General features: G+C 39.7%; 1 protein-coding gene across 1 annotated transcript; it reads right to left on the reverse strand.

Moving 5' to 3' along the window:
- Nucleotides 1–567: 567 nt before the first annotated feature.
- Nucleotides 568–19,198, reverse strand: LOC137045280 (adhesion G protein-coupled receptor E5). Its single transcript, XM_067421857.1, has 19 exons — nt 18,888–19,198; nt 16,455–16,532; nt 15,990–16,136; nt 15,754–15,906; nt 15,459–15,605; nt 14,475–14,603; nt 14,080–14,123; nt 13,871–13,984; nt 12,337–12,490; nt 12,125–12,241; nt 11,528–11,715; nt 11,267–11,431; nt 10,117–10,311; nt 9,781–9,998; nt 9,630–9,696; nt 4,439–4,530; nt 4,014–4,182; nt 2,735–2,830; nt 568–2,316 (listed from the first exon to the last, which is right to left on the reverse strand). The coding sequence occupies exons 1-19, from the start codon at nt 18,913–18,915 to the stop codon at nt 2,275–2,277; spliced, it is 2,343 nt and encodes a 780-aa protein (XP_067277958.1). The 5' UTR covers nt 18,916–19,198; the 3' UTR covers nt 568–2,274.
- Between the last annotated feature and the right edge of the window lie 33,201 nt (nt 19,199–52,399).

Here is a 52,399-nt window from a genome sequence, read left to right on the forward strand (position 1 = left end):
CGGTGGATATATTGTGCTTTTATTATACTTTCTAAAAAGGGGTCACCTACAATTATTGTTATGTTAAAAGAGCTATTTCTACGTGATCTTACCCTTAAATTTAGTTTTACTGGTGTAATCTGATATATTCAAGTTGATTCAGTAATGTTCGACTCACCCCACCAGAAGCCTTCGCTCATCTATGGAGAAATAATAATAAATAATAAATAAATCCCTCTCCAGAACTTTTCCATTCACCGTTCCCAGTTGGTGAAACGATGTTCTGACCTCCATCCGCATGGCAGAATCACTCACTTCATTCAAAAGGTAAAAACTCATTCTTTCCATGAGCACTTAATCTTATCATAAAAAATGTATCTCTAATTCCTAATTCTCTCAAAAAAAATCCTCTACCCCCTCTACTCCTCTTGTTATCTGCAGGTGATTAGTTTGTGTCTGAGATGAAAGGATGGTAAAAGCGAGGAGCAGAGATAAAAGCATTGGATCTTTTTCCAAGATGGATTCCTTCCTTCTCCTGCCTTTCAAAAATCATTAGCTGATTTTGTGTTTGAGTAAGTGGTCTCAGGATAATGTGATAAAATGTTTATTCAGAAAAGTAAGATTCATGTGCAAAATACATCCCCATGACTAAATCTTTACAACAAACACCATGAGCTAATTATAAGAATAATTTATAAAGCATAAAGTGTCCTAATGGGGTACATGCAGACAAAATAAATTATACATTCATATAATAATAATAATAAAAAGTTACACTAACATTTCAATGTTTGGGGTAAGATACATTTAATCAGCTGTGATGCATTAAACTGATCAAAAGTGACATTTATAATGTTACAAAATCTATTTCAAATAAACACTGTTGTTTTGAACTTTTTATTAAAGGTGCACTATGTAACATTTTTGCAGTAAAATATGAAAAAATGCTTTCCAAATAAGCATGTTAGAAAGATTTCTGAAGAATCAAGTGTCCACGTTGCCATCACAGGAATAAATTACATTTTAAAATATATTAACATAGAACACAATTTAAAAAGCATTTCAAAATATTCCTGTTTTTAATGTATTTTTTAAACAAAAATGCATACAACCATAAAAAAAAAACTTGCTAGCCTCCAAAATTTTGAAGGGTAATAAACATAGAATATTATTGATTTTAACTTAAAGGCAAAATATGTCCGTTTTTGGATTAAAATATCCAAAAATCACTTGAACAATGTTATATATTTTGTTCACTTGTGTGCCTAAATTATCCCAGATGTTTCCGCGAATGTTTAAATCTGGTGAAATAAGCCATTTTAACCAGGACACCATCTGTGTCTGTGCGTTGCCTATCAGTGACATCATACCTGCGTTGCCATCGATTTCCAGTTTTATTTCGTAGTAACCAAGACACTTTAATATATTATATGTTTTATCAGACAAGGGAACAACTGTTTGGAGACATTTATAGACAGAAAAAAATGAATTATTGTGCAGCATTTTCCCCGTCATAAAATATGTTTTAAAATGAATTGCATGCCACTCAGCAACACGAGCCATCCAGCATTTACTAATATGACATTCTAATATTGATCTAGCTTACTGCAGTGTGCAACAAGTGTCTCGCCGCTGAGTGAACGCACAGAGTAACGTTATAACATAATTTTTACACACTCAAATGTTTTTAATATGATAAAACAGCGCTGCATTACCCCACAGACGCTTGACCGAAAGAATAAGGAGCGGACGACTGTGGCATATTAAAAAAGCGTGTGTCATGCTCGACTCTCATTAGCAGTCACTCCAGCCAGCTCGTTCATCTCTCACAGCACTCGGCACTGTTTGCTTCATACTACAGTAACATTAATAATCTCTTTCATGAACATGATTTCTGCCTGCATCCTGTCCCGGTTCTTTTACACCGACTGTGAGGTCAAGACTACAACTCTATCATCCAGCTATGCTTTTGTTTTGAGTAGACGACCTCTAGCGGCGAAAAACTACATACTGTGCCTTTAAATAAATATAAAAGAAATACTGGCAAAAGCAATTTTTGAAAACTTAAAAAGTGAGAAAGAAATAATCAAAGAGACACAATTATGATATAAAATATCAAGATATCTTAAAATGCATTACATAAAAAAATACCCTATGAGGAAGAAAAGTTCCCCTGACCGAAGAATCACCCGAATACAACACATTAACATTTCCATAGAAAGCAGGTGTAGAGAGATTATGGGGCACTTCAACCTGCGAAATGAATGATAAAGTGGATGGTCTGTTGACAGTCTCTTAAATGTGGGATTCATCAGTGTTTTGAACGCTCTTGGAGGTCTGTGAAAGAATGCAGATAATGAGATTATTTGTCTAGCTCAAGCTCATTCACATTCACAGTCAGTCACAACTAATTGTTACATGAAAACCCACAGCTCACTGTGATTAAAATGCTCCAGTGATCATCACCTCCCTTGAGAAATGCCAATGAAAATGCTAATGTTTCCTATCTGAGCGAGCTTTAGTATGCGATCGCTGATGTCTGTATAATTGTTGTGATGAAGAAACTTCAACTCATACCCTGATGGACGATGATGTCAAAGCAACAAGTAAACATATCTAATGCAATTACAGTGTTTATGTGCATGCATCAGTTTGGTGAGGTATTTGCAATCTCCACATTGAGACATCAATCCGACAATGCAGTATATGCAACCTCAACCTCTAACTACAGAGTAATAACTGAGAGTGAGTTTACCTGCGATTTGCTTGTTTGGTTTGAGCTGAACTCTGAATATTTCCTCTTATGTGGTGCACAGATAGACGACAGGAATTTGGCATACTCGTCTCTCACCTGTGGGGAAATTAAAAAAACATTTATCACATTTATCACATCAGATCACTGGCGGTTTTCATTGTGTAAATATTTTAGCCAGTACATTTTATGGTCATCATTTGATCACCAAAACAAATGTGTTTGTGAGAGGTGTGTGGTTTTTAGTGTATTGGCCAGTTTCACAGACATGGCTTAAAAGGATAGTTCACCCAAAAATGAAAATTAGCCCATTAATTACTCACCCTCAAGCCATCCTAAGTGTATATGACATTCATACGACGTGTTAAATGTTTATTTCTATTTTTACAAAAATGCATCAATTTGCTTCAGAAGGCTTTTATTAACCCTCTGGAGCTGGGATTACTTTTAAAATGGATGGATGCATTTTTTCGGGCTTCAAATGTTGCTATTCTTAGATTTTGGGCTGCGATTCAGGGCCATTATTTTTTTTACTATAACTCTGATTGTATTTCTCTGAAAGAAGAATGTCATATACACCTAGGATGGCCTGAGGGTGAGTATTTATTTTTGGGTGAACTAACCCTTAAGTCCCAGACTAAAATGCATGTTTAAACTGTCTGAACTGAATGCAACTTGTAATGACACGTCTTAAAATGTCAACAACATTGTTTTGTCTCAAGATGCACACCAGTAATGTTTTTTTCTTCTTTTTTTTTCAAAGGCACGTTTAAATGTTCTGACTGAACAAAGGTCTAATTCTGGCTTAATAAGCTTTGTCTATGAAACCAGGCCTGTATTTGTCATCTTTGTGCTAATGCACTCTTAAAAGCTGACAAAAGTAACTTTAACAGATACTTATTAAACATTTACAGACATTATCTTGCTGAAAAAAGGAGCAATTTTTTTTTTTATCCAATCAGATGCTCTCTAGAATGAGACCCCCGCCCCCTAATATCACAAAATACTGACAAGCACGTTTCAAAACATATTCAAGGCTGTAATTTGTCTATACAGTAATCATAAAATCATAATTTGATTCATTATTTAATCATTTTATTTAATAATTACCACAGTGTTAAACCTGGTCATTGCTAACTAAACAATTTGCTATTATAAATGAACTGTAATTCATTCTAATGTTCCTTTAATATGTACTAACAAACCCATGACTGATCTATAATTCTCATCTATTTGTAGATGATTTGTGTGTAATCTCTGTGAGTGGAGAAACAGGACTCACTTGTTTTAAGAGCCAGCAATGCATGATGAACATCAGCACCCCCTGCAGGCTACTTAGTATAGTGAAGATGTATGACATTGCCAGAGTGTCTTTACTAAACTGAAAACAGCCAAACACCCACGTGATGCCGAGGACACAGAGCTGAGCAATCGCAGTGACCGTAAAAGCCCTGTAGGTGGAGATGAACATGTGAAACAGATACTAAATCGATATATATGAATGCATATTAGAATGATTTTTGAAGGATCATGTGACACAGAAGACTGGAGCAATGATGCTGAAAATACAGCTTTGATCGCAGGAATATATTACAGTTTAAGATATATTCAAATAGAAAACAGTTATTTTAAATCAGAATAATATTTAACAATATTACTGTTTATAATGTTTATTTTATCAAATAGTGGTTTAAGAACATTTCTCACTTGATTTTGCGTAGATTGTTTAAGTCTGGGTTGAGGGAGGAAAATTTTTCTGCCAGTTTCCATATTGTTATGAGGAAGAAGAATACATTAACCTGAAACAAACAGGAAAAACTGTGCTCAGTTTCTTTCACGATAATTCTGACTGTTGGTATGTGTCACTTTACAGTAATAGTATAAACTTTTGTGTCCTATTACTTTATGGAAGCATTTGAAGTATACATCCCATGTCTTTTATTGTGAGAACTACTATATATAGTGAATTTGATAAACGATACATGAATGAAATAAATAAGCATTTTTTATTCTTAAAGAAAGACAGATAGCTCTTTAAGGCAATGTTATCACGTACAAAATTACAGGTTGCCATATTTTACAGTGTACACACACACACACACACACACACACACACACACACACACACACACACACACACACACACACACACACACACACACACACACACACACACACACACACACACACACACACATCTTACCGTAATCCTGCCCATCTTAACTAAAGTGCCTAACCCAAACCCATAACCAAACTCAAACCCAAACCCATCCCCTAAACCTACCGATCTCAACTAAAGTGCCTAACCCGAATCAATACCCTAACACTAAAAATCTCAACTAAATGACCTAGCCTGAACCATACCCTCGCCCTACCGATCTCAACTAAAGTGCCTAATCTGAACCCATACTCTAAACCTACCCACCTCAACTAAAGTGCCTAATCTAAACTAATAGCCTAACTCTACCCATCTCAACTAAAGTGCCTAATCTAAACTAATACCCTAACTCTACCCATCTCAACTAAAGTGCCTAATCTGAACTCATACCCTAACTCTACCCATCTCAACTAAAGTGCCTAATCTAAACTCATACCCTAACTCTACCCATCTCAACTAAAGTGCCTAATCTAATCTCATACCCTAACTCTACCCATCTCAACTAAAGTGCCTAATCTGAACTCATACCCTAACTCTACCCATCTCAACTAAAGTGCCTAATCTAAACTAATACCCTAACTCTACCCATCTCAACTAAAGTGCCTAATCTAAACTAATAGCCTAACTCTACCCATCTCAACTAAAGTGCCTAATCTAAACTAATACCCTAACTCTATCCATCTCAACTAAAGTGCCTAATCTAAACTAATACCCTAACCCTGCCCATCTCAACTAAAGTGCCTAATCTAAACTCATACCCTAACTCTACCCATCTCAACTAAAGTGCCTAATCTAATCTCATACCCTAACTCTATCCATCTCAACTTAAGTGCCTAACCTGAACCCTTACCCTAACCCTGCCCATCTCAACTAAAGTGTCTAACCTGATCCCATACCCTAACCCTGCCCATCTCAACTAAAGTGCCTAATCTAAACTCATACCCTAACCCTGCCCATCTCAACTAAAGTGTCTAACCTGATCCCATACCCTAACCCTGCCCATCTCAACTAAAGTGCCTAATCTAAACTCATACCCTAACTCTACCCATCTCAACTAAAGTGCCTAACCTGAACCCATACCCTAACTCCACCCATCTCAACTAAAGTGCCTAACCTGAACCCTTACCCTAACCCTGCCCATCTCAACAAAAGGGTCTAACCTGATCCCATACCCTAACTCTACCCATCTCAACTAAAGTGTCTAACCTGAACCCTTACCCTAACCCTGCCCATCTCAACTAAAGTGCCTAACCTGAACCCTTACCCTAACCCTGCCCATCTCAACTAAAGTGCCTAACCTGAACCCTTACCCTAACTCTACCCATCTCAACTAAAGTGCCTAACCTGAACCCTTACCCTAACCCTAACCCTAACCATCTCAACTAAAGTGACCAACCTGAACCCTTACCCTAACCCTAACCCTACCCATCTCAACTAAAGTGCCTAACCTGAACCCATACCCTAACTCTACCCATCTCAACTAAAGTGCCTAATCTAAACTCATACCCTAACTCTACCCATCTCAACTAAAGTGCCTAACCTGAACCCATACCCTAACTCTACCCATCTCAACTAAAGTGCCTAACCTGAACCCTTACCCTAACCCTGCCCATCTCAACTAAAGTGTCTAACCTGATCCCATACCCTAACTCTACTCATCTCAACTAAAGTGTCTAACCTGAACCCTTACCCTAACCCTGCCCATCTCCACTAAAGTGCCTAACCTGAACCCTTACCCTAACCCTGCCCATCTCAACTAAAGTGCCTAACCTGAACCCTTACCCTAACTCTACCCATCTCAACTAAAGTGACTAACCTGAACTCATACCCTAACTCTACCCATCTCAACTAAAGTGACCAACCTGAACCCATACCCTAACCCTACCCATCTCAACTAAAGTGACCAACCTGAACTCATACCCTAACTCTACCCATCTCAACTAAAGTGACTAACCTGAACTCATACCCTAACTCTACCCATCTCAACTAAAGTGACTAACCTGAACCTTTACCCTAACCCTACCCATCTCAACTAAAGTGACCAACCTGAACCCTTACCCTAACCCTAACCCTACCCATCTCAACTAAATTGACCAACCTGAACCCATACCCTAACCCTACCCATCTCAACTAAAGTGACTAACCTGAACTCATACCCTAACCCTACTGACCTCAACTAAAGTGACCAACCTGAACCCATACCCTAACTCTACCCATCTCAACTAAAGTGACTAACCTGAACTCATACCCTAACTCTGCCCATCTCAACTAAAGTGACTAACCTGAACTCATACCCTAACTCTACCCATCTCAACTAAAGTGACTAACCTGAACCCTTACCCTAACCCTACCCATCTCAACTAAAGTGACCAACCTGAACCCTTACCCTAACCCTAACCCTACCCATCTCAACTAAAGTGCCTAATCTAAACTCATACCCTAACTCTACCCATCTCAACTAAAGTGACTAACCTGAACTCATACCCTAACCCTACTGACCTCAACTAAAGTGACTAACCTGAATTCATACCCTAACTCTACCCATCTCAACTAAAGTGACTAACCTGAACTCATACCCTAACTCTGCCCATCTCAACTAAAGTGACTAACCTGAACTCATACCCTAACCCTACCCATCTCAACTAAAGTGACCAACCTGAACCCATACCGTAACCCTGCCCATCTCAACTAAAGTGCCTAACCTGAACTCATTACTTAACTCTACCCATCTCAACTAAAGTGCCTAACTTGAACTCATACCCTAACTCTACCCATCCCAACTAAAGTGCCAAACCCAAACCCTTACCCTAACTCTACCCATCTCAACTAAAGTGCCTAACCTGAACCCATACTCTAAACCTACCTATCTAAACTGAAGTGACTAACCCGAACCCTTACCCTAACTCTACCCATCTCAACTAAAGTGACTAACTTGAAATCATACGCTAACTCTACCCATCCCAACTAAAGTGCCAAACCCAAACCCTTACCCTAACTCTACCCATCTCAACTAAAGTGTCTAACCTGAACCCATACTCTAAACCTACCTATTGCAACAAAAGTGCCTAACCCGAACCCTTACCCTAACTCTACCCATCTCAACTAAATCGCCTAACCTGAACCCATACCCTAAACCCACCCAGCTCAACTAAAGTGCCTAACCCAAACTCTTACCTTAACTCTACCCATCTCAACTAAAGTGCCTAACCCAAACCCTTACCCTAACTCTACCCATCTCAACTAAAGCGCCTAACCTGAACCCATACCCTAAACCTACCCTGCTCAACTAAAGTGCCTAATCTAATCTAATACCCTAACTCTACCCATCTCAACTAAAGTGCCTAACCCAAACCCTTACCTTAACTCTACTCATCTCAACTAAAGTGCCTAACCCAAACCCTTACCTTAACTCTACTCATCTCAACTAAAGTGCCTAACCCAAACCCTTACCCTAACTCTACCCATCTCAACTAAAGTCTGTAATACACTACACGATTTTTAAAATCTGAACAGATTTCAAAAACACTAGGCATCATACACTTGCCGACTTTGTAAATTGGTTACAGAGAAAAGCTAGGCATCATACACTACCAGACTTTAAAAACGCCCAGAATACAAATTGAAACAAGCGCCTGGTTGCTAGGAGATGCACGCATGACAGACATAACAACAAGCATGGGATGTGCATCTGGTGTGCAAAGACAGACCCTGCATCTCAATCAGCTCCCTAGTTCACTAGTCAGGGCACTGTTCAGGACATAAGTCAATGGGCTGACTCCCTGATCAGTGCCCTGACTAGTGAACTAGGGAGCTGATTGAGACGCACCCAGAGAAAATGGCAGGCAGCCCCGCGGCTGACACGCAACAGAAATGCCACGCTCACGCCACGCTTGCAGGCAAAATCATAGAATAGAATATACTTTATTGTCCCATTACTGGGAAATTTGTCTTAGACATCGTGACACGGCCAGTGTACAATAGGACAATACATACATACATACTTACATACATAAAAGCCTAAATTTTAATATAAAAAATACAGCATTATATATCAGCCATATATAAGATTCTCTATTTAAGATTTTGACCACAGTTGGCACGAAAGAATTGTTGTAACGGTTTGACTTACACTTCAAAACCCTAAATCGTCTCCCTGACAAATTAAAATACATGTGCAAAATATGTGTCATCAGCAACAATTTTTTTAGCTTGTTTAAAAATTGATGCCTCGTACAGCTCTTGTGTAATTTGTTTATCCTTCAACCCTACAATTTTTTGAGCAGTGTGTACTAGTCGTGCTAATTTTGTTTAATCGATATCATGTTGTTTTTTTATTATTACAATTAGGCACACACACACACACACACACACACACACACACACACACACACACACACACACACACACACACACACACACACACACACACACACACACACACACACACACACACACACACACACACACACACACACACACACACACACACACACACACACACACACACACACACGTTTCCATGTTTTTCTTTGTGGGGACTCTCCACAGGTTTTTATACAAACTGTATTTTCTATCCCCTAACTCTACCCATTACACTAGAGTAAATTTTTTGCATAATGTTTATAATCAAATAAATAAAATAAAATGTCAATGTCACTCTTGTGACATGCCACTCCTCTCATTGCCTTTCAGATCCTGTTTTCTAATCTATTTGTGGAGAGTGCAACAGTTGCTACTTACAATAATTATGGCGCAAACTGGCCCATAAAAACTCCAGATGAAGCCATCTTCAATGTTGAGCCAACAGCTAAAGATAAAAAAAAAAAAACATCTTAATACCAAAAAAAGAAAAAGACTTTCTGATTAGACATCAGTTATGTCTAAAACTTACTAGCCCTCAGTGCCATATCCACTTGCATGCACTGTGGCTGAAATTGCAACGATAACAGCAGGAACTCCATAACCAGCGGCAATCATATAGATGTGTCTCAGTGTTGTGTTAAAAACCAGCACCACCATGCGGAAGAGCTGCACTCCTTCCAGACACATCCAGCAGAACGACGCCAGGAAGAAATAGTGCAGCACGCCTGCAACAACTGCACAGCCCACCTGAACCACGGCACGAGGGCAGGAAGTGAGCACACAGGATGTTTATTATTATCACTTCAGAGTTCAGACCTAGACAAGCATACACAGAACTATGAACTCATGTGAAGCCACAGTTTACCTTATTCTCTGTGCGGGTGATGCCCACGAGGAACACAAAGTAGGCGATGAAGAGGCTGATGCAGAGGTGCAGGTGGATGGTGTTGCGTGTGCTCTGGATAGATCGCACGAAGTAAAATGTGACAATGCAGATGATGAGGCAGACCAGAGACAGTGGCAGTCCCACCCATGTGATCAGATTCAGCTCGTATACATCCTGGTTAAGAAAGTAAATACAGATTATCCATAACAGACCTCACAGATTCTCACAATGTTGAGTTTATATTTTGCAATTGCAAGTTATAAACTCATAATTGCGAGTTTACATCTCATTCTCAATTCTATGGAGCCCCTAAAGTGACATGGCTGATGAAATAAATAAATAAAAAAAAAACTCATTTTGCATTCTCTCAGAAGAGTATTACATTCCCTCAAAACAAAAGCATTGCATTACCTCGAAACTTTGTGTTCACTCACAAATGATTTTTTTCTCACTTTTTTCAGTCACACACAACAGAAATATATATATATATATATATATATATATATATATATATATATATATATATATATATATATATATATATATATATATATATATATATATATATATATTTGTGCAATTTCATTTAACTTCAGAAATGCAACAAATAGAGCCAGAATTGTGAGATAAATAGTTTAGATACCTTTTTAATTTCCTTCAGGGTGTGACCTCTAATCCTTACCCATAATTAGGCAATAGCTGCCTTAAAGGTTTTTTTTTTTTTTTTTTTTTTTTTTTTACAATCACAGACACATTACAACAGTTAGGCCACTTCTTTCAAAACTCTTTATACAGTGAGCATAACATAAGTCTATGTGCATGAATATGGATTTTAGATAGATAGATAGATAGATAGATAGATAGATAGATAGAGAGAGAGAGAGAGAGAGAGAGAGAGAGAGAGAGAGAGAGAGAGAGAGAGAGAGAGAGAGAGAGAGAGAGAGAGGCGGCAGGCAGGCAGACAGACAGACAGACAGACAGACAGACAGACAGACAGACAGTCAGACAGCCATATTTCATATTCATCTTTTAAAAAAATATTTTAACAGAAACTGGTAAAGGGCTTAAAAGTTTCACTTCTATGATGAGCTCAAGATGTGATGTGGTGAGAATAGTTAAGGGTACAAACCCCAATGTCATAGAGAGCCATCAGCACAGCGAAGCTGCTGAGGTGATTACAGGAGCAGACAGTCTGGTCATAACTGGAGGTCACAGTAATACAGCCTTCTTTTGACCACGCGCCCCCTTGAAGTTCAGGGTCCCAAAACACACACGTATGATTCTCAGTTGTGTTCTGAAGGGAAACGTACATTTCGAAATATGCATTAGCAATACATCACATTAGTGTAACACACTGTATGTGGTACATTAAGAGCAAACTGTTTCATACCTCCAAGTGAGAAAATGTGATCGTTACTGGTTTATTTAGATTGGCAGTCTCAGTGTTACTAACAGTGGCAGTTACTACTTTTGAATTGAGCTTGAAAGTCTGCTTTTTCTGTTTCTCTAAATTGTCAGAAAAGGGGCTGAGTGAATCTTCTAGACCTTCGTAGCTGAGGAGAGCTGCAGTCGTAAAGCCTGGTTGATGCACAAAGACAGTAAAATAGTTTTATACTGCATGTGTGAAAAAAAACTATGGTCAATTTATATACATTTCTGTGTAAAAGTTTTAGGCACGTTAGTATTTTCACTCTGAAAAACGATCTCAGCGCACTGTAAAAAAGTTGCTTCCTTACATATTTAAGTACATCCAACTTGGATGTTTAAGTAATTTCAACTTAAATTCCGTTAAACTGACTTAAAAAAATTAGTTAAATCTTGTATAACTTACAATTTTTTTTTGAAAATCATGTGGTCTGACTACCTGTGCATACAAAAATCTCAGTGGATTTTTATAATTAATGGCAAAATATCCTATGCCTAAGACTTTTGCACAGTACTGCATATTATTTTACTTTACTATATAAATGTGATTAAGAATATTTACCAAGGTATGTATTTCCTGTTGCTGTGTCCCAGTGGGATGCAAACCGTGTGCTGCTGGTGGATATATTGAAATCACCTTCAGGTGGAGAACTGCCCCTCTTTATCAACAGCTCCATCTCTGTAGGGCAAAACCCACATTAGTAAGAAAAGACGCAGTGAAGCAGCTTGGTACTGAAGTATAATATTTCAGTGTAAAGTAGACCTATTTCTTACCAGTTTTAGTGGATGATATCTTAGTTTGGCTTTCTGACAGCAGAGATCCTATCAGCTTTAACATGTTTTCCACAATATTAAACATTGCTGACACTTTACGGTTATCACCTTGGAATCCACCTTGAAGCAAAGCATCTAAAGCCCTCAAAAATTCCTATATGGGGTGGGTAAAATGGGAGGGATTTGCGTCAAGATGATGTTTGAGTATAAATGTAATGACCTTATTTAATGTAGGTATGCAAGGCTCTTTAACACCTTGTGAAAAAGATTTGTGCTTTAGTGAACATTTAAAAATAGTACTTGCTATGAAAAATAACATACTTCAAAAGATTATAGTTGAGTGCAAACTGAATGTTTCCAAACATTTAACTGCATTTAAATGCATTACAAATAAAAAATGCAATTGGCTAAAATTTTGGGATTTTTTGACTCACTTAAGTAAGACTTAAGTCCGTCTGTAACACTTTATTTTAGGGTTCAATTTTCACTAATAATTAGCTGCTTATTAGCATGTATATATCTAGGATATTGGCTGTTTATTAGTACTTATAAAGCACATATTTGCTTTATTATTTATGACCCTATTTTTACATCTCTAATTCCAATACCTAAACTTAAACGCTATAAAAAAATCTATTAATAAGCAATAAATTACAAGTTAATTGAGGCAAAAGTCATAGTTAATAGTGAATGTGTGTTCCCCATACTAAAGTGTTACAAGCGCACCTTTATACTCAATTTCATAATTACTTCCGTTGTCTTTGAAATATGGTTAAAATATACTGACAAGCATTTGTGAAAAAACTAAAATATACTTTATGTAATTTCGGTTGAAACTTGTGTGTCATGCATTTATAAACATATTTGTAATTATATATTTGTAAAGATTACATTTTAAAATTTAATTTAGTACTGAATAAAACACTATAGTTAAAATTATATTCAAATATGTTGCATGGGCATGTCAAAATAAGTGTAATTTTGAAAGTACGACAGAAGATTAAAACATTTAATTAAATGTAAATGATTTATAACATACTTTTTTTTATTTGACATTACAAAGTGCACTTTAAAAATAAATAAAAAAACACCTAAAGGGTTAGTTCAACCAACAATTGAAAATGCTGTCATCAATTATTCACCCTCATGTCCTTCCAAACCCGTAAGACCTTCTTTAATCTTCAGAACACAAATGAAGATATTTTTGATGAAATCCGAGAGCTTTCTGATCTCTCCATACACAGCTATGTAATTAACACGTTCAAGGTCCAGGAAGATGAACACAGGTCTTACAGGTTTGGAACAACATGAGGGAGAGTGAATGATGACAGAATTTTCCTTTTTGGGTAAACTATCCCTTTAAAGTGGATTCACTTTAAACACACTTAAGTGACTTTTTATTTCATTAATATTATATTATCTGCAAATACTTTTAAATACATATATACTTTTAAGATTTGATGTATTCAATGCAATTAATCACATTTCTTTTTCACAAGGGTATATATAACTATTGTATTTTACAAGGTGTTACCTTCAGAAGTCCTTTTCCATCTATTTGTGAAAAATTGTCCTTCCTGACAGACTCATTCAGTACCAAACAGCTGTTGGTCATCAAAGAGACAAGTTTGTTTAGCTCTGGAGATGCCTACACAGACAACACAGAGAAAAAGAGAGATCAGTGTTCTAGTTGATTGCGTAATAACTGTAATATTTCGGTAATCTAGTAAAGTTATGCAGTACCTGGAATGCTTTAATCTCATCTATAAATGTGTTACACTTCAGCTCTGAAAAAAAATATATTTATACTATAATATATACTATTAAGCAATATTACAGAAGACAAAGTGCAGCTGTGATCACGGCTGTTAAGACCAACAGCGCACAGATTCAGTGTTCGCACAACAAACAATCTTCAAAAATATTATTTAATATCATTGAATCAATCCAATATACACCAACAAACCTATAGGTTAAATCATGTAAAAATAGCAATTTAACTGCCAGTTTGTTTGTTTTGCTCAGAATCTGTGCATTAATAGTGCAAACACAGGCAACTGTTGTGTGCTATGAATGATTGGAAATCATTACATTTAAGAGATATTTAAGAACCAGGATCAGATGTTAAGAACACTAACCTGTCCATTTCATATGTTTGTGACCATAGTTGGTGAATCCTGAGGTAGAGGTGTACACACATTCACGGCCATCTTTGCTGCTTTTGCAGATTCCTCCTCCTTCACATGGTTTATCAATGTCACATACACCTTTAACAACACACGAACAACATGTCCGTAAGTATCTTACAGTTCACAAAAATAAACTGAAATTTCAATGTCAAAATTTGGAGTTTACAGTTAAAGGGTTAGTTCAGCCAAAAATGAAAATTCTGTACCCTAATGTCATTCGACACCAGTAAGACCTCCGTTCATCTTCTGAACACAAATGAAGATATTGGTGTTGAAATCCGATGGCTCAGAAAGGCCTTCATTGACACCAATGTCATTTCCTCTCTCAAGACCCATAAAGGCACTAAAGACGTCGTTACAAAGCCCATCTCAATACAGTGGCTTTACAATCATTTTATGAAGAGACGAGAATAGTTTTTGTGTGCAAAAAAAATGAAATAACGACTTATATAGTGATGGGCCGATTTCAAAACAAAGTTTAAAACCGTTATGAATCAGTGTATCAATTCCTGATTCGGACAGCCAAACTGCTGAAATCACGTGACATTGGTGATCCCAATTCTGAATCAGCTGATTCCTTACGGTTTGAAACTTTGTTTTGAAATCGGCCCATCACTATACAAGTTGTTACTTTCGTATTTTTTATTTTTTTTTGCACACAAAAAACTATTCTTGTCAATTCATAAAATGATTGTAGAGCCACTGTATTGAGATGGGCTTTGTAACGACGTCTTTAGTGCCTTTATGGGTCTTGAGAGAGGAAATGACATTGGTGTCAATGAAGACCTTTCTGAGCCATCGGATTTCAACAGAAATATCTTCATTTGTGTTCAGAAGATGAACGGAGGACTTACGGGTGTCAGATGACATAAGGGTAAGTAATTAAAGACAGAATTTTAATTTTTGGGTGAACTAACCCTTTAAAGAACCTACTCTTGCAGTTTTCATAAGTATCAGTGAAGTTAGTTTCTCCTGACTCCAGTCTGAAGCCCGGATCACAGATGCAGTAAAAATGACCCAGGGTGTTATGACATTTTGCGTTATTTCCACAAAAACCTGGATCGTCGCATTCATCTCTGTCTGTAATTTAGGGGCAGACAAAAAACAAAAACATGACAACTGAAAACTCTCACATTAGACTGAAATCAACGGTACACAATAGATGGCCACAATATAGATTATAGATCAATATAGATCAACACCAACTATAGATGTAATAGTTTCTTACCATTGCACTGAACGTCTTGTCCTGCAATAAACGTCTCTTTTTCATTGCTGGAAATGTAGCCATCATTACATGTGCAGAAATAGCCTCCTTCAGTATTTTCACATTTTGCATTAGAACCACAAACAGTGGTTCCATTCACACATTCATTGATATCTGAATTGAGATGAACAGAGATTCAGCTGTTGTTTCCGATGTACAGAGTTTATATGGGATGCATCATATCAAGATCTCTTTACCTTGGCATTCAGTTTTATCAGTTTGTGTAAAATTGTGAGTTGCTGCGCGAAAGCCTTCTTGACATTGACAGTAGTAGCTGCCAACAGTGTTGAAGCATGCTGAATTATTTCCACAAATGGGTGGTACAGACGTGCACTCATCTACATCTATAGCAATGACAGAAAATGTATGAATAATCACAGCACTTTCCTTTATATTGGTTTACAATTTATTAATGAGTGTAGATTCAGTACGTAAATGTGTCCTATCTGCAATATAATTTAAATATAACTTAATTTCCATCTATTTAGCAGAAAATGCAACTATATCAACAAAACTTGATTATAATTGTGTGTGTATGTGTGTGTGTGTGTGTGTGACCAGTGTACATGTACGATCCGTGTAAAATCCTGTTACAGCCTGATATTGTTTAAAGCTTTTGAAAAAAGAGAAATATAACATATTTTAGCCTTTTTTATTCATACCTACACACTTTCCCCTTGTTCTTGTTTCCCCAACTCCACAGTCCATTAGAATGTTCTCTGTCAGTAACAATAGAAGACCTATCAACACAAATTAAAAGTGTCTGTTACTGCGTTTAGTGCCTTTGGTGTATAGCTTGATTCAAACAATGATGCCATTGAGCATTTAAGTGTCATGCATGTCAAACTAAACCATGTTTTTGCCATATCCTAATCTTATAGATAAGACATGCTTCCAAAATCACCCTTTATTTATTGCCTATAATGGCTAATTTGTTATTCACTAAGAAATCACTCTGACAGGACAAAGTTGGAAGATCAAAACAAATTTTTTTATTCTTTTCATCTAATTCTATTTCCACTCATTGTTCATGACAGCTGCATTGAGATGATGGCCATTCAGGAAGTATGAGTGCTCTGGGCGAGGCGCTGTGAAGAACTGCAACTAACAGATTTAACTTACTTAAGCAGCACTCAGAACGGACACACTTTCACATTCTCTGACCGCAGGCAGACTCTTAAAAACCCTTACAACCCACAGTGGTGACTCCACCGTAACCTAAGGTGTGGTCTCGCACCAGACAAACAATTGTTTTAGGATTTTGTTCTTATTCATTTCAGCCTAACAGTAAGGTTTATGTAACAGCCCCCTCCCCTTCAGGTTTGATATCACCATCCCATCATCCTGGGCCTCTTTGCTGTGTGGACAGATGAAAATACCTTGAATTTCCTGTCCTGATTCGCTTTCCGCCAATATTTTTCCATTGTCAAAATCAAAGCCATGCAACTCCAAGCTTTAAAGGGATAGTTCACCCAAACATGACTATTCTTTCCAGTGGAACACAAAGAAGACATTTTGAGAAATGTCTCAAAGAAGTCATTGGTCATCAAAATGGTTTGTTTACCATTTAATTTTCTTCTAAATATATTTATTTTTGTTCTCCAGAAGAAACAAAACAGTTTAAAACATTCTGAGAAGAAAAGGTTCTATCTAAAAAAAAAAAAGGTTTATACTATCATTTTATGGATTTAATTTTAATGAAATAAATACAAACTTTATCAATAGAAAAAATGAAATATCATTTTAAACAAGAAAGTATATTGTGCACACATTTAAGACATTTCTATGGGAGCTTGTTTCTGCCACAGAATAAAAAAATTAAAAAAGATAATAACCTTGGTATGACTTTTTTTCTCACAGTTGCGAGTTTACATCATTTACAACATTCCAAAGCTTAATATTGTACTTTGTACTGTACTATGTTCCATATTTAATATCATTTAATACTTAATTACATTAAACGTTTTGTGCTGTATACTTTAACTAAATTTTTTTACTTGAGTATAGTAAGAAAGTACTACATTTTGTACTTAAGTATTAAAGGTAAAAAAAAGTACATATACTTGAAAAATGTACTTGAGTTGAAAGTAAAAATACTTTATTACTGTTTGCCTGGGATTGAGTGCATGCATATAAAGTCGCAATAGCAAAAAAAGTATTTATAATATTATTTCTTGCACATTCTGTCTTTATATCATGCAATTCTGACTTTATAACATGCAAATGTGACTTTATATCTCACACTTCTGAAAAAAAACAAAAAAAACTGAATTACAAGATGTAAACTCGCAATTGTAAAATAAAAAGTCGAAAGTATATTTTCGTAAATGTCCGATTCTGTGGCAGAAACAAGCTTCCATACATTTATCCTTTTATGGAATGTTTTTTAGCATCAATGGTTCTTTAGAATTTGGTCAAGAACCCTGCGATTCTATATTGAACCCATTTAAACCTTCTTTTTAAGATGAGCTAAGATGAGTAAATAATCATATATCATTTTCATATTTGGCTGAACTAGCCCTTTAACTTTGAGCTAAACAACACCCAGTTTCACGTATCATTGTCCCACAACATCCCATAATGAACTCACAAAATATATTGTGATTTTACCATTTCAGCATCAGCATACTTTGAAGGTTCATAAGGACAGTGTTGGCATATATAGCTGTCCTTGTTTCACAACAATCTCTTGCTCAAAATCATGTACTAAAAACCAGATCTGATACTTCTTTAATTTCACTTCACAGTTGTTTTTCAATCACTTGAATGTCTTAAGACTATGAGAACAGAAGCAGAACCCTCTGTTTCTTCTCTTTTTCATCGCTCACATTCAGCTGGTGCTTTCCAGATAACTAGAGCTCATGGGCCCTGATTTACACAAAATCTACCCCATTGTGACATCAGATTTTCCTATCTGTGGCAGTTTCCTCTCATGGCCATTTGGTGTTTCTCTATTTAAAAAAAGCAACAATTACGCAGTCGTCGTCAGGGCAACGTTTGAGTTAGCAAAACCACACAGTGGCTCCATACAAACATCTGTCTCTGCATTCATCAGTGGAAACTTCAATCCTAAGAAGATCTGAAGCGTGACTCACCCAGACTCAGCAGATACTTGCTCCTCATGGTCAAAGTGTGAAAAAGACTTGAAATTGAAAAATAAATAATGAAATCAGCTTATGCTTTGATCCTGAGCAATTCCACACAAGACAAATCTTAAAGGTCGTTCTTTTGTTCTTCAGGCGCCTCTCCAACTATCTTCTGTTTCCATGCAAGGCTAGACTCCTCACTTTTATCTCACCATCTAGAAAAAAAAACATACGTTGTGAGGCGTTATGTTATTTGAATGTGTCCTTTTCTCAAACTTGCTAGGTCTTGTGTCTTTCTCGCTGACTCTAAATGCTGAAAAAGCCTGAAGTGCCTGTAAGAGTTTTGTCAGTGCAGTCCAGCCCCCTGCTCTGGTTGACACTGAGGGGGAGGGAGGAGGGGAAATAGTTGGCAGCTAATGTAACAATACAATGAAAATATGCTTGAGGGTGTCAGTTTAGAGTGAGTAAAGTTCTTTAATGTTAAACTGTTCTCAAAATCTTTTCTATTTCATCAGGAAGCAAAAGCACTCTTAAACAAGGTTCAATGGGATTCTATACGGAAACTTAAGGTTCTTGATCTGTCTAAAATGTTTGCATAATACTAATGTTTAATTTGTTTATTTATATATTTTTTTAGTGATAATGTACATTTACAAGCTGCTTCATTTGTATTAAATTTAATCTCAATAAAAATGAATCCTATAATGGGAACTCCTAAAAGGTTCAATAAATGAAGCACCTGTCTTTTCTTCTGACATATGTTCATTAATGCTTGAAACATTTATTATTAAATTGTTACACTGTAATTATACATTTAAGTAAAATTAATAATTAACATGTGCTTACTATTAGGACAGTAAGTTGCAACAAAAACTGTAAAATGAAGTGTTACCATTTATTTATTTATAAACACATATTGAGTTTCCTTGACACCATGTGTGTGTTACCGATGATGATGCATATGTACATTTGTACGTGTTACTTCCTGTTTTCGGGTTGTTATGAAGGTTTCAGAGAACTGTTCTTCAAGAACTTTCTGCTTTAGCATTTATGTTTCATAACCCATGCAGTTTCAAATGCATAAATGTTTTTGGTATTGTTTTGGGTTAACAATACTCATATATTCCTCCTTAAAAATTCTTTAGCCAAAATAACCTTTAGCCTGTATTCATACCAGAGGTTCCTATGGGAATTTTTGTGTGACAGATTTAAAGTCACATTGCGCTTACATTGTCCAAAGTTACATTTGCACAAACAATGTCTTCTAGCTGTGTTCCTTTGGGTTAGATTAATGAATTGGACAAGTCAACAAGTAATGTCCCAGACCCCTCAACAATGAGACCCATTTGTGTAGTGTTGGTGTTGCTGTGACCTGGTGAGTGATTCTTTGATATTTCAGCTTTACAGACACTGTGGAACAGAAATGGCTACACCTACGTAAACCTACACAACATAGTCTGTTTCAAAAGGAAAAGATAATGGTATGATACCTCAACACTTAAATTGTTAGGTATTGTTGCATATATATTTCTCAAGAGGACAATCCCATATAACAGTTACGGGTGTGTGTCTAGTGCAGCAGAGATGAGGAGATCCAGGACTTCCAAACAAACAGATAGGCTTTATTAGACAAACTCAATGAACAGAACATTAAACACTAAGGACATAACATTAACAACAGACAAGGAGTGCAGGGAGTGAGTCCACACTAAAGGCGGGCGTACACGGTGCGATTTTTGCTGTCGTACGAACTCGCAGACGATTTTTTTTTCTCGGGAGAAATCGCGTGGACATCGTGGATGCTCGTATGGTCGCGGCTCGCACCGTGTGAGAGGAAATACGAGACGAGACGAGCACGTTAAGAGCACCTCCCGACCTTACGATCATTTTTAAACATGTTTAAAAAGTTCGGGGAGTCGGCCCGATTTTTACCAGCATATGGCTGTCCCCTATTGCCAAATCATGCACAAGCACGTCACATACGCTCAATCTATATGACTATTATTAGCTCAGTGGCTGCCAACACACACACACACACACACACACACACACACACACACACACACACACACACACACACACACACACACACTTTCTCTTTCTCACGTGCACTCTTCTCTCTCCCTCTGGTTGTTTCGGTTAAAAGGAATGGCTGTTCTCTGCTTTTCAACAAATCATTTTCACATCTTTTTTCTTTATTTTGCAGCAACATTGAAAGCTCCGGTGTCTGTGTTAAAACTCGTGTGATCGCGGCCGGCTCGCGGTGCAAACAGTCGTGCCGTGTACCAGCTGATTTGATGCGATGATCAAATTAAATGACTCGTAGCGTCTGCAATATCTCACAACCTTCCGAGTGTCCGAATTCGCACAGTGTACGCCCGCCTTAAAGGACTGCTGATGACGAGGACCAGGTGCAGGGAATCAAAGAAGAGCGGGAGAGATAATGAGGAAGTGCGATCAGGTGCGGGACAGGAAGGATCATGGGAAATGGAGTCCGGGAACAGGAGTGACATGTAACATTACCCCCCCCCCGGTAGGTACCTCGCGGCGAAGATCTAACAACGCGGGTGGGGGGTTGCCCTGGAGACCTCCACTCACATGTGGGGGAGGTGCAGTATGAAGTTCTTCAGGGCGGGACTAGTACTTCCGGCCATCATGGCGGATCAGGAGCCGTGGGCGGCCATGGCGGGTCAGGAGCTGGAGCCTGGTACGGAGCCGGAGCCCCACCCACATGTTCCCTACCCACAGTCCTTATAGCCCCCCCCCCCCCCCCCCCCCCCCACACACACACAATTTTTTTTTTTTTTGTGAATTTAGGGGGATGCTCAGATGGTTTGTAGGCTGGGTTGGGCTTGTGGGCTGGAGCGGCCTCGTGGGTGCCTGGGGCCGGCTCGGGGAGGCCTGAAGGAGGTTCTGGCAAGCTTGGAGTGGGCTCGTGGAAGCCTGGAGCAGCCTCACGGAGGGCCGGGGCGGGCTCGTGGAAGCCTGGAAGAGCCTCGTGGAGGGCTGGGGCGGGCTCGTGGAGGGCTGGGGTGGGCTCGTGGAAGCCTGGAGCAGCCTCGTGGAGGGCTGGGGCGGGCTAGTGGAAGCCTGGAGCAGCCTCGTGGAACCCGACTGTTGGCAAACTGGCCAGGCCGCGTGTGCTGCTGATGAGACTGGATGAGGAAGACACACCTTCTCTGGTTTCTCTTCAATCTCGAACTCAGAACAATTTAGGAACAAAATCAGATTGATTGTCTCAACCAGGGAATAGGAACAGCCTGGTTCCAGAAACCGAATGGTCTCCTCATCCAGACCCATCAGAAACACTGCGTTAAGCGGGGCATCTGGCCAGTTCACCAGATAGGCAAGCTCGGAAAATTCCTCCACATTCCTCTCCAGCGGGCATCTGCCCTGCCTGTGGCCCCACAGGCGATCCACCGCTGATAGACCTTTAGCTAGGGACTCAGGAGAAAGCGGGACTAGGAAAATCCCCATCTGTCCTGGAAGTACCCAGTGGGTCCGTCGTTCTGTTACGGGTGTGTGTACAAACAGATAGGCTTTATTAGACAATCTCAATGTACAGAACACTAAACACTAAGGACATAACATTAACGTCGGACAAGGAGTGCAGGGAGTGAGTCCACACTAAAAGGACTGCTGATGATGAGGACCAGGTGCAGGGAATCAAAGGAGAGCGGGAGAGATAATGAGGAAGTTATTAAATATCATATTTGAAATCACCAATGAAACCTGACAACTACTGTACACTGCAAAAAAATTATATGTTCAATAAGTTTGACAACATATGTTTTTACATTGTTTTAACTCATCAAAATAAGTAACGAAATATTAAACTTTTTCAATAGTTATACAAGATATAACTAATTTTTTAAAGTCAGTTTAACATAATTTAAGTTGAAATAACTTAAAGGGTTACTTCAGCGATTAGCATTGTACCAGAAATTCCTCCTGTGATGCAAATTGACGATATTTGCTTCATCTTTTGAATTTTTGGCCAAAGGCTAAAGACTACAGCATGGGGGATCACACTCACAGCTCAGCTTGCAGCTGTAGGCATTCATTTAAACGGACCTATGCTGAGAGCAATGTAAGTGTTTTAACTTCTCTAATTAATTTCTATGAAAGTTAAGCTTCCAAAGGCATGAACTGGAAACGTGCCAGACTGAACACCCGTTACAAATTTATGCCGCGAGTGTGGTCGCGATTACCTCAGCTCTCATCAAAGGAGCTCATAAGCTCATTTATGACATTAAATGTAATCTGACTCCTTCAGTTAGGGGTGTTCGATTCCAGGTTTTTTGGAATATTACTCACAAGAGTATATTTTAACACTTAGGGAGTTAAACTCTGTGAGTGGTGTACATATTTCACACTTTAAAAAGTGTGAAAAATGTAAATTTCTCACAACAGTACATTTTAACACTTAGGGAGTTAAAATGTACTCTGTGAGAAGTGTACATATTTCACACTTTTTAAAAAGTGTGATTTTAACTCCCAAACGGAGGGAGTCATATATACATTTTGTTAAATTTGTGTTAAATTTGACAATGCTTAATCAATTTGTTTTTGTTTACTTAGATGATATATTGATCTTCTCGACTTGCCTCCAGGAGCATGTGAAACACTTCAGTAAGGTTCTCAGACGCCTTCTGGACAACCATCTTTATGTCAAACCTGAGAAATGTGAGTTTCATGTGACCAACGTCCAGTTCCTGGGGTTCATCATCAAGCCTGGCCAGATACAAATGGACCCTCAAAAGGTTCAAACAGTTGTGGATTGGCCCACCCCCTCATCAGTAAAGGAGGTACAGCGGTTTCTTGGCTTTGCCAATTTTTATCGTAAATTCATCCTGAACTTCAGTACTGTAGTGGCTCCTTTGTCTGCCCTCACTAAGGGAAACACAGCTGGCTTTTGTTGGGGTCCTGAAGCAGAGTTGGCCTTCAACAAACTTAAACACTGTTTCACCTCTGCACCTGTTCTTATTCTACCTAACCCAGATATTCCCTTCATTGTGGAGGTTGATGCCTCGGATGTTGGGGTTGGAGCCGTGCTGTCCCAAAGGGGGGAGGACAACAAGCTGCACCCTTGTGCATTCCTTTCCCACCGCCTTACACCGACTGAGAGAAACTATCATGTGGGTGATCGAGAACTACTGGCAGTTAAGCTAGCGCTTGAAGAGTGGAGGCATTGGCTTGAGGGGGCCAAACACCCATTTCAAGTACTTACAGACCACAAGAACTTAGAATACATTCAGCAAGCTAAGCGACTCAACCCCCGCCAGGCACGTTGGTCCTTATTTTTCAACCGATTCCAGTTCATATTATCCTACCGCCCCGGCTCCAAGAACCTTAAACCTGATGCCCTGTCCCGAGTATATGTAAAGACTCCTCATGAAGATTGCATTACTCCTATTATTCCAAGTTCCAAGATAATAGCTCCAATCAGGTGGGGGCTGGAGAAGACTGTAAAACAAGCCCAGGCCCGTGAACCTGACCCAGGAGGAGGGCCTACCAACTGTTTGTTTGTCCCGAAAGCTGTCCGCTCCCAGGTCCTCCAATGGGGACACTCCACATCCCTCACTTGTCACCCTGGCACTTCTCGCACCCTTGAGTTCCTCCAGAGACGGTTTTGGTGGCCAACTATCAAGGAGGATGTCACCACATTTGTAAAGGCCTGTCCCACGTGCAACCAAGGTAAAGTCTCTCATCGTGCACCCCAGGGCCTACTACACCCTCTTGCCATACCCCATAGACCATGGTCTCATCTTTCCATGGATTTTGTTACTGGACTTCCACTATCACAGGGCAACACCACCATCATGGTCATAGTGGATAGATTTTCCAAGGCTGCCCGATTTATCCCCTTGCCCAAACTACCCACAGCAAAGGAGACTGCTGAATTGGTTATGAACCATGTCTTTCGCTTCTTTGGCATCCCACAAGACATGGTCTCTGATCGTGGGCCCCAATTTTCCTCCCGGTTCTGGCGGGCATTTTGTCAATCCCTGGGAACTACGGTGAGTCTTTCTTCTGGGTTTCACCCAGAGTCCAATGGGCAAACTGAGAGGCTTAACCAAGATCTGGAGACCACCCTGAGGTGTATGGTGGCTAACAAACCATCCTCTTGGTCTTCTTTCATCATGTGGGTAGAATACGCACACAACACCCTTCGCTCCACTGCTACAGGCATGTCTCCTTTCGAGTGCCAGTTCGGATATACTCCTCCTATATTTCCTGAGCAAGAGGTGCAGGTTGCTGTTCCCTCCGTACAACAGTTCATCAAGCGCTGCCGTCAGACTTGGAAGAAGGTCAGACACAACCTCCTTAAAGTCTCCCAGCAGTACCAGCACCAGGCTAATCGCAGGCGCAGACCTGCCCCCACTCTGCGCCCTGGTCAAAGAGTCTGGCTCTCCACAAAGAACATTCCCTTGCGGGTGGAGTCCCGTAAACTTTCCCAGAGATTCATCGGTCCCTTCAAGATTGCCAGGAAAGTTAACCCAGTTACTTATCGGTTATACTTACCTAAGTCTTTAAAGATAAATCCCACTTTTCATGTCTCTCTGTTAAAACCAGTGTTGTCTTCTCCTTTTCTTGTGACAGGTAAACCTCCTCCTCCTCCTCGTATCATTGGTGGCCAGCCAGCCTACACAGTCCACCGAATACTGAATGTCCGTCAAGTTCGTGGGTCTCGGCAGTATCTTGTGGACTGGGAAGGCTATGGCCCTGAGGAGCGCTCCTGGGTCCCTGCCAGGGACATCTTAGACCCAAAACTAATTCAAGAGTTTCATGCTTCCTAGCCCAGTCGTCCTGGAGGGAACGTCAGGAGCCGTTCCTAGAGGAGGAGGTCCTGTCATAGTTATTGATCTGTAATGCTTTATTTTGGCCACTAGAGGTCCCCATAGGACTCACATGACTAAACATGTGCCTTTTGTAATCTGTGTGATTGTTTTCACCTGTGTCTTAGTCTGTACTGTGTATTTAAGCTGGCCTGTTTCTGTGCATCCTCGCTTGGTTATTGTGGTTCTGAAGTCTGTGACTGATGTAAGTCTTCTCTTGTTCCAAGAAGTCCTCTGTGGTGTTTTCTGATAGTTTCCTCAGTTACTTTTTGCATATATTGGAACCTTTTTCCCTGAGTTACTGTTTTTTGAGATTTCTGACTCTTTCTTGATTTTTTTGTCCTTTTTGGACTGGACATTCTCCTGTTTTTGTTATTGCCTCGAAGAAAGGGCTTTTTGGGCCCTTTTCCTTTTTGTTGTTAATAAACTCTTTTTGATTCTTCTAAGCAAGCGTCTGACTATTGGGTTCAAACCTCTCCTGTGGCTCAGTGGTGGAAACTAAGACTTTCATGCCAAAGACCTGAGTTCGATTCCTGGCTCTGACACCTTTCCTTATTTATTAAAGTTATGGCAATGCTAACTAATTATTTCAAGTGGATTGAAGAAATAATGTGTCTCAAATAATGAGTAAATGAAAATAAACATTTTGGTAAATGGTAAATTAACTTTTTTATTTTAAATGTTACTTATTTTAATTAAGTATGATTTGGTCAATCTGCTGGTCTTTGACACAATTGTTAAACTCAAATGTTTTGCTTTATCTTTTAGACTCTACTTAATTTTTTAGCATACAGTAAAATACATAATAATGATTTTTACCCACTCAAAATACCAAGAAGTTCACTAAACTTGCAAAAAGTAGTTGGAAAATGTTGCCTTAATTTTTTTTAGTTGAATTTAAGTAACAGTTTTTACAGTGAAGTCATGTTGTTGTTTTAAAATATTTTTGATACATTCTCATATGGCCCACAGAGTTCAGACCAGCACATGTAGAGCAATTAACTACTTTTACACTCCTGATCATGTGTTTCCAGCTTGTGGTTACCCAGCAGACACATATTTTCCGCCCAAAGAAGTGTGAAATGAATCATGTTGTGTGCAATAGGTTAAACACATTCAATATATACAACAATTTACAAATGAGTTTTACTCTTACCCAGCAAACAGTACTTTGGCTGGTCATTCTGGTCAATCAATTGTTGGTTTTGTGGTCCAGGGTCACATATAGGCTACCACTACTACTCACATCTCACAGCTCTCAGTCTCTTGACTATTGACCCTACAGCAATTGTTTTGACACATTGTGGTGTCGGCAATGATAGTGTAGGCATTTATTTTAAAATGGTTCAGACCTGCACTGTTGAAATTTCCTGTTCATATTCTGTTCTGCCCATGTAGCCTACTCTATCTGCCGGTACTGAGATAAGGCTACAGATGTAATTCAACTGAACCCTTCCTCATTCAAATTCTCATTTTCATATCAAGAAATAAAATTAAAACAAAACATCAATAAAGCAGTTCAAATGAAATAACATTTAACATTTCTAAATTTGACACTAACACTGTGAACTGATGTAAACTGCAAGTTTATCATCACACCGCTCAAGAGAAAGTTGGCATTTGGGGGTAAAATGTGTGTTCTTTTGGCAAGGTTGCCTGCTAAAATTTGCATTCCTGGATTTATATCATATGAGGCCGCTTCAACCCGCAGACATGGAAAACAACCAACGGAAAAAGAAAAAAAAACTTGGGTCATTCTGTGACGTTATTGATAAGGATTGGGAATTGGGGCACTGACGTGTGCGTAAAAGTGGAATGTGCGCGAGAAGCTGAAGCAAATCAAGTGAGTAAAGCTACATCTTTCCATATATGCCTGCATTATTTCAATCCCATTTATGAGGACAGGAGCTTCCTCCTATGCCTCACAGCCCCACTTACATTTCTGGTAGCAGCGGGTTTGGAGGTTGTGCATGGTGTGGAGTGAACTTTCTCTTCAGTGGTGTGATGATGAACATGCAGGTTATCATCACGTGAACATCAGTTCACTGGTTAGTGTGTATATTGATTGATTGTCATTATGTCTTGGTGAGGCTTTGATATGTGTATAGAGACAATGTCAATATCTACTGTTCAAACTGTTTTGTAGCAGAGAACAAGTATTAAACAGACACTTGGAAGACATATTTTGGTTATTGTGCATATGCGTCTTACCTGTCTGGTCCAGAAGAGTTGGGGCTTGTCAGATGCTTGTTCCTCGAGGCTGATACTTGGTTTGCTACTGGTTTTATTTTAATGTTTTGTCCAGTCTAATTTGAGTATTTTGTTGATTTGTTTTTGTTTATTTTGAACTTTATTTGGAGCATGTGTGATGAGACTGCTGTCCGAATAAAATCACTTGGACTTTAATTATTGCCTACTTTGTACTCATTTAATGAGTGTTAAATTTCACTCAAATTGAGTTCAATGTACACTGGCTTTTTAGCTGTGTACTCACTCCTCATGTGACACTACTAAAATAATGATTTCAGAAAGATACAGAATAAATCACAATTAACATTTATTTTGGTCAGACAGAACTTAAAGGGTTAGTATAGTAAAGTTTGTTGTGTTAGGAAGGAAGAAGACAGGGGTCGGCTTTGACTGGTACTCGCTCTCTTTATTCAGTCTTTTCAAAATAAACAACAAACACACGTGTGTGTGTGATAACTCAGTTTCTCCACGATATGGATCGCTCCTTCTCAATCAGACTCTCTGTCAGTCTCTCAGTTTCTTTGCTGTGCACGTGAAGTCCCAGTCCAACTCTCTCTCTCGACTCTCTCCTGGCCACGGCTTAAATGCGTTCTCTCCACGCCAATTACTGCAATCAGAAACAGGTGTTCGTCATCTGTGCTTAACCTACTTACCTGCCGCTTTGCTCTGAGCTCTCTCTCCCGTTGCAGACCTCGCAGAACCACGGCCGGAGCCATCCGGCCTGCAGCCATCTGAACACCCGGCCTGTGGATCACCTTGAACTTAAAAGGCTGTAAAGCTAGATACCAACGGGTGATCTGCTCATTAGTATTCTTCATGCAGTGGAGCCACTGCAAGGGGGCATGATCCAAACAGAGGGTGAACTCCCGTCCCAGGAGGTAATAGTGAAGGGTGAGGACGGCCCACCTGATGGCCAAACACTCCTTCTCTATGGTGCTGTACATCGTCTCTCTTAGAGAGCTTTCAACTGATGTACAGCACCGGCCGTTCCTTCCCCTCCACCTCCTGGGACAGGACTGCGCCCAGCCCCCTGTCCGAGGCGTCAGTCTGCAGAGAAAAAGGGAGAGAAAAGTCAGGAGCTTGTAGGAGCAACCACCACACAGAGCCGCCTTTAACTGAGTAAAAGCCTGCTGGCACTGCTCCGTCCACTGAACTGTATCTGTTTCTTCCTTTTTAGTTAGATCAGTCAGGTGGCTGGCGAGGTCCCAATAATTAGGTACAAACCTCCTTGCCAGCCCCAGGAACTGTCTAACCTCCTTTTTGGTCTTGGGTCTTGGGCAAGCCTGCAACCGCTGCGGTCTTATTAATTTGGGGACGCACCTGCCCATGACCCAAGTGGAAGCCCAGATATCTTACTTCCACCTGCCAATGATGATGATATCATCTAGATGGGCAGCGGCATATGCAGCATGCGGCCGAAGAATTTGATCCATCAGACGCTGAAAAGTTGCCGGTGCCCCGAACAGCCCGAAAGGAAGTGTAACGAATTGGTGCAATCCAAACGGCGTGGTAAAAGCGTTTTTTTCTTTGGTTACTGGAGACAAGGGGATCTGCCAGTAACCCTTTGTCAAGTCCAGCATCGAATAAAAACGAGCAGTACCTAGCCGATCAAGCAATTCGTCAATCCGTGGCATGTGATATGCATCAAATTTCGACAACGCATTGACTTTTCGGTAATCCACGCAGAACCGGACCGAGCCGTCAGGTTTTGGTACCAAAATGATCGTGCTCGCCCAGTCACTGTTGGATTCTTCTATAACCCCCATCTCTAGCATTGCCTCTAATTCGGCCTGAACCACTTTCTTTTTGTGTTCAGGCAATCTATATGGTTGGCTGCGTACAACCACGCCCGGCTCGGTCTCAGCGTGGTGTTGGATGAGGTCGGTCCGCCCCGGTAAGGGCGAGAACACGTCGGCGAAATCCGCCTGTAATTGTTTGAGGACTATGAGCTGGGAGGGTGAGAGGTGTTTTGAACCGCCTCTGGTCCGAGATCATCCTCTCCACTCACTACCGTCGCCAGCATCACAGCCATTGCCTCAACCCATTTTTTAAATAAATTGAGGTAGTATATTTTTACGTGCCCCGTCCCTGTCGGACCGAATTACCTCATAGTTCAGATCCCCTACTCATCGTGTGACCTCAATCGGTCCTTGCTACTTAATTAAAGTAATTTGGAACTAGAGGTGGGGAGTAATAGAAGTACTTTCTCTCCCGGTGAAAATTGTCGTAATCTAGCCCCTTTGTTGTACAGCTGTCTTTGTTTGTCTTAAAGGGTCATGAAACCCCAAAACACTTTTTTTGAGATGTAAACAGATATGTATAGGCTGCACATCATTGAAAACACTAAGGGTACTCATTAATGGTATGCATATGTGAAAATAGTTATTTTTGCATTTTTCAGAGCGATTTCTGTCTTCCGGTTTGAAAAGCTTAGTCGGAGCAACGTCACAAATGCTGACGTCGGCACGGCCTTTTCGGCCCAAGTATGGGGTGCTGGGCACATGCTGACGTCGACCGCTCCGAACGATTCTCGATATATTTTCATGACATAAAGCTCATTCAGTCCAATCCCTGCGCTGTAGTATGCATACAAGATAATTTAGTTAATATGCATGAGACAGTCACTTCTGTCAGGCTCGTCTTCCATCATTATTGTAGAGATATGGTGGGGAAGTTTTGGAAGCAGCGTGCGGAAAAGTCACGGAGGAAAGCTAGGCGTTGTGCTGATACGAAGTAACGTAAGGGCGCCGAGCGAGCTGTAACCGGCGCCGTCTGTGGAAGCCTTTGCTACAAAGGCTCGGTAAAGTAAAATTCACCAGAGGAATCGCACGCCGAACCTGCAAGCGTTGACTATCTATGTCAGGAGTGCAAAATAACCAATCTGTAATCTGTAGGCTAATGAACAAAAGCCACGTCCTCTCCGTTTTATTTGTCGTCACAGCCATGCACTAAACCGCATGTGTTCGGGCTCTTAGTGAAACAGTGTGCTGCATATTTGGACAAATATAGATTTAGCTGCCGAGTGATAGACAGCGCGGATCGTCACGGCAATGCGCGGTCGAGACTAGCCTCAAACCCCTTTGCTTTTACCCCGATCTAGAATTACACATCTCTGTCACATCGCATGTTGGGTGGTTCACGTTCTCTTATCACGTCGGCGAGTTGTTCATCTTGCCAAACAGCGTGCATATTTGGACAAATATAGTTTTATCACGTTTGCAAAATATTTAGTCATGCAGAATAACATTTATTTTCATTTCTCACTGAATTATGCTGGTTTGAACTTTGAAGAGCTGAATGATTTGCGATCTCTGCTGCACGCCACTCATAGCTCTCTCATTCGCTGTACTCATCCCTCATTTAATCTCTCTGTGGTAAACAATGCCAACGTGAACCAAGAACATGTCTCAGAACCGCTGTAACTGCTGCTGTTGGTATCGCTAATCTTAATGCACCTACTGACACTCCCCTATTTATGCAAACATTCCCTCTTTCCACACAATACCATCCCACCTTTTCACAGTCGACCACTCCCCTTTTAACAAGCTTTAAAAGGTGTGAAAAAACGTGTGAAAAAACACCACTGCAGCAGGGGGGTTTCATGACCCTTTAAGCCTGTAACAAATTCTCCATCGAAAGTTGCCCCAGCGTGTGGAGTTTTGTTCTCAGGTCCAACACAAACTGAATTTCGCTTTTACTAGCGGATGGTCCGTCCTCCCAAGCTTCCCTAATGACATCCAAAACCCCTCGGGGTTGGCGGCCATAGAGAAGCTTGAAGGGGAAAAACCGCGTGGAGGCTTGGGGGACCTCGTGGACAGCGAGCAAGAGAGGTTCTAGCCATTTGTCCCGATTTTTGGCGTCTTCGTGAACGAACTTAATAAATCATTGTTTTCAACGTGATATTAAATCTTTCTACCAGCCCGTCTGTTTGTGGGTGATAGACGCTGGTCTGAACAGATTTAATGTCCAATAATTCGTAAAGTTTGCGGATTGTCCATGAAATGAACGCCATGCCTTGATCTGTGAGAATCTCTTTCGGGATTCCCACCCGGGAGATTAGGGAGAACAGTGAACAGTGAACAGTGCAGGGCACCGTCTCGGGATGCCGCGTTGCATAATCCACTAGGACTAAAGCAAAGTGATGTCAGCGGGCTGACTGCTCTAATGGTCGGGCCAATGGTGAGGTCCACACCAATTCTTTCGAAGGGGACCTGCATCAACGGGAGGGGGCACAATGGTGCTTTTGGTTGGGCTGGTGGGTTTACCAACTGACAATCACGACAAGACACACACCACCGGCGTACATTTTCGTGAATGCCCAGCCAAAAGAATCGGGCCATGAGGCGGTTTAGTGTCGCTGTTTGCCCTAAATGCCCGGCCATCGGATTGTGATGAGCCGCCTGGAAAAGCATTTCCCGACGGCTTTTTGGAATTAACAACTGGGTTGTAGTCTGTTTTGACTGGGCATCTTGGGTCACCCGATACAACCTGTCCTTTAACAGAGTAAAATAAGGAAAGGTGAGCGGTTGATCAGGATGGAGGGGATGGCCGTCGATGGCACAGACCTGATTAAACACATTTTTAAGCGTTTCGTCCTGGGACTGTTCCAGGGGGAAATCATCGTGATCTGAAAACACTGGTGTTTCTGGAGCGCTCTGTTCCCCCGGATCAGTGCCCAGTGGTCTCGGTTCCACCTCTCCCGCCTGCGCGACCACGACCTTCCCTTTCTCTTTTTTCCCCCAAGAGGCATCCACACACAAACATCCCAATAATTTATTAAAACCTGACCAATTGGTCCCCAAAATCAGTGGATGCCGGAGGTTCTGGTTAACGTCCACCTCAACTCTATGTTTTGGACCCCGGAATAGAATATCCATTGGCACTAAAGGGTATTCTCTCACCTCCCATGCACACACCTCACCATAAGCTTGCGGCGCTTATCCCATGCCCCGGGTTGAATCAGGCTTTGGTGCATGGAGGTCTGGTTACAACCTGAATCCACCAAAGCTTGATAAGTACCCCCTTTGATACTCACGGGTATTTGGTAGAGGCCAGCCTGTTCAGGGGGGCAGCGTACGGTGCATCGGGGACCCGGACCCACCTCCATCACCGGACACTGATCGATAAAATGTCCGGGGTCCCCGCAGCGCCAGCACGCCGGCCCAGGTTTCCCCGCAGCCCTAGTGTCATTCGCACTAGACTCACCCTCATGTCATTCGACACCCTTAAGAACACAAATAAGGATATTTTTGTTGAAATCTGACTGTAGTGATATGGACTTTTTAACGACGCCTTTAGTGCCTTTTATGGGTCTTGAGAGAGGAAATGACATTGGTACGAATGGAGGCCTTTCTGAGCCATTGAATTTCAACAAAAATATCTTAATTTATTTTGCTTTTGCATAAAAATATAGAGCACAATTACAAAATAATATGAAAATAGTTTCAAGGAGTTATTATATCTGGCACAAAATATACAGTGTGTGTGTGAGTACCTCTTAGGACACTTAACGCAACCCTGCATAAAGGACTGACGGCCAGTTGCATGCTGCAAAGTTTCAAAATTGACATCTAAATATAACATCTTCCTGAGACCCAGAATAGAGGTTTTGTCTCTGTAGAGGACATTATATTTTAGCAAATTTCTCTGACAACATACAGAGTTTTAATTCTGGATATTATGAAATATGAGACATGCTTATGAAAATATTATTACACATCTGTTTACATAGCATATTTTCCCAAAACACATTCATATGCTAATTAGATACAGTGTATATGTTTACACACATGTTGCATAAAGTAAAATGGTAGGCCTATATTAAATTATTCTGTAACTTTCATAACATTAAGAATCATCTATATACAAAGTTTGGAAAAATGGATTGGTGAATGATTTTTTTTTTTCTCAATAAATGGCATTGGGTGTCCTCTACAGCAGAGGATATAGCATATAACAGAAATTTAAAAAAGAAATATCAATTAGTTTTTATGCTCCAAACAATGTAATGACCAAATAATAATAATAATAATAATAATAATAATAATAATAATAATAATAATAATAATAATAATAATAATAATAATAAAAAAATCTCAAATTCACAAAACCTTTTTTGGTTCTCAGGAATTTGGTTCTCAACGCATTAAAGCAATGTAAAGGCCGACTAATAGATTAATATACAATTTGCAGCTAAATATTTGTGAAATTCCAATTACTGGTAAAAGTGATTACTTATGACTTATAATCATAAATGTATTTTATTTTTATTTAAAATTTCAAATTTTACTTTATAAAGTTTTAAATATGGATTTTTTTAAAAAATTGTACAAACCAATTCACTTCAGAAGGCCTTTATTAACCTCCCGAAGCCGTGTGGATTACTTCTATAATGGATCTTTTTTGGGCTTTAACATTTTGGGCTGCTATTCTCTGCCATTATAATGCTTGGAAAGAGACAGGATGTTCTTTAATCACTCTGATTCTATTCGTCTGAAAGAAGAATGCCAAATACACCTAGGGTGGCGTGAGGGTTAGTAAATTATGGGATCATTTTCACCAGGTGTCGGATGGCTGGTTGTATACAGGTAACCTGAGTTGTAATGTACATTTTTCAGTTAGGGCCGGGTAGAGAGAATGCGAGTTGAGTACAAACTAGGCAATAATTAAAGTCCAAGTGATTTTATTCGGACAGCAGTCTCATCACACATGCTCTAAATAAAGTTCAAAATAAACAAAAACAAATCAACAAAAATACTCAAATTAGACTGGACAAAACATTAAAACAAACAAAAAAAATGCGCTGAGAGTAGCAAACCAGCCTTGAGGAACAAGCGTCTGACAAGCACCAACTATTCTGGACCAGACAGGTAAGACGCATATGCACAATAACCGAAATATGTCTTCCAAGTGTCTGTTTAATACTTGTTCTCTGCTACAAAACAGTTTGAACAGTAGATATTGACATTGTCTCTATACACATATCAAAGCCTCACCAAGACATAATGACAATCAATCAATATATACACTAACCAGTGAACTGATGTTCACGTGATGATAACCTGCATGTTCATCATCACACCACTGAAGAGAAAGTTCACTCCACACCATGCACAACCTCCAAACCCGCTGCTACCAGAAATGTAAGTTGAACGTTGGATAAGTTGTAAGTTGAAGTATTGAAATAATGCAGGCATATATGGAAAGATGTAGCTTTACTCACTTGATTTGCTTCAGCTTCTCTCGCACATTCCACTTTTACGCACACGTCAGTGCCCCAATTCCCAATCCTTATCAATAACGTCACAGAAGTACACCCATGCAGTAACCAAATGACCCAAGTTTTTTTTTTCTTTTTCCGTTGGTTGTTTTCCATGTCTGCGGGTTGAAGCGGCCTCATATAAATCCAGGAATGCAAATTTTAGCAGGCAACCTTGCCAAATGAACACACATTTTACCCCCAAATGCCAACTTTCTCTTGAGCGGTGTGATGATGAACATGCAGTTTACATCAGTTCACAGTGTTAGTGTCAAATAACTTACCACATCCACGTTAACCTTAAAACCAGCGTACACAGTTTGTAATAACACAAAAACCATAACGTGTTGTTTATTATAAATGTGGGATTTTAAATTATATTTAAATCGATAGAACATCATACATAGAAAGCATGGCGTAATTTAACGTTATCCTGTAAACTTTAGCTGCAGTTCACCGTGAAGCATTTCAACTTCTTGTGGAGGGGCTTTTTTTTCCATTAAAATAAATAATGAAAATAAAATCTTCCTGAGCCCAAACTGTATTTCTGCCCATTCCAAGTATCCTAAATCAGTTCAGTTCTGGTCAGTGTTCTCATCTAATGTTTATCTTGTACTACTGAAATCCACTGCTGTTCCTCTTATTCTGCTCTTGTCATACACATGGCTGACAGCAAGAGAATGAGTGCTGAGAAATGGCTTATTCCCTTGGTAAGGTGTTTGGTGGTAGCAGACAGAAAAGCGATTTTGGCACACAGTATTTATAAAACAACCCCACACTTGGGAAATTTTCCAGCATAAGCGAAAACATGAACACCAAATAGAGAATGTGATGGGGAGGAAACCACAGGATGTATCGTCTACCTTGAAGGGATATTTCACTCAAAAATGCCGTTTTCAGATTAATACAATCTAATCTAATTATTAACTAATGTTGTGGCTCTTCCAAGATGTATAATGGTAGTGAATAGAGGATGATATTTTAAGTCCAAAAAAGTGCATCCATCATAAAATATACACTCTAAAAAATGCTGGGTTAAAAACAACCCAAGTTGGGTTGAAACTGCACCGACCCAACAATTGGGTGGTTTTAACCCAATGGTTGAGTTGTTTTAACCCAATGGTTGAGTTGTTTTAACCCAGTGGTTGGGTTAAATGTTGCTTAAGACAACCCAATTGCTGGGTAAGAACAACTCAACCATTGGGTTAAAACAACCCAATTGTTGGGTCGGTGCAGTTTCAACCCAACTTGGGTTGTTTTTAACCCAGCATTTTTTAGAGTGTATCCACACAGCTCCGGAGGGCTCATAAAGGCCTTCTGAAGCAAAGCAATGCGTTTGTGTAAATAAAAAATAAAAAATTGCATGTATAAAACTTTATGACCTAAAATAACTGCTTCCAGCAGATGGCCTATATGCAAGCTTGGCTTAAACCAAAAAAAAAAAAAAAACAGTAACCCATGGCACGATGTAGGAATATTGCACGCCTCTCGTGGTTCAAACAAAGGGCTGGGCAACAAACTCAAGCTCCACTTCTCTTACAGCAGGTCAAGGTCATTTTTATTTATGTAGCACCTTACTGCAACATTAAGGTGTTAAACTGTTAAAGGTGTTATTACTGTTAAAATGTACAATAAAACACACACACACACACACACACACACACACACACACACACACACACACACACACACACACACACACACTGTTGGTCTATGTGGTTTACAGGGACTCTCCATAGGCGTAATGGTTTTTATACTGTACAAACCGTATTTTCTATCCCCTTACACTGCCCCTACCCCTAAACCTACCCATCACAGGAAACATGCTGCATTTTTACTTTCTCAAAAAAACATCATTTAGTGTGTTTTTAAGGCCATTTGAATTATGAGGACATTTGATATGTCCTCATAAACCACATTTATAGTGTAATACCAGTGTAATACCCATGTAGTTATACAAATTTGTGTCCTCATAAACCACATAAACAGGCTCACACACACACACACACACACACACACACACACACACACACACACACACACACACACACACACACACACACACACACACACACACACACACACACACACACACACACACACACACACACACACACACACACACACAAATAAAAAAACACAAAGTATGTTGAAATCCTCTGACATTTCTCTTTACTAATTCTTGTTTTAGATTTCTAATTCATGACCGGTGTTTTGTTGTTCTCTATTTTCTGCGCTCCCACATTTGCCAATATGTTATGCATCAGCTCAGGGTTTACTCTTTCACCATAAATCGGTGCGTACAGCCATCTGTCACAACTAGAGAGAGACTAAAGGAAGCATGGAAAAACAATCTGGCACTTTCTGATCACTCAAAAAGTGGTGTCATGCAGACAAACACAACACAAGTGGAGGTCAAACAGTCTTGTTATATTTTCTTCTTGCGTTGTAGCTCTTTGAGTATAATTTATTATTATTATAAAATTCAAAAGATATGAGCATCATTTTTCATTTTTCAAAGATCAGATTAAAATGAAACCTGTAATGGTGAAATACTGAAAAGTCCTGTATAAGAGGAGGTGGTGCCGACATCACTGTGAATGGCTGATTTTACTCCATGAATGTGACATTCATGACACCTACTTTATTTATAGCAGATTGAGTGTGGTATTATTGTGTTGAGTATGCCTGATCGATTGCTCCTGTCTACCTGCTGCTGCTGCTGCCTGCCTGCCTCAGCGTTTGTAGCTCTGTATAGTTGCTTTTGAATCTCTATTTGATGTATTTTCTTTGTTATCTATACTGCTAAATATAACTTACTCATCACCATATATTGTTTAATATAGCCTATCAAGTTCAATTTGACAACACGCTGCATTAACTAGGTCAGCCGAAACCGGGAACACTTCCCATAGCACCTGATGTACTCGTTACATCATAAAAAGAGTGGCATCTACACTAATGTTCTCTCTGTTTATCCCGAGGTTTACTTCAGTCGGCCGGATCCAGGCCGTGTCCGGATCAGATGGTGGACCTGCGTCTGGACATGACCAACACATCCTGGAGTGTCTGCTGAGACCGTGTCGATTGGTGTCTCCTCTAAATTTGTATTCACATTCTTGTGTAATCGACGCGCCATCCGAAATGAACCCGTCTCTTGTGTTATACCCAAACATTTTGAATATTCCTATCTAATATGATTTATGACCTGTAAGGTTGCCAGAATAATAATTATATTCTGTTTAATAATAGGCCAGAGGAAAACTGGTACCCCGACTGAGTCTGCTTTCTCCAAAGGTTTATTTTTCTCTATCATGCCCTGGTGGAGTTTTGTCTTTTTTGCCACTGTCGCCTTTGGCTTGGCTTGCTCAGTTGGGGACACGGAAATTATGATCCAAGTTATTCAACTAAATATACAAATAAAATTAATGAATTAGGTCATATTTAATTCTATAAACTAGCCAAATCAAATTTTGTTGCAATATTGTCCTGTTTAACACTGTGAAGCTGCTTTGATCAATCAATCGTCATTATAAAAGTGTTATATAAATAAAGTTAATTGATTGATTGATTGATTGATATTAAATTAAATAGCTGTAAAAATGTTTGTACAAATAATATGTACACTTAATTCTGTATTATTGTAGTTATTATTTCTGAATCGACACTAAAAATGTTTAAAACTTTAAAACTTGTTAAGACTTTGATGTAAATTAGTTTGAATAAATATAGGCCCCTTTCAACAAAATATTAAGCAACAGGAATGGTTTCTTGATGGTGATAAAGGAAATGCTACATCATCAGTGATTAATAATCAGTACACAGTGTTCTGTCAGTGAGCTGTCCTTCCACATGCACTTTCATCTCTACTTTCATCTTGAGTGCTTATATAGCATTTAATTTTAACCAGGAACTCCCCAACAACCCACCTCTTCCTCTGAAAAAAACCACAAGACCAATATGGCTGCAAACCGCTTCACACTGGGAGGTGTGACATCTGAAAGCAGATGAATGCATCTGCATCTGAAAACAAAAAAACGCCACTAAACATAATGCCGCTCTGTAGTGACCCCATATTATGATGTTTTGATGAATCCTTCCCATTTCACTAAGCACATATTATCACAGTTGCTGGTGTAACTACATGTTCTATAAAGAAAGTAAGTCGTTCTTTCAGTCTAGATCTGTGGTAGGATGTTGTTGTTTTTTTTTGTAGGGTAGAGTGGTTTTCAGTACTTTCTATGGTGATCTTGGTTATTTCTATAGGGTGTTCTGTGTTCTGGATTGCTAGTCTCTATGATGTTCTGATCTGGGTCATTTTATTTTGTGGGCTTTATTTTGTTTATGTTTGATCATCACTCAAGAGCAGTTTGTATGTCTAATCGATTAAAACAATATTTCCTTAACAAACTGCATTATTTGAGATGTCATTCATGTCAATTCATGTCATGTCAATGCATTACTAATGTGTATTACTAATATATTGTTGAAATTCCTAAGTATGAGAAATAGTGACAGTGCCTTATTTATAAGGCTGTATCCATTTGACAAGAATGTATTAGCATGGTTAATAAGTAAAGTATGGTTGTGTATTTGCTGTTTACTTGAGAACAAAACTGCTTCCTTTTTTTTATTCAGGCTATTGACCTTTTGCACATCCTTTGTAGAGGCCTAGAAGAGGTGAACCATAGTTAAAGGGATAGTTCATCATTTAGCCTATTCGCCCTCATGTCGTTCCAAACCTATAACACTTTTTGGTAACGCTTTAGATTATGGCCAATACTAGAAAGTATTGCATAATTAAATTGACAGCGTAACTTTTGATAATTATTGTTTAACTATAAAGTAATTAAGTGTAGGTATAAGGGAACAATATGTAATATTAGGGGAATAAAGAGGAACTATCAGGAAACTAATTATTTATACTGTAAGTATTTTTTTAATTAAGGGGTAATTATCCGTGTAGTTACATGGTAAGCATGAATCTACGGGCTGACAATTGCATGTCTGTGTTTCTGTTTCAATGTTTCTCATGTATTTCCTGTGTCTTGGCATCTGTGCCACCTGTTCCCCTCGTTATGTCTTCATCAGTGTGTGTAATTAGTTCCCTCACATTCACTCCTTCCTTGTCCGGACTCATGTTAGTTTACTGGTGTTTGATGTTCGGTTTTGAGTGTCTATTGAATAAAGCCCTTTTGTTTGGAAGTCTTAGATCCTATAGATAACCTGATATCCCTCTGAAAACTTGATTAAAGTTTTTATTAAAACAGATTAACAATCTTCTTTTCTGTCCATGCCACAGATGAATCTTAAGAAGGCATCCTATGTCTGTTGCTATGATGCTGTATTATGTTACACTGAAAACACAGTGCACACAGAAATGTCCTCACCGTTTACTCATCTTTTACCATCACGCCATCCGAGATGTACGTGATTTTATTTATTCACCATGTCCCAAGTACTAGATGGAAAATATATATTTTTTGTTTGATATTATCCAATTAAATACCTTACTCCCAAATGTATTTACCAAATTACATTTCAACAACGAATGATCAACACTTTCTGTAACTGTCAAAGGACATGTTTTTTCTTGAGATGGGTATTTTATGTTTTTGTTATAAATTCATTTCACTTTGAGTTTATTCATTTAATTAAAACAACAACAACAAATATTTTTATGATGTATGCCCTTTGAAATGTTTGAAGTTGTGGGTTCTTTGGGTGGGATTTATGAGACGTAATGTGTCACATGACCCGGATTGAGTTGATAGCGGGTCTGCGTCATTTGGAAAGTTTGAGCATTAACACGGAGAAAATTACATATGGCCTGAAGAGAGTTGTTTTTGTCTGCATGGTCTGAGAGGCGCACACGGTAATTTAACTTGATATACTTCATAATGACAATGATGTTGTTTTGTATTGCTTTATGTGCGCATGTTGTATTGTTTATGTGCGATATGTTAACAATGTTTAATAGTCTTATATCTGTTGTGACATTTATTGAATATCAGAAGACCCTGGACGAGAGAAATGCATATTTTGAATGTGTTTTTATTTCTTGTAGTTTTCACGGTGTCTACTGAAGAGAGAGAGAGACAAAATAAACAGAGAAGACATCTGTATGAAGCGTGGCCATTGTTTTTATTAGACCAGTGCAGCTATAGTGAAAACGTGACGCCATTACAGTCGACAGCTTAAAGAGTTGTACAGCATCGGCTGGATGGAAAGAGGAAACAAGATCGCGGCTGCATCGCGTACAGAAGAGACGTTGGATACAAAGTGAAAGCACGATCGCGGCGGGACTATCGCGTGGAGAAGAAGGCGTCAGAGACGAGGCTTGCCGTTATGCAGCTGTTGCCGCCAAGGAAGTACCGCGACACGACCAGAAGAGGGCGACATTCAGCCGCGTAGACAGTTGCAAGTATCCTTCTACAGGCTTCATAGAACAGTGGTTGTATATTATTCGCTGTTTCAAGTAGGAGTACTGCTTTGCAATCAACAGTATTTTGGACTGTGATACCTCTGTCTTTATGGACATTTAAAGAAAAAGAAAGAAAAGAAAGTAAGACTGAGGTGTTTATAATATATCTTAATTGGTTTATCATTTCAACCTGATCGTGGTTTATATATTATAAGTGACACAGTGGCGAATAGTAACAAGAGTTTTGATCTGAGAGTAGTAATTAAGTAACCATGCACTAAAATGTCTTGTTAAAACATTTACAAGGTCAGTTCATGGAGAAAAATTACAATGAATGAATCAAGTGAGCAAATTGAGTCATTGCAGGCAGAATTAACTAGCTTAACGGAACAGTTAAGGTTGCAAACTGATGATGCTGAAAGGGAAAGATTAGAGTCACTCATAGTGGATATTCAAGCTAAACTAGAGTCACTTCAAATAGCAATGATAGAAGCTACTGCTTCCACTTCAAGAAGCTATGAACCCAGAAAGTCGTCACGAGAGAGAAAGTTAACTCCCAAAATGCAGGAGCTTAAGCAGCAAGAAGTTTCTCAGAAGGAGAGTAAATTCATCAAGCTGTATGAAAGCTGGAAAGAACAAGTGAGAACTGCTCGTACCAAACTTAAAGATGAGTGCTCCGATCAAGACTTAGGTGACATGATGGATAGTGTTGAAGGGCTGGAAACTCAAGTGAAAAAATTGTATGAACTTATACGATCTCAATCATTACCTTCAACTGAGATTAGAAGGAAAGTGGATTCCTGCACTGCAGTAACAGCAGATTTGATGGGGCTGATGAAAGTACGTATGAGTGAAGTAGGGCAAGAGGAATTTGATGCTAATGAAGAAGATGCAAGAATTCGTATGGTGCTTGACAAAGAGTATGCTCAGTCCATATTTGGGTCTACACGTTCCAAATCTACTATTCGTAGTCAACGTTCAAGCTGCGCATCAGAACAGCATAGCATCACAGCAAAAAGAGCAGAGTGTGCTGCTGAGTTGGCCGCAAAGCAGGCAGAGGTGAAGATGGAGGAGGCTATTGCTACTCAAAGGCTTGAACTTAAAAGACTAGAAAATCAGAGAGATCTTCAAGTAATAGCTGCAAAGCTCAAAGCATACTCCGAAGCGGACTCAAGTGAGTCCAGAAAAGAAAGTGGAGTAGCACGAAGTGAGGTAGCCAATTGTCCTTCAGTATCTGCTAAGGAAGTTAAAGAAGAGCAAACAACTCATACTGATAAGGAAGCTTCTATAGTACAAGCCCTTCAGGACACAATGGCTCTCAGCAGACTTCCCGCACCGGAGCCCTTGGTTTTCTCAGGTGACCCACTTAAGTTCTTAGAGTGGAAAACAAGTTTCAAGGCATTGATAGAGCGGCGATGCACAAATCCAGCTGATAGGTTATTCTACCTACAGAAATATGTTAGTGGTGAGGCACAGTCTGTATTGGCAGGAAACTTCTACAGAAAGGATGAGGACGCCTATGATCAAGCATGGGAAGCATTGAATTCTCGGTATGGCCATCCATTTGTAACCCAGCGTGCATTCAGAGAAAAACTGAATAACTGGCCAAAGATTGGATCAAGAGAATCAGTTAAATTGAGACAGTTCAGTGACTTTCTGACATCCTGCAGCAATGCCATGCCACACATCAAAGGGCTTCAAGTGTTAAATGACTGTGAAGAGAATCAAAGAATGTTACAAAAACTTCCTGATTGGGTGACGTCTCGTTGGAACAGGCATGTTACAATCCAGTTGAAACAATCAGAAGAATACCCTAGTTTCAAGGAGTTCGCTGATTTTGTATCACAAGAAGCAGAAATAGCATGCAACCCTGTTACATCTTTTCATGCCTTGAAGCTTACTGAAGAAAATTTGTCTAGAGAAGTTAAGCGCTCAAAGGCTAATGCTTTCTTCACAAGTGTGAATACATCAGAGAAATCAAGCTCCGTACCGAAAACATACGGTGTTGGGGGAAAGGAGTCAAACAGACCCAACAAAGTAAGCACATCGCCATCATGCTCATTCCCAGTCACTTGTAGGTGTTGTGGGGAAAGCCACTCTATCCACAAATGTCAAACATTTGCTTGTAAGTCTGTGGAGGACAAGAGAAAGTTTATATTAGACAATAATCTGTGTTTTGGCTGTCTTAGGAAAGGACACAACTCAAGAGATTGTAAGAATAAAGCTACTTGTAGTATATGCAAGAAACATCATCCAACACCACTTCATGAAGACCGCCCGTCTTCTGCAGCAGCCACATTTTCTCGTGCTATGCAAACAGAAGAAAATACATCTTCCCTTTCCTGTTGTGTAGACAGTTGTGACGGTGGGAGTACCTCAATGATAGTGCCTGTATGGATTTCTTCATCTATCAATCCTGAAAAAGAGACCTTAGTTTATGCCCTACAGGATACCCAGAGTAGCAACACCTTTGTGGACCAAGAGGTATGCGAGTGGATGGGAGTGGTTTCAGAGCCAGTTAAGTTAAAGCTTACTACAATGATGGGAAAGGATTCCATTGTTCAAAGTGAAAGAGTTAGTGGGCTTCGAGTTAGAGGGTTTTTCTCTCATGGTCTAATCCATCTGCCACCTGCCTATACCAGAGATTTCATCCCACTTGAACGTTCTCACATTCCTACCCCTGCAACTGCCAGAAGGTGGCGTCATTTGAATGACATAGCAAAGGAAATACCAAAGCTGATGGATTGTAAGGTCGGACTCCTGATAGGTTATGACTGCTCAAGAGCGTTGGCTCCACGACAAGTCATCACAGGAGGTGATGATGAGCCGTATGCCATCAGAACGGACCTGGGTTGGACTATTGTTGGCAGTTCACCACAGGTTGCAAAGTCAACAGAAGTCACAGGCCTGTGCCATCGTGTATCCGTTAAGGAACTCCCAATATTGACACCTGCCTCTGTCATCAGAGCCCTTGAATCAGACTTCAGAGATACAAATCCAAGGGAAAGAAGCATATCCCAAGACGATATACAGTTTATGCAATTACTAGATGAAGGAATTCACCAGAATTCAGAGGGACACCTGGAGATGCCCCTCCCCTTCAAGACACGCCCACAATTACCAGAAAATAAGCGGCTGGCTATGGTGCGGCTGAAGCGCCTGAAAGATAAATTTGACAAAAACCCCAAATTCAAAGATGACTATGTTAAATTTATGGAAGGTGTTTTCAATGATGGTGATGCGGAGAGAGCTGAACACCAACCCAAGGCAGGAAACATCTGGTATATTCCTCACCAAGGGGTATATCACCCTAGAAAGCCAGAGAAAATCAGAGTTGTGTTTGATTGCTCTGCTAAATATGATGGTACTGCACTGAACGATCACTTGCTTACTGGACCTGATCTCACTAATGGGTTAACTGGGGTGCTCTGCAGGTTTCGCAAACATCCAGTCACAGTTATTTGTGATGTAGAAAAGATGTTTCACAGATTCCATGTGAGTCAGGAAGACAGAGATTACTTGCGGTTCCTGTGGTGGGAAAACGGAAATACCAATTTAGAGCCAACGGAGTATCGCATGAGAGTCCATCTTTTCGGAGCAGCATCTTCTCCTGGCTGCGCGAATTATGGAATGAAGTACCTTGCATGTCAAAATGAGAGTGAGTATCCTGCCGCTGCCAGCTTCATCAAAAAGCATTTCTATGTTGATGATGGACTCATTAGTGTAGAAGATGTGGGCTCGGCTGTCAAATTAATTCAAGAAGCCCGAAATGTATGTGCAAAAGGGAAATTGCGTTTACACAAGTTCATGTCCAACAACAGAAATGTTTTGGAGTCAATTCCTGTCAGCGAAAGAGCCAGCGGAGTTCAGGATGTTGACCTTGTTTCTGATGAACTCCCAGTTCAGACCGTGTTGGGAGTAAAATGGCGTGTAAACAATGACACCTTTTCCTTTAATGTCACTCTGGATCAGAAACCAGCAACACGACGAGGAATACTCTCAACTGTGGCATCTGTGTTTGATCCACTAGGCTTCCTGGCTCCTTTCCTCCTCTTAGGAAAGAAAGTACTACAGGAAATGTGCCAAAAGGGTATAGAATGGGATGAAACACTGCCCGAAGAGTTAATGCCACAGTGGACAAGCTGGATGAATGAACTAAAGAACCTGCAAAATCTTGAGATTCCGAGATGTTTTGCTCCTGAAAATCTAGGGAAGGTACAGAGGATTGAACTTCATCACTTTTCAGATGCGAGTAGCTATGGTTATGGCCAGTGCTCATATATCCGGGTGTTGAGTGAAGACAAGGTGCACTGCTCCTTTGTTATAGGAAAGGCAAGGGTTGCACCAACAAAGGTTGTGACCATACCCAGGCTAGAGTTAACGGCAGCTGTGATCTCAGCAGCAGTAAGTAGCATGTTAAAGGAGGAGCTGGAGCTCAAAATTGACCAAGAATATTTCTGGACAGATTCTCAGGTGGTCTTGGGCTACATTAATAATGAAGCCCGTAGGTTTCACGTCTTTGTGGCGAATCGAGTCCAACGAATCAGAGAAACAACTGACCCTGTACAGTGGCATTATATAGACTCTGATCAAAATCCAGCAGATCATGCCTCCAGGGGCCTCAAGGTGTCAGAGCTAATTCATTCAAATTGGTTTACGGGACCCAAGTTTCTTTGGGAAAAAGATCTCATCACACCAAAGACAACTCCAAAGCTGCTTGTTGGTGATCCTGAAATCAGAACTATACAAGTACTTCAAACAAAGGTAGTACAAGATGAGAATCTTTTGGAGAGGTTTAAGCGGTTTTCAAAATGGCACACAGCATTGAAAGTTGTCTCTCGTATCCAGCAATTAGCAAGAGACAAAACCGTTAAACCCATAAATGTTGAAGACATGAGGAAGGCCAGTATCACGCTTGTAAGATTGGCACAAAAGGATGCCTTCGAAGAAGAGATGCAAATACTGAGTCATGGCAAATTGCCACATTGTCATCCATTGTTCCAACTTGACCCAATACTGCACAATGGTATTCTCAGGGGGGAGGGCGATTGAGGAGCGCTTCGTTACCTTTTGACTTAAAACACCCAGCAATCCTCCCGAGAGATGGTGTTATCACACGTCTTGTCTTGGATTACTACCATGAGAAAACTCAGCACCAAGGTAGAGGACAGACCCTCAATGAATTGAGAGCAAACGGTTACTGGGTTGTAGGAGGCAGCAAAGTTGTGGCAAATCACATTAAGCAATGTGTTACATGCAGAAGAGCTCGCAGGCCAACAGAAATGCAAAAGATGGCAGATCTACCTGCTAGCCGTGTTGATCCCTCTCCACCATTCTCTTATTGTGGGATTGATTGTTTCGGACCATTTCTCACCAAACAAGGTCGTAAGGAGCATAAGAGATATGGGCTCATAGTCACCTGTTTCTCCTCAAGAGCAATTCACATAGAGATGCTGGAAGATCTCACAACAGATGCTTTCATAAATGCCTTGCGGTGTTTTATATCTATCCGTGGAACTGTAAGAGAGATCAGATCGGATCAAGGGACAAATTTTGTTGGGGCGAAAAATGAGCTGACAAAGGCTTTGAAAGAATTGGACAAGGACAGACTGACTGCTTACCTTTCCCAGAAGCAATGTGACTTCATTATGAACGTACCGGATGCCAGTCATATGGGAGGGGTTTGGGAGAGGCAGATCAGGACAGTTAGGAGTGTTCTAAGCTGGGTCCTTTCGCAGAGCTCAGGAAGACTGGATGATGCTTCCTTGAGAACTTTCTTCTACGAAGCCATGTTGATCATAAATAGTCGTCCACTCACCACAGATACCATCAATGATCCCAAGGGGCTAGAGCCACTTACCCCAAACCATTTGCTCACGATGAAATCTTCTGTACCTCTGCCTCCACCAGGGAAATTTGTTCCAGAAGACCTCTACGCGAGGAAAAGGTGGCGCAGGGTGCAATATCTGACAGAGCAATTCTGGGGCAGATGGAGGAAGGAATATCTGGCAAACATCACTCTCAGACAACGGTGGCACTCTCCTAGACGAAATGTGAAGATTGGAGATATCGTCATTGTCAAGGAAGAAGGGCTTCCCCGCAATGAATGGAGACTCGGACGAGTGTTTGATGTTTGTGAAGATGGAGATGGACTGGTGCGAAAGGCCACAATTCAGATAGGAAATAGAAAGTTAGGGAAAGAGGGTCAGCGACTTAATAATCCTTCCATTCTTGAACGTCCTATTCACAAGTTAGTAGTACTTGTAGAAAACAATTGAATCGGATGCAATGAAACTAATCTCCTTACTCCTACACAAATTGAGAGTTTGAAGTATTAAGAGTTTAAATAATAGATTTGATTCCAAGAGTCAGAGTCGTGAGTCCGTCTGTTAGGTTGTGAAATTTTTGGTTTGCGAAATTACTAAATTTATTCAAACTTTTGCAAGTTTATCAAGAATTATAGTAATTTGGTGGGAGTGTAACTGTCAAAGGACATGTTTTTTCTTGAGATGGGTATTTTATGTTTTTGTTATAAATTCATTTCACTTTGAGTTTATTCATTTAATTAAAACAACAACAACAAATATTTTTATGATGTATGCCCTTTGAAATGTTTGAAGTTGTGGGTTCTTTGGGTGGGATTTATGAGACGTAATGTGTCACATGACCCGGATTGAGTTGATAGCGGGTCTGCGTCATTTGGAAAGTTTGAGCATTAACACGGAGAAAATTACATATGGCCTGAAGAGAGTTGTTTTTGTCTGCATGGTCTGAGAGGCGCACACGGTAATTTAACTTGATATACTTCATAATGACAATGATGTTGTTTTGTATTGCTTTATGTGCGCATGTTGTATTGTTTATGTGCGATATGTTAACAATGTTTAATAGTCTTATATCTGTTGTGACATTTATTGAATATCAGAAGACCCTGGACGAGAGAAATGCATATTTTGAATGTGTTTTTATTTCTTGTAGTTTTCACGGTGTCTACTGAAGAGAGAGAGAGACAAAATAAACAGAGAAGACATCTGTATGAAGCGTGGCCATTGTTTTTATTAGACCAGTGCAGCTATACTTTCAATATTATAATAACATTTTTGTAAGTGTTTGAATCCATATACAATCTAATCTTAGAAATTCTTTAGCTGGATACATATCTACATAATTTTAAAATTCACTTCTTAAGTTTAGGAAGAAAAGGAAAAAAAAAATTTGCTTCTGAATTCCTTTACTGTTGTTGAAAAATGTGATCTATTTTTATACGGCCAGGATAGCTTTAATGGACAAGACAATTCCTTATAATCTTATAGGTGCTCACTCTTTACTAATATAACTTATTATCATTATATTATACTATTATACTTCTAATATCTTGGGAATTGAATGTGTTTAAAAAAAACTCATCAGTGGTAAAGAAACACTTCTAATGACTTTCACAGTCTTTTTTCTCATTGAATTGGGTGAAGAAATCACTGTAACTCTTAAACAGCCATTTGTATCCCAATATTTTCTTTGAGTTCTTATTGAATACTAGTCTGACAAGCCAGACCCATCAAGATGTTTGGTCTGGAAACTCAACATTGACCGCTCAATCCGAGGGGCGGGATAAACGGTTGTCTTTCAAACTCCCTCTGCACGCGATAGGATAGCGCAACCACCAACCAGAGCAACGTAAACTCCGATCACATCTTCCCTTTTTAAGAATGACTTCAGTGCCATTCTTTGTTCTTTTCTCAGAGAAAAGCTTACCTCCAAGTCTTCCAGAGTCGCGGTCAAAGTTGGGTCGAAAGAAAGTTTCTGTGTTTACTAGAAGTACGCAAGCGCAAGTGTTAAGCCCCACCGACCCTATACACGATGTGATTGGCCTGACCAGAGTTTGGTTTTTACAGCTCAGAACTGTATTAAGACGACACTCGCGGCAGATTAGATTTGCTGCCGCTATAGGGTGCATCTAGATTTCTAGGCTAATTGAATATAGCCTTGCTGGTCCATTTATCCCAACACAGATGCAGTTTGGTGTCAGCACCACCTACTGGTCACAAACGAAACCAGTTTATCCGACAATAGCATCTACTGTACACTCTTAGAAGAAAATGTTCTATATAGAACCTTAAAAGGTTCTATCATATTTGGAACCCCTAAAAGGTTCTAGAACCCTTTTTAAAGGTTCAAGTTTGCAACCATGAAAAAGGTTCTATATGGAACGTTTTAGGGGTTCATTCATTATCATTTGTTTTGTCCGGATTAAATATTTCATATAATTGACAAACATTTCACTGCATTATTCAGTGTATTCAAATTGATGAATGCATGTTAATGACCACAAAATTCAAGATATGGGGGTTAGAAAATTTATATAGTTATCTCATTTTAGGTAGTTAATCAGCATCACAAAAAGAGTGCCATTTCAGTTTTTCCGTCCAAAAATCAGCATGATTAAGTTACTACAACAGTTTAATAAACAATAATTTAATTACAACTACAAAATTTTGCAGATGAATGTAATATATGAATGAATAATAGCCTAAAGAAACATTTGTGGCTAAAATGGTTCTTTACTGTCATATAGAAACTTTTTTAGTATAAAAGGTTCTTTGGAGTTGAGTAAAGAACCATATAGTATACAGAACCCAAGTGAGACTTTTTTTTCTAAGAGTGTAGCACACTGTAACTGTAAACTGAACCCTCAGAGCTGCTGAACCTTCACACAACTTTTATCAGTGTGTGTATCTGTGATTGCTGGTGTAGAAGAAGATGGTGTAACACTGTAGATCGAACTCTAGGTTAACACAAAGATTGTGGGTTTTGTTTTGAACCTTTCTGTCTTTTACAGTTTTTGCATGTGCCATGTAAATGTTGGCCTTTTCTACCCTGTAATGCTTCGTACATTGTCTATGAAATCTAAATACATTAATAATTTACCAGTGAGAGAATCAGATTGTCTTTTGAAAACTTTCAGAACTTATGCTCCCAAATTTCCAATAATTTTAAACCAACTCTGACTGTTGAGCCACAGAGTTCAGTGTTCACTGTATAACTCTGAGATGTGTGGTGAATCAAACAACTGGATGGGAGTTTCTCTGGAGAAAAGACTCAAACACTGAATCCACCGAACCTGCAACTAAAACAATCAATCCTGTGAAAGTCTCTGATGGAGGAGAGTACAGGTGCAGAGCAGGAAAAGGAGGACGTTACACAGATTACAGTGACCCAGTAGCAGTGACAATACATGGCAAGTGTTTTTACTTACATTATGAACTGCTCTGAGAACACAATGAAGCTGATTCATAAGACACTGGATACATGACTAACAGCTGAACACCTAGTGTTTAGTGTTTTATAATCAAGTTACTGTTCATCTCAGTGATGAAGTTACACACACACACACACACACACACACACACACACACACACACACACACACACACACACACACACACACACAGTTATTAATTGAGTTATGTCTGCATCAATATGCTATAATAACACATAACATTATGTTTTGTTTCAGAGCATGCATGGAAAGAACCGGAGACATGACATTTAGCCTACTCGGCATACTGCGATGAACAACAACCAACAACCTAGAGGGGATTGCCCTCTAGCGGCCATCAGGTATTATGACATCAACTCGAATACATTACAAGTGATTTCTCACTTTCAGTTCCCAGAGCAGTTTTAAGTGTTTCTCATCAGAAGTGGTTGACTGAATTCTGGAGAGAAATCTCATCCTGTTAATATCACTGTAGACTGTGAGTCTGTGTTTCTATATTTATTCATTTCACATTCAAATGTCGGGTTTTCTTGTTTTTATTATGTTACAATTTTGATCATATATTGCACACTCTTAAAAATCCTGGACTAAAAACAGCAAATTGGGTTGTTTTAACCCAGCAATTGGGTTGTCTTAAGCAACATTTAACTCAACCAAATTGTGGGGTTAAAACAACTCAACCGTTGGGTTAAAACTACCCAATTGCTGGATTAGTCCATTTTCAACCCAGCTTGGGTTGTTTTTAACCCAGCTTTTTTTAGAGTGCATGTTCCCTGTGTTTCTGTAGCTGGTGTGATTCTGGAGAGTCCTGTTCATCCTGTGACTGAAGGAGATAATCTGACTCTACGCTGTTTATATCAGTTTCCAAGCCCATCAATCCTCAAAGCTGATTTCTATAAAAATGAATCACTCATCCAGAATCAAACTACAGAGATGATCATCCCTGCTGTCTCAAAGTCTCATGAGGGTTTCTACAGGGTTTCTTAAGAGCAGTTGAAATGTTCCTGTACAATTAACTGCAATAATATACATGTATCTCAATTTCTCCAGCCTCTGTCACAGGTTCAGGGTGTGACACTGGCTCTTCCTGTTGTTTGTCTTGTCCTGTCATTTTCCTGCAGCTCGTGATTGGAGTAATTAGCTTGATCACGAGCTGATCTCCCACACCTGTCCCTTGTTCCCTCAACCCTTTATATACCCAGCTGTGTCTATCTCTTGTTGTCAGTAGATCACTTCTTGTCACGATGATGTTGGATGTCTGCACTACGTTCTGTCTTGTGTCTTACCTGTCTTTTTACTCTACATTCAGGACCCGTAGACGAGCAGTTGCAGCTAGTGATGGCCAAATGAGGCTTCCTGAACCACTGAGGCTTTCCAGTCCATTGGTTCACCAAAAGGTTCATTTACCTGAAGCCTCATGAAACAGTGTGCTCCCTAGTGACACCTGCTGTGCAAAGCAATGCATCGCACACA

Source organism: Pseudorasbora parva, chromosome 2 (genome assembly GCF_024679245.1).
Source record: "Pseudorasbora parva isolate DD20220531a chromosome 2, ASM2467924v1, whole genome shotgun sequence".
In the NCBI taxonomy this organism is placed as follows: Eukaryota; Metazoa; Chordata; class Actinopteri; order Cypriniformes; family Gobionidae; genus Pseudorasbora; species Pseudorasbora parva.

Bases quoted from the DNA above. Each gene is read 5' to 3' on its own strand.
- LOC137045280 (XM_067421857.1), bottom strand. From the start codon at position 18,915: ATGAGGAGCAAGTATCTGCTGAGTCTGG. The intron at 11,716-12,124 runs GTAAATATTCTT...TGCATCAACCAG, and splicing joins AACAGGAAATACATACCTTG to GCTTTACGACTGCAGCTCTC. The intron at 11,432-11,527 runs GTATGAAACAGT...GTTTCCCTTCAG, and splicing joins TCACATTTTCTCACTTGGAG to AACACAACTGAGAATCATAC.